The sequence below is a fragment of the Asparagus officinalis genome, chromosome 7, assembly GCF_001876935.1.
Source record: "Asparagus officinalis chromosome 7, Aspof.V1, whole genome shotgun sequence".
NCBI classification, from domain to species: Eukaryota; Viridiplantae; Streptophyta; class Magnoliopsida; order Asparagales; family Asparagaceae; genus Asparagus; species Asparagus officinalis.
Window position 1 is genome coordinate 136,464,141 of NC_033800.1, and position 72,089 is coordinate 136,536,229.

The 72,089-nt window shown below is 36.8% G+C and overlaps 4 protein-coding genes and 1 long non-coding RNA gene across 9 annotated transcripts; 2 read left to right on the forward strand and 3 right to left on the reverse strand.

Annotated features, from left to right (window-relative positions):
* LOC109849689 lies at nucleotides 6,534–7,191 on the forward strand. Its single transcript, XM_020419549.1, has one exon. The coding sequence runs from the start codon at nucleotides 6,739–6,741 to the stop codon at nucleotides 7,078–7,080; it is 342 nt and encodes a 113-aa protein (XP_020275138.1). The 5' UTR covers nucleotides 6,534–6,738; the 3' UTR covers nucleotides 7,081–7,191.
* LOC109850308 lies at nucleotides 8,071–11,625 on the reverse strand. 3 transcript variants are annotated; one of them, XM_020420289.1, is made up of 5 exons: nucleotides 11,484–11,625; nucleotides 11,183–11,258; nucleotides 9,551–9,898; nucleotides 8,551–9,236; nucleotides 8,071–8,297 (listed from the first exon to the last, which is right to left on the reverse strand). In XM_020420289.1, the coding sequence occupies exons 2-5, from the start codon at nucleotides 11,219–11,221 to the stop codon at nucleotides 8,273–8,275; spliced, it is 1,098 nt and encodes a 365-aa protein (XP_020275878.1). In that variant the 5' UTR covers nucleotides 11,222–11,258; nucleotides 11,484–11,625; the 3' UTR covers nucleotides 8,071–8,272. The 3 variants fall into 3 exon arrangements, with proteins under 3 accessions (XP_020275878.1, XP_020275880.1, XP_020275879.1); XM_020420291.1 differs by having other exon boundaries at nucleotides 11,183–11,241; nucleotides 11,484–11,624; XM_020420290.1 differs by having other exon boundaries at nucleotides 11,183–11,381; nucleotides 11,484–11,623.
* On the reverse strand, nucleotides 21,401–40,259 carry LOC109849467 (single-stranded DNA-binding protein, mitochondrial). Of its 2 annotated transcripts, XM_020419305.1 has the most exons (8): nucleotides 40,066–40,259; nucleotides 38,485–38,564; nucleotides 37,990–38,150; nucleotides 37,655–37,863; nucleotides 37,426–37,526; nucleotides 22,014–22,073; nucleotides 21,837–21,868; nucleotides 21,401–21,790 (listed from the first exon to the last, which is right to left on the reverse strand). In XM_020419305.1, the coding sequence occupies exons 2-7, from the start codon at nucleotides 38,549–38,551 to the stop codon at nucleotides 21,852–21,854; spliced, it is 615 nt and encodes a 204-aa protein (XP_020274894.1). In that variant the 5' UTR covers nucleotides 38,552–38,564; nucleotides 40,066–40,259; the 3' UTR covers nucleotides 21,401–21,790; nucleotides 21,837–21,851. The 2 variants fall into 2 exon arrangements, with proteins under 2 accessions (XP_020274894.1, XP_020274893.1); XM_020419304.1 differs by having other exon boundaries at nucleotides 21,401–21,868; nucleotides 40,066–40,257.
* Nucleotides 56,918–70,273, reverse strand: LOC109848895 (pre-rRNA-processing protein TSR2). Of its 2 annotated transcripts, none has more exons than XM_020418615.1 (5): nucleotides 69,994–70,273; nucleotides 62,059–62,275; nucleotides 61,890–61,981; nucleotides 60,433–60,546; nucleotides 56,918–57,264 (listed from the first exon to the last, which is right to left on the reverse strand). In XM_020418615.1, the coding sequence occupies exons 2-5, from the start codon at nucleotides 62,273–62,275 to the stop codon at nucleotides 57,091–57,093; spliced, it is 597 nt and encodes a 198-aa protein (XP_020274204.1). In that variant the 5' UTR covers nucleotides 69,994–70,273; the 3' UTR covers nucleotides 56,918–57,090. The 2 variants fall into 2 exon arrangements, with proteins under 2 accessions (XP_020274204.1, XP_020274203.1); XM_020418614.1 differs by having other exon boundaries at nucleotides 62,059–62,278.
* On the forward strand, nucleotides 69,477–69,990 carry LOC109848896. The gene is made up of 2 exons (XR_002248938.1): nucleotides 69,477–69,824; nucleotides 69,902–69,990. It is a non-coding gene; the product is annotated as an uncharacterized LOC109848896 (long non-coding RNA).

The window sequence follows — 72,089 nt, forward strand, 5'->3', positions numbered from 1 at the left end:
AAGTAGAAGCCTTACACTACATCCGTGCTACTTAGGCCGTAGATGAGTCCTGGTCATCAATGAAGATATTTCCAGCTCAAATCTTTTAATTCTTTAATACAATGGCTTTGAAACAAAAATTTCAATCAGTATTCGAATAAACGGAACAAATTAGATGGGTAATATAAAATGTTTCCCTTTTTTATTGTTTTTATTAGTGATGTATATGAAGGGAAAACAGCAATATTCAGGAAAATACAGTCGGACAGTTTTTGGTTCTGTCCGATCGACCGCGACCAAGGGTGCGGTCGACCGAAAGTGTGCACGAGTACAAGGTAGTTTCTGGATCTCTGTCTGGTCGACCGTGGAGTCAAGTGTGGTCGACCACGAACCCTGTAATTGGTTTCTTGAGTTTTGGACGTTCTGTCCGGTCGACCGCGGTGTCAAGTGCGGTTGATCGCCTATCGGGTTTGGGCCTGAGCTTTGTTTCCTGTTTTGATTTGGTTTGTGTTTTGATATATATTGAAACACGACTTTAGGATTTGAGATATCAGAGAATAGAGAGTATTCTGAGCACTTTGAGAGGGAGAACTTGTGAGCAAGTTTAGAGATCTTTGGTTAGGGTTTGTTCGAGTGTTTGAGTGATTGTAACCCTTTTGTACTCTACTCGATATAGTGAAATCTCCATATCCTCTCCCCGTGGACGTAGGCAAATTGTTGAACCACGTATATCTCTGTGTTTGCGACTGGTTTGTCATATTTGTTTGGATTGTGCCCGTGTTTGGTTAATTAATCTTCTCCCGTGGCTTACGGACTCGTTCGGTGTGCGAGCACGCTTCCACAAAGGCGCGCAACAAATTAGTATCAAAGCTCTAGGGTTTTAGATCTAGGGTTTTGGCATTGGGTGGAGGAAGATTCGTAGTGGAAGCTTAGTTCTTGGAATTCTAGGCTTCGGTGGAGATAGCGTTGTAGAGTTGCCGTTGACGATTTTGTTTTCCTCGTGTGATTAGGAGATCTATTTAGAATCCAATCTGGGGTTCAGTTGGGTAATTTCTTAACTCCAATTGGAGTCTGTGAGTATGGGTGAAGAAGTTAGTGAAAGCAACAAGATGACGGGTACAGTTCAAGTTAGTTTTCAAAACACCAAGATTAGTGTGGTTAAATATGACGTCAAGATCAATTTTGGTTTGTGGATGAGCGACGTCCAGGATGTGCTCAATGCTCAGAATTTAGAGGAGACCATCATGATCCATGAGACGCCACTAAAATATGAAGAGACGGTATGAAAAAAGATGAATAGGAAAGCTTGTGGGGTGATCAGGTCCTATTTGAAACATGAGCTTAAGTATGATGTGATTGGGGTGACGTCTGTAATAAAGATGTAGGAGATTCTTAACAATAAGTATCTTACAAAGAGTGTTGAGAACCGTTTGCACTTGCTGCGAAGATTGTTCAGATTTCAGATGTATAGGGGCACCTCGCTTGCAGTTCATGTGAACAACTATACGAAGTTGTTGTCGGACTTGGCGAACGTGGATGAGAAGATCACGGATGAGTACAATGTTATTATTCTTTTGGGATCCTTACCGGATGAGGAGTATGATACCTTCGTGCTTACCTTATTGAACGGGAGATCTTCTATCACATATAATGAAGTTACTAATGCTATGATGAACTATGATTTGAGGAGGAAGGACAATGAGACTTCCCGCGTTAGTACTTCAGGAGAGGTCTTGTCGACAAGAGATAGAAGCTCATATCCGAGAGGTGGTAATAGCATCAGATCGAAGTCTAGAGGACATCACTAGTTAGCTAAGAACCAGTGTGCGTTGTACAAGGAATAATAACATTGGAAGAGAGACTGTCTGAAGCTCAAGGAAAAAGAGAATAGCAAGAAGAATGGCTCGAAGGCAAATGAGGTGAATGTTGCAAAAGACGATGATTTCGATGATTCGAGATTTTTTCTATTGATTACTCCGGAGGTGAACTATGTGGATGCATCAGATTGGATGCTTGATTCTGACGTTACTTATTATGTGACTCCCAGGCGAGATTGGTTTGCATCATTTGAGAGACTCGATGGGGTGTTATTATCATGGTAAATGATTAATCATGTGGTATTTGTGGGATAGGTACCATAAGAATTCAGATACACGATGGAGTAGTCCGTGAATTGAAAGAGGTGAGATTTATTCCTCAACTGAAGAAGAATCTTATTTCTGTTGGAGTTTGGAGGCAAATGGATTCAAGGTGACCTTTGAAGATGCTATAGGAAAGGTTACTAAGGGAGCTTTGGTGGTGATGAAGGGAGTACGTAGTTGAAACTTGTATTATCTAAAAGGGAGCATCGATGTTGGCCAGGTAGCTTGAACTATTTCAGAGGCGAACATGAGTAGATTTTAACATAACAGGTTAGGACACACAGGAGAAAAATCACTATAGATTTTGTGCAAGCAGGGGTTATTAAAGGGAGCCAAAGAGTGGGAAAATTGAGTTTTGTGAGCATTGCGTTCTTGGCAAGAAGACGAAGGTGAAGTTCGAAACAGTCATCCATAGGACGAGGGGCATCCTGGATTACGTGCACACAGATGTTTGGGGTCCCACCAAGACTACATCACTTGGTGGTCGACATTGATTCGTCACGTTTGTTGATGACTATTCTAGGTGTTGTTGGGTGTACACCATGAAGCATAAGAATAAAGTCCTAGAATTATTTGTGAAGTGGAAGATAAGATTGCAACCGCAGACTGGGAGAAAGATCAAGACGTTGCGATCCGACAACAGCGGTGAGTACATATCAGACCCTTTTCAGTAGCTATGTCGAGACGAGGGCATAGAGAGACACTTCACAGTCAGTCATATACCGCAGTAAAATAGGGTGGCGGAGAGGTTGAATCGATCTTTACTAGAAAAGGCCCGATGCTTATTATCGTAGAGTGGTTTGGAGAAGATCTTTTGGACTGAGACATTATCATATGCGAGCCACCTCATTAACAGGCTGCATTCATCTACGATTAAAGGGAAGACCCCTATGGAGATGTGATCGGGAGAGCCAGCACACGACTATGACCAACTCAAGGTATTTGGATGCCCTACATTTTATCATGTGAGAATAGATAAATTGGAACATCGAGCTAGGAAGGTCATATTTATAGGATTCAAGCGTGGTGTTAAGGGATACAAACTATGGGATCCAGTGGATAAGAAGATTGTGCTAAGTAGAGACGTTACTTTTGATGAGGCTTCTATCTTGAAGTTTCCCATCTCTTACAAGGTGGAGAGCACCCCGACAGAGGAGATATCGTAGGTGGTGAAGATTGATGCAGCTCTATAGTGTACAAGTGGTACCGTGTCCACTAGAGTGTCGACTGAGGTGACGCCAGGCGAGCACGATAGTAATTTGGAGGATACGGGTATAGATGAGCAGGATTATGGACTGACGGCTCAGGTTTAGGATTCTATTGCAGTTCGGAAATAGAGGAGAGACATACAGATGCCAGCACGGTATACAGACACAGTAGTTGCGTATGCACTTCCAATGGAAAGTATCGATGAGATGGTGCCTACTACGTTCAGAGAGGCTGAGTAGAGTTCAGAGGCTAATTCGTGGCAGGTAGCTATGCAAGAAGAGATGGAGTCTCTTCGTAAGAACGATACATGGGAGCTTGTTAAGCTTCCAAATGGGCGGAAGGAGATTGGTTGCAAGTGGATATACACAAAGAAGGAGGGCATTAAAGGCACTCTAGTGAGGTTCAAAGCTAGGTTAGTTGTAAAGGGCTATGCACAGGAGGAATGTATTGATTACAATGAGGTTTTCTCTCCGGTGGTGAAGCACTCTTCGATTCGGATTTTGCTAGCTTTGGTGGCATAATATGATTTGGACTTATACCAATTGGATGTGAAGACATTATTTTTTATGGTGATCTTGATGAAAAAATATATATGACTCAGTCATTGGGATTCTGAGCTACAGGGAAGGAAAAGTTGGTTTGTAGGTTAAAGAAATCGCTATACGGTTTAAAGCAATTTCCTCGACAGTCGTATAGGCGATTTGATGGTTTCATGATTGGTCATTCGTACACTCGGAACCAGTTTGATCCTTGCGTGTATTATTGTAAGTTAAAAGGAGGTGCGTATATTTATATGTTACTTTATGTCGATGACATGTTGGTTGTTTCTATTTCCAAATCCGCTATAGATGAGTTGAAGGAACAGCTTTCAAAAGAGTTTGAGATGAAGGATTTGGATGAGGCAAAGTGCATTTTGGGGATGGAGATCGGTAGAGACAAAGAGAAGGGTAGAATTTGTTTGACATAGGTGGCTTATTTGAAGAATGTTCTATAGCGGTTTAATGTTATCATGGATATGAAGCCAGTTCATGTACCTTTGGGAGCCCATTTGAAACTTACAGCTGACCTTTCATCGAAGACAGTTAAAGATAGAGAGTTGATGTTGAAGACTCCATATGCGAGTACAGTTGGGAGCTTGATGTACATGATGGTATGTACGAGGTTGAATTTTTTACAGGCGGTGAGCATGGTTTCGAGATACATGCACGATCCAGGAGTGGGTCATTGGGACGCCGTGAGATGGATTTTGAGGTACGTTCGAAGTACTCTCAATGTTAGTTTATTTTTTGAGTGGGACATTAGAGGTAGGCAGTTGTGCATTAGCTATGTTGATTCAGATTATGCTGGTGATTTGGATAAGCAACAGTCTACGATGGGATATGTGTTTACTTTGACCTGTGCGCCGGTGTGTTGAAGATGCACCTTACAGTCTACGGTGGCTTTGTCGATAATAGAGGCAAAGTATATGGCAATTACGGAGGCTGTCAAAGAGGCTATTTGGCTTCGGGGACTTTTGGAGGAACTTGATATATCGTAGCGGTTCATCACTCTTTATTGTGATAGCATGACTGCTATCTATTTGGTGAAGAATCAGGTTTTTTATACGAGGACAAAGCACATTGACGTTCGTTATCATTTCGTTCGGGATGTTCTTGAAGATGGCGATGTGAAATTGCGAAGGTCCACATGAAAGATAATCCGACGGATATGCTCATAAAGGTGATTCGGAGCAACAGGTTTGGTCATTGTCAAAACTTATTACATATTCGTGATTGTTGAGGCAGTTGACGACCATTTGGATGAACTACGGATGGCTTGATCCCTTAGGAGAGGGGGTACGTAGGTATTCATTTTAATGCAACCGGTTTCATGAGTTGATACCGACATTTTTTGGAGTTTATTCGCATTCTCATTTGGGTTCTCGAGTTGTTGTAGATTGAGTCCGTTGTTGTGAATTTATTCCACTTTGTACTAGGCACAACAAGTGGGATATTTGGTTGGTATTAGTATCGGCTCAATTTTGGAAAAACTTTACCGAGATGGAGAATTGAAGAGAAAACAACAACATTCAGGAAAATACAGTCGGACGGTTTTTGGTTCTGTCCGATCGACCGCGACCAAGGGTGCGGTCAACCGAAAACGTGCACGAGTATATGGTAGTTTCTGGATCTCTGTCCGGTCGACCGCGGAGTCAAGTGCGGTCGACTGCGGATCCTGTAATTGGTTTTCTAAGTCCGGTCGACCGCGGCGTCAACTGCGGTCGACCGCCTATCGAGTTTGGTCCTGGGCTTTGTTTCCTGTTTTTATTTGGTTTGTGTTTTGATATATATTGAAACACGATTTTAGGGTTTGAGATATCAGAGAATAGAGAGTATTCTGAGCACTTTGAGAGGGAGAACTTGTGAGCAAGTTGAGAGATCTTTGGTTAGGGTTTGTTCGAGTGTTTGAGTGATTGTAACTCTTTTGTACTCTCCTCGATAAAGTGAAATCTCCCTATCCTCTCCCCGTGGACGTAGGTAAATTGTCGAACCACGTATATCTTTGTGTTTGCGATTGGTTTGTTGTATTTATTTGGATTGTGCCTGTGTTTGGTTTGTTAATCTTCTCCCGTGGCTTACGGACTCGTTCGGTGTGCGAGCACGCTTCCACAAAGCTACGCAACAGTATATACATTTGTATGATTAGCAAGTGGCTTGTCCAAACAAGAATTGTATTATGACCCATCATATAGTTTCAAAGTTGAGAGTAAACTTCTACTCTGTCAGACAAAGCTTTATCTCTTAAATTATGGTGCAGCTTACTCAACCCTTGACCTAAATCTAATCTACTAGAATTGTATTATGATCCCTCAACATGACATTAATATCCTTTTTTTTAACTCAACCTATTCCAATCATTAGTAGTAGAAGCTTAATACAATCTTAACACAACGCAAACTGCATGCCGTCAACATAAAATTACTATATCTTTTTCTCATCGCTTTTTTAATTCAACTACTCCTATCATGAGTAGCAGTAGCTAAATGCAATGTCAACAAAATGCAAACTGTCCATCAACATAAAATAACTAATAAATGAGACAATCGGCACTTGAACGCTGTAACCAAACAAGAATCCAAATCTTCAAACCCGACCAATTTAAAATAACAAACAAGAGGAGACCAACCATGAGCCCATCCCTCACCAAACTTGTCTCATAGCTAACCCTGGAAACAAGAAGCTAATTATGATTTGATTCCTCATCACATCCTTCCACCCCTCAAAGGAAAGCTATAAATTGGACAGTTTGTGCTGGCAGGGTAGACTACTTGAATCACTATATCCATATCTTCAGCCTTTCTTCCTGCGCTAATTCGAGAACAGACAGTGGATAAGATTTACTGAATAGTTTCTTTTTCTTCTGTTGATCAATGGAGATCGAGTCTGTGAACTGTGAGTGTTGCTCTTTAAGAGAGGACTGCACTCAGGCGTACATTGCCACTGTGAAGGAAAACTTCGACGGAAAATGGCTCTGTGGATTGTGCTCGGAAGCGGTGAGGTATGAAGCAGGGAGAGGGAGGAGGAGCAAAGAGTTTAAGGTGGAGGATGCTTTAGGGGCACATATGTCATTGTGCCGGAACTTCAGATCAAATCCGGCCGTCCATGTGGCGGATGGGATGAAGCAGATGCTCCGGAGGAGGTCTGGTGTGGCAGTGGCGGTTGATGGTTCGGCGGCCATGAGGTTTGGGCGGTCAGTGAGTGCATTAAGGTAGGCTGAGGATTTTTTAAGTATGGTGTGGTTTTTTTTTTTTCTTCTTCCATGAATAGTTGTGTATTGAGGGTTTGATCTAAGTGAAAAAGCCAGAGCCTGGGCTTATTTTTTATGACGAATGAAATCATTAGAAATGGTGAATAACTGGGATAATTGGTTGCTATAATTGTCGTTCAAATGGATTCTTGGAGACTTGATTACATCGTTCACATGAGTTCAGGGGCTCTGAGTACGTAGTTGAATTCGCATTCATTTGATATATGACCTTGAGAATATTTTTGAAGCTTAAGATATCTAATTGTATAAAATATAATAACGTAGAAAATATATAACAGCAAACAGGAAGAAATATGCAAGCTAGAGATAATTGACCTCCCATTTAAAGGAACATAAAAGCCCATCAAAATGCAGAGGAAAACAGCACCATGCTATTATATGCTTACATAAATACATGATGACAAGCAATCGATAGAGCAAAAAATCTGAAGAAAAGAACTACCATGATCTGAAGAAACATGATGTACCATGATCTCGTCAAAAACCATTATATCACAGTTTTCAACTCAGTTTTCAAATCAATAAAAGAAAAGGAAACAAAAACGTAATGTTTATTTCTTGTCTTTGGTTACTAGAAAAAATTGAAGAAAAATTCAAAGGAAAATAGAAAATTCTTTTTGATTATTTGATTGCTCAATGAATAGCAAAAAAAACAAGGCGGCTTCCCATAAGAAAAAGCTTTATACCATTGCATCATAAGGTCACCGTCTGCAACTGAAGAGAAGTTTAAATACATACGATGAAACTAAGTAGCATGTCATCAGAAAGGAAAAATACACACCCAAAATAATAATAATAATAATAATCCGCGCAAGACCCAGAAAATGTACAGTTATCTACTATGGCATTAAAAAAGTTTTCCTAGCATCACATAACCACAGCTACGATCAAATGTCCAAGGTATAACTTCCAACCAGCAGACCAAAATTCCAGCGAGCTCAAAATAGTGAAATCTATATATGAGTTCTAACATTGACATATAATTGTCAACACAATTACATACATAACCATCTGTGCCAACACAATTGTTTACCAGCTAGGCACAAAATAAATAAACTAAGATTCTAAACAAGCAAATCTCAGTAACCCCACAAGAACACAAGGACATCTCTTCCTCATTTTTTTGCGCTTTCGCTTTAACCTCTTTTCTTGTTTCTTGCACTAAAGAATAACCAAAAAGAGAAAATATAAGTTGAATTCAACTTAAAGAGAAAATTCAGAGCAATTAAAATAGTGGATCTGGAATTATAAACATTTCTGAAGAAAGCAATAACATAACACTACAGTAATATTATAGGTTATACATTGCATTCACTTCTCAATGAACTCGAGATTGCACAACTTAAGATATGTGTTTAAGAAATTGCAAGTAAACAAAATTTAGCAATAAAATTTGTAAATTGACATAAATTACCTCCCAACACCATTGTGTGATGTCCATCCAAGCTTTAGCTCCAACCATCTTTTCCTTCGTTGAATTGGCAGTCCAACGAAGGTCCTTCCTCGAACCGCATCCCCACAAAGAAAATCATAAGCTAAAAGTTGAGAGTCCTCATTGAGGCCTTCAACTTTTAAAACCTCATCAAATAACTTCTCTTCTGTGAGAGCACGATGACCGCATTTCCAAATGGCATATGTAATTGCATCCATCCCACTTTTTAGTATTTGAAACTCCTCATCCATGTTGGTAGTGGTTTCATGTTTTCTTTTATATGTCAATTTAGGAGATGTTTTCGATGTAGAAAGTAAATTGGTATCTTGTTCTTTACTATTTGAAAGCCTCATACATTCTACATCCTCTTCTTTATCAGTCTCCTTATCACCATCTCGATCAACATTTATAGAACTCGACTCACCTCTCTCATTTTCTAGCTGAACGCATCTTTCTTTGACAGCCTCTGACTCACCTCTCTCATTTTCTAGCCGAACACATCTTTCTTTGATAGCCTCCAACTCACCTCTCTCATTTTCTCGCCGTACCCGTCTTTCTTTGACAACCTTAGAAGCTAAGTCAGTAATTCCATCATTACCATATATGACTTGTAAATTCTCAAAGCATGGTACAGCTTTGTACCGATATTGCTTAACTCCAGGATGTGCCTATAAGAATGAAGAGACAAATTTGGCATTAATATTCAAAATAATAATAATATATGAGCTCAACTACTATCCACTATTGGATTCGAGCTCTTGTCCACATACTTTTTATCCACTGATTTTGTTTTGAGATTCATGAAACACATCGACACTATCTTTGAGATATGTGCTTTAATGTGTATTATACTAGCATGAATCCCAAAGCAAAATAAATGGAGAAAAGTTAGATGGACAAGAGCTCTTATCCACTTAAGTGGATAGTTACCCAACTCCTAATCTAATTTAAATGGTACCAATATTGTGATTCAATAACTTACATTTATATAATCTTCCCAAACTTGTAGCTCAGCATCCATCATTTTTGTAATTCTATTAAATACAAAACCACTGTTGGAATTCAGCATAGCTTGAAAGACACTGAAATCCTTTTTCAGTGTCTTCAACCGGTTTCTTACATGTGACTCATTAATCTTTATCCCACATTTAGCGTATAAATGTACACATACTGCTTCATAAGCATCATTTTTGAAACTCTTATCGCACTTCTGTCCTCTGTGTATCTGTTCAACAAGTGCTTCACTTAAGCAACTATCCATCTCTCTAGTCCAAAATAGGTTCTTCTTTGAGCTTGATTGGGTTTCAAGTTGTGAATCGATATGGGTTACCTACAATTAGAAGAAGTAGAATATGTATCCAATAACCATCAGAATAATCAATATGTCTGATCTGCTTCAGTTATATTTACCAAACATACAAATTTCAGTAATTGGCACTCCAATCATAATGGATATTTACAATTTTAATGATTCGGAGCTCCATCAATTGGTAGAACTCATGAAGTTACATTTCAAAACCATGAGGCTGGGTGCAGGGTGCAGTAAAAGAAGAGGGGAGGGATGAGGTTCGAAATCAGCTACAAGATACAAATTTGATATGCAGATAATGAAACCTCGTAAAAGTTGCATATTGATCAGAAATACTAAAAAAGGCAAATAAAACCAGATCAAATGACAAGCAAAGAAAAGGGCAAAGATGTTCCTCTATAGTAACACTAAAGTTAAATAGACGACGGCAAACAACATTAAAAATTCAGTCATCCACCATAAATCTAAATCTAGATCTAGTTGATATTTGTCCACAACAGATAGATATCTATGAGAAACATTAAAGTTTACATACAACGGTACTTTGTCAAATGAAGTAGCCTAAAGATAAGGTGTATTATATCCACTTGAGAGAATTTTAGGCATCTCTAACCTAACGACTGTTTAAGAAGTGGTCTCTCTGTATATATCAATCAAAACCAAGAATAATTTCTTCGAATATTTATAAACCATTCCTCTCCTTCAGGTAAGAAGAACTGTATTTTTTTTTAGGCTGAGAAACCATAAACCCTTAGGTTTCCCCATAATGTAGGAGCCAACTTGCATTTTTTCCCCTTAAAAATGTTCAAATTTTTCTTGAATACCTATTAGTAGATATTCTATCAGAACATCCCATAGAATGGGGTGACCTATACCATTCACGAGCTGTTAAAGGATTAATTTCTGAATTTTAGCTATTTTGTTTTAATGATGCAAAGAATCCCACTCCTATACGGGTGGTTCTCATCGAATTCTTCTTCCAGATAATGATCACATTTCCAAAAAAAAATCGGGGGTTATCTCAAAATGAGCCAAATTTCTTGGGGTTTTTTGTGAAATTCAAATGCAAATTGAGAATTTTATCATGCACATATACCAAGTCATGTAACTGTATGTACTGCATCATTTACAACATACTTTGTCTCATTTCTCATCCTCTTTTACAATGAATTATCAAAGCTCACACGACAATTCACCAGTAAGATCAAATTAAGCGATTATATTGTCAAACCGAAAACAAATCAGATAATTTTAAACCCAAACCCACTAGAATTTTTTGCACAAATCATTCAAACAAAAGCTTACCTCTAATGAATCAAACGAAGAATTCTTCGCTTGGGCCATTTCAGTGACAGTGCTCGGATCTGAGAGTAATAGAACCCTTCATTTGTGAACACGAAAAATCCCACAAAAAAAAATAGGAAACACATAAGAGAAGAAAGATGAGTGAAGAATAGCAGCGATAAGAAAAAGAACAAAACTTTAATCTGAGAGTAATAGAACCCTTCATTTATGAACACGAAAAATCCCAAAAAAAATAGGAAACACATAAGAGAAGAAAGATGACTGAAGAATAGCAACGATAAGAAAAAGAACAAAACTTTACCTCCTTAACCGCGAGAGAAGAGAGAGAGTCCGTGAGGAATTGGGGAAGAGACGAGAAGATGTTTTCTCTTCTTTTCTCTAGGGTTTGGTGGGAGAAAGCGAGAGAAAATTATCTCCCTTTTTTTCTCTCACTTTCTTTTATTTTCTATTTTCGTTTCCTTTTGGAAGTAAATATTTTTTTTTCGTGGGAAACTTTCCTTTTGTGAAATATTCTGCCTTTAATAACCTAAAATTTCACAAATGTTTTTTTCTTTTTTTTGTGTCCAAGAGTATCTCAAAGTTCATCCAAATTAACTTGACATTTAAATATCTCAAAGTTTTAGCAGCTTTTTAGGCTAAATAGCAGGTGTATACCCCCTTGTTTTACAAATTTTTCACTGATATATCTCAACTTATATTTGTTAGCAAAAGAATATCACAAAAATTTTGAAGTTGTGCTTACATACCCCGACTTTTTTGGTGTCACTTAAATACACTAGAGTTTTTACAACTAGAACTTGAATATCCTAAATTTTTTAAAACTGGCACATCAATACCATTAGTTATGCCAACTTGAGGGTATTTGACTGCCAATATAGAAACTTTAGGATATTTAAATGTCAAATTTTAAAACTTTAGGGTGTTTAAGTGCAAATTTTAATTACTTTAGGGCATATAAGTGCTATTAAGAACAACTAAGGATAGGTAGATGTAAGTTTAAAAAACTACAGAATATTTTCTTGCAACCAAATACAAATGAGGGTGTATAAGTGTAAAATAGATAATCAATAGGGTATATAAGTGCTATTTAGCCTACTTTTTATTATATATCCTATGTTAAATTTCATCGCACTTATATATCACATTTCCTCCGTTTAATTTAGCAAACAATATTAATTGTTTGACTAAAAAAAAGATAATATCCTTGGTCAGGTACACACAAAAAAATTATCAAGGGTATATAAAGCCTAAATCGATCATGTGACAATCACATGAGAATATTCAACTAAACATCAACACAAAAAAATTATCAAGGGTATATAAAGCCTAAAACGAGCTATTTTTTTAAAAAAAAATTAATTTTAAAAAGGAAAAATTACTTCTAGGCCCCAAATTTATATTTTCAATGTGCCCCAGCCCCTCCTATTTTTTTTAATGTTCTTTAGCCCCTCCTTTTTGAAAAAAATGTGTCCAAGCCCCTCCATCACTCCTCTATCATGATTCCAGCTCATTTCAGCAGTTGATTAGACATGCCAGCTCATGATTAGACATATCAGCTGACTTAAATATCGAATTTACCCTCCTCTTTCTCATGTCAGTGGATGTTAACTCTTTTCTGTAACATGTTAACTCTTTTTCTGTAACATGTTAACTCTTACAGATAACATGTTAGTTCTTATAGGTAACATGTTAACTCTTACAGTTAACATGTTAACTCTAACAGCTAACATGTTAACTCTTACAGCTAATATGTTAGCTGTAAGAGTTAACATGTTACAGAAAAGAGTTAGCATTTTACAGAAAAGAGTTAACATGTTACAGAAAAGAATTAACATTAATGTGCCCACGCGAAGTTCCTCGGGACGACGCCGGCGGCGGAGTGGGGGCGGGGGCAGAGGGGGAACGGAGGAGGAGGAGGGGGGTGTAGGGGAGGGTAAAATGGGGATTGTGTATGGAGTTTGCATGAGAACTTAGGGAGAGTGGCTTTTAATAATTTTTTTTAAAAAGAGAGGGCTGCAGCACATGTTTGAAAGTTGGGGGGGCTAGGGCACATTGAAAATATGAATTTGGGGCCTTGAAGCAATTTTTCCTTTTAAAAATGTCACGAAATACAACTAGTGATATATATAAGTAAAAATAGGTTGAACTTCAAAAGTTTCAGTCAGCCAGTTAACTTTAATACATTTCCTCAACTCACAGTTCATCCATCATCATGAGTAGCGCGATAGTAAAATGAATAGAAAGTAGGGAGTAAAGAAAAGTACTTTTTGAAGGAAATATTTTCTTTTCTGTTTCTTTTCGCAAATATTATTTGGATAATAGAAAATGAAAAAGTAGAAAGTTTACATTGTAACTGATGTGGCGTCCACGTGTATAAGTAGAAAATAGGTTTTTAAATAAAAAAGACATACAAGGAAAAAAAAAAGCGTCATGTGGTTATTATAGTAAGCTTACTCATTGATAATATTATCTTTAAAAAATTATTGAGAAATATATATGTAAGAAGCAAAGTCAATTAACTAGAAAATTGCACATCTTTGACAATTACTTGACTTGGTTAAATTAGTATTAATAAAATATTATATTTATTGAAGATGATATACGTTACAAAAATTCTAAAAACAGTTTAGTAGAAGTATTTTTGGAATAATCATTTGCTATCTTGATGTCTATATGCACTTCTAACCTTGTTATATAAGGTTTATATAAGGTTTGAGAACAGATTTGTGTAAGCAATCTCAATGAAATTCCATATAACTAAATTAATAATTCATAAATTACATATCTTCATGACGAACTTGATTAACCTTCTCCAAATGATCACCGATTTTCATAGTGTCATCCATAGATTGATTTTCCATTATAGAAAGAGTTTTCTACAAGCGATTAGCTTGCACCTTTCGGCTAGACAGGTTGAATTGCAGTCTCACTTGTAGGACCTTGGAGGAATATATGTATGAAAATGCTTTTATCATCCCTTGAGATAAAACTTTTCACCTCACCATGTAGATTTATCACTAGCCATGATTCTCCACATTAATATGCAATAAATCTATAATAAAAACATACACATGACCTTTGGGTTTTCTAATAAGTTACAAAGATTTAACATAATTAGAAAATTAAATATATCAGTAATATTTTGAAATCATTAAAAAATCTTACAATTTGTACATATAATATCACGGACTTCATAATGTCGTGCAGCTTGTGCCTTATGTACCGTTGTGAAAATCATCTAATTTATATAATGTTTTGCCTTATATAATAGGATAAATATCAGAAAACCCCCTTAACTTTGGACAATTATCCCTCTTAACTTTCAAAATATCATAGTTGCATTACTTATAGCTTCCTTGTTCGTAGACAAAGCTGAATCGGAATTTCTTTCATTCCAAGCATAACTTGGATCCATGCGCTTCATATTAGCCTGGAGTTCGCTCCCAGCAATATAGCCATCCCTACCCTATCACGTCAATCCCACAAGCCTCTTATCCATTCTCGTTCGATCGCTGCGGGGGAGCAAGTCAAAATAGAAAAACTCACATTGGGTTTAGGGATAATCAGGCTCGAACTGATGACTTCCACCACGTCAAGGTGACACTCTACCGCTGAGTTATATGCCTTCCCGGGGGCCCATCGAGAAATAGAACTAACTAATCCTAAGGAAAATGGTTGAGAAACTCAACGCCACCATTCCTGAACAACTTGGAGACGGGTCTTCTTTTCGCACTATTATGGATAGTAAAATAATGGGAAAAATTGGATTCAATTGTCAATTGATCCTATCGAAAATTGGATTGACTACGGATTCGAGCCATAATGGTTTCATAAAATCCGTACGATTTTCCCGATCTAAATCGGTTTCATAAAATCCGTACGATTTTCCCGATCTAAATCGAGCAGGTTTTCCATGAAGAATATTTTTTTTCAGCATGTTCTATTCGATACTGTTAGGAGAAGAACCCGACTCGGTATTGTTAAAAAAAAGAGGGGAAGCAGAACAAGTCAAGATGATATGGATCACCCTTTCTTCTTGCGCCAAAGATCTTACCATTTCCGAAGGAACTGGAGCTACATTTCTTTTCAATTTCCATTCCAGAGTTCCTATGTATTTCCACGCCATTTCATTTTTCGAGGTCTCAAAAAAAAAAAAATGAAATGGACAAATTCCTTTTCTTAGGAACACATACAAGAAAAAGGATAATGGTAACCCCACCATTAACTACTTCATTCAACCTGCTCTAATAGGCAAGTCCTATATCCTAAAATTAATTCATCAAGTTGATGATAAAATTCATGGATGTTCGAGTGGACATTATGCACTTGTTACACAACAACCCCTTAGGGGAAGGGCCAAGCAGGGGGGCCAACGAGTAGGAGAAATGGAAGTTTGGGCTCTAGAGGGATTTGGTGTTGCTCATATTTTACAAGAGATGCTTACTTATAAATCTGATCATATTAGAGCTCGTCAAGAATTACTTGGTGCTACGATCATTGGAGGAATAGTACCTAACCCTGAGGATGCTCCAGAATCTTTTCGACTGCTCGTTCGAGAACTACGATCTTTGGCTCTAGAACTGAATCATTTCCTTGTATCTGAGAAGAACTTTCAGATTAATAGGAATGAAGTTTGATCTGAATGAATCACAATTTCTATTCTATGATCGACTAGTATAAACATCAACAACTTCGAATTGGACCAGTGTCTCCTCAACAAATAAAGGTTTGGGCCAACAAAATCCTATCCAATGGAGAGATAGTTGGAGAGGTGACAAAACCCTATACTTTTCATTATAAAACCAATAAACCGGAAAAGGAGAGGTGACAAAACCCTATACTTTTCATTATAAAACCAATAAACCGGAAAAAGATGGATTGTTTTGTACATATAGGGATTATCACAAATTTAAAGGGGGCTTTCTGATTATCCCTAAACCTAAGAGGGTATGATATTTTAAAAGTTAAGGGGGTTTTCTGATAATTGTTCAAAGTTAAGGGGGGTTTTATGATATTTAGCATATATAATATTAGCATTATATAGTTCATATGATGTTGTGACTTTATGTAGGCTATCCAATTGGGACTGCAGCCCGGACCCGAGAAAAGCCTTAAAATCAGTCCAAACTGGGCTCTAGGCCCGGGTCCGTGTAGGTTTGGCGAAGCCTAATCAGAGCCCGGCCCCGCCCGAGTTCCATAGTGCCGGGTCAAAATATCCGGGTCCGAAATGGCCCGGACCCGGAGCAATCTAAGGAACCGATAACGACTCCCTAGTTAGTCGTTGGACCGGACTAAGCTAAGAAGTCAGGGCCCAGCCTAGATTTGGACTCCGTCCAATGACTAAAAAATAGCCGTTGGACCGGGCAGCTCGGACCTAGCCCGGTACAACGGTTAGTTTTCTAGCCATTGGACCAGGTTTCTCCCAACCCGGCCCAGATCAGGCAGGGTAAATAGCCTATAACTACTATTTTTGGTCAAATAACCAAAATACCCTCAAAACAGTCATAAACAGCCAAAATTTGAGAGTATTTTGGTAATTGGGCTAGGGGTTGCCTCTATAAATAGAGAGGGTTTTGATTTATTTTTCTCATCCAAAACTCATCTACTTCTCTCTATACTCTTTTATTCTCTGTAATACAGTGTATACTCTCTTGTTCTCCTCTTATACTTTCTAATACTCTCTAATTCCAATGGCTTCCTCCTCCGACTATGAAGGGAAAAATCCAACTCTGCAAATGAGTCATACAGCTGCTCCTACTACTAATGTTGGTGTCAAATCTCACGATGATCCAACCTCTAGAGCTTATAAAAGGCCTAGATCCACTGTGTGAAATCTCTTTGAGAAGATAGAATTTACCAGGGATCAACACGGCAAACTTCTCACCCAAAAGGCCAAATGTGCGTCATACGGCAATATCTTTGAAGCTCATTATAAGAGTAGCACTAACCACCTCATATGCCATTTAGAAAAATACAATAGAGGGCAAGCAATGTCCCAAGGCGACATCCGTCAATCTCTACTCTCTCAATTATCTTCATTCCGTAGTCTCGGTTGATAGAACTATGACGCAATTAAAGTTGAGAATGCGTCATCAGGTTTATTATTCTTAAAAATCTTCCTTTTAAATTAGTAGAACATGATGAATTTGAGGATATGATTAGAGATGGTTTTTATCCCATGCTTCGAAAATTTTCTCGTTGATCTTGCTAATGTGAAATTTTGAAATATTATCACGAGGAAAAATTAAAAAATAATTTCTTATTTTCAATGCTTAAACTGTAAATTTTCTCTAACTTTTGATATTTGGACATCTTGAGTACAAACTGGTTATTCATGTATCACAGCACACTGAATTGATGATACTGGGCAAATGTTTAAGAGAGTTATTTTTTTTCTTTTGAAGATTCACACACTGGTATAAATATTACAAATTTAATAATGGAAGAACTTTTAAAATTAGAAATTTATGAATAAACATTTTCTCTTTCATTAGATAATGCAAGTAATAAGAATGTAGTTGTAGATCATATCAAATCATTTTTGTTATTACCATGGCAGGGTTTTCATATTAGGTGCATGTTTCATATTTTAAATTTAATTGTTCAAAGTGCATTTAATGAAATTAAACTAATGATAGAAAAAGTTAGGGTTATAGCTTATGCTCATAATACTTCTGAACAAAAACTTAGAAGATGGAAACAATTGTATAGAAGAAAAAATATAAAATCTAAGTTAATTCTAAAGATGTTGCCCACAAGTATAATTCCACCTATGCAATGTTAAATGTAGCAATGTAGTGTAAAGAATTTATAAATAATATTGTTGTTTTCTACACTTCTAGTCCTAACTCTGGTAATATGTATGGCATAACTGATGATGAGTGGGTAATTATAGGTTTTGTAAAAGAGATGCTACAAGTTTTTTATGAATGTTATTATTTAGTTGTTATTATCCAACTACTCAAGCTACTTTACAAGTTTTAAATATTCAAACTTTTTTAAAAAACTTATTGTATGGATAATTATTTTTCAAAGAGAATATTTGAAATGAAAAGCAAATTTAATAAGTATTTCAGATCTATCCCTATTATTTTTTGTTTGAGGATTCTTATTGATTCATGCTTAAAGGATATTAGCCTCCAAAGTTTGTTGAATTTTTTGTATGAGAATATGGTAATAGAAACTGATAGCGGTCATACTATTACAGCTCTTAATCATCATAACATTATTAAGTATTGTTTTCAAAGATTATTCAATGAGTTTGTAGGTAAATATGGTATAAGCACACCTCAACCTACAAGTTCTACAAGTTTTAGATGGGGGCAAAGGTAAGTTTTTTGACAGGCAATCGAGAATAGAGAGACTAACATGTATGGATAGTAGTCGTGGATCAATATCATCAACAAGGAAAATTTCTAAAATTGAACAATATTTAGCTGCATCTTTAGTTAAACCTCAAAATAATGATGATTCTGATATTCTGCAATAGTGGAAAGTATATGGAACAGTTTCATATATTATACTTTCCATCTTGGCTTGTGACTTACTAAAAGTGCATATTTCTACCGTAGCTTCAAAATCGGCCTTCAGCACATCAGGTTGTTTGATTGAGTCCATTGAACATTGTTGGATCCATCTACTGTATAAGCGGTAATATGCCTACAAATTTGGTGGAGGTACGAGAAGAAAACTCAAAGCATCGATGAGATTGGTAGTATTGAAGATAGACTGAATGAGTTGACGATATGAAATATAATGTAGAAAGTGTCATGCCATAGAAATAAGCAAGTGTTAGTCAAATTCAACTAATTGACACGTGTCTCAAGCAGACTACACACCAACTCGACCCAGACACACCGACTTCTCGTCTCCCTCGAAGGCTGAGATGAAAGGTGTTCCTTCCCGTCTCCCTCGAGGGTCGAGACGAAAGGTGTCACTTCTCGGCCCTTTCGCATAGCCGAGACAAAAGGCGGTCATTCTCGAACCCCGATCATTCTCGAACCCCTCACCGACAACCAATCACCATTATTAAATGCTCGGTTAGAGTCATCATTACATCCTCGCCTAAAGTCTTAAGGACTCATGAACCATGTCAGCGCCTTGAACCTTCTGTCATTGTCACATTAATCACAAGGGTGACTCGGACCCCTAATGTCGACATATGTAAACGTATCAGTTGACTAAGCCAATTGCATGGACCCAACCAAGATTATATAACTACCATCATCAACTCAGCATAAATACGCACATCATCTACTGACCAAATGTACGCAATTTCTGTACACTTGTAGAGAACTATATCAGTTTCTTTCTCCCCTTCGGATCATAACTAACTTGATCATCGGATGAATAATCGGAGAACCCAACTCTGGTCCCCCAACGCGTTGCATATATGTAGGACTCTCTTTTTATCAGGAGTTCAGTCATCAAAGGAGATCGAGGGACCCTATGCTCTTCAAAATCAATCCTAAATCCTACTGCTAAGTATCTAACATCAACAGAAAGTTATTTGTAATTTGTAATTTTTATTTTTTAACAGTAAATTAATGATAAGTTATTTTGGAAAGAGATGCCAATGATTGTAGTATATATGAGTAGGTGCTAACCTAATTCGGATATACTTAGCTACTGGGATGCGATAATTTCCAACAAAAAAAGTTATAATTGTTAGTAATTAATAATAAAGAATTTATTTTTTATTGATTTAATTTATATGAACTTTGAAAATTGTAGAATTATAAATAATTAATAATGAGATAGAATTTTTGTCAAAATTTCACATATTTTAGTTACCCCTAAAATTCCGTATTTTTTTGCAAAAAAATCTAATTTTTTAGCAATTTTTTTGGAAATTTTTTTTAATAAAACAAAAAAATCAGGGCCGCCTCGATGGCTAGCCCTGTTTAGTCCAAACCCGAACCCGCATCCAGATCCAGGCAGGGCATTTTGCCCGGCCTAGACCTGAAAATCCAGGCTAGGCCAGGCTGTGTGGACAAGCCTAACTTTATGCACCCAGGTCTTCCTCAAGTTTTGCAGGAAGTTAACTTGCAGGGAGTAAGAAAAAAAATAAAAAACAGAAAAATAAAATAAAAAAAGACACCTGATTTGAAGTTGAAGGTAACAAAATAATTAAAAATTATGTTCTCTCGCTCCTCTCTCTTCACTTTCCATCGACTTTCAACATAAATTAGAGAAAGTGAAAGGGGTTAAAATACTGATGTGGCATCTATCACTTTCTATTTACTTTCCAATCACTTCCCAAGTGCTAAACGAGAAAAAAAAATGAAAAGTGAAGCCATTTTGCAATTTTAAGTCTATTTTCCATTTATTTTTTGGTTGCCAAACATGTCTAGCTATTTTACACTAAAGATAACCCATTTCATCACCTTCATATATATAAATTAATGAAATTTTGCATTCAACTCTAGCAAGATCAATCTTTGTTTAACAATATTCACAACCGAAACAAACGCTACAACAATTATATGGTGTACTCTAGTAGGAAGAAGAAGAGAGCATTAATTTATCAATACTTGGGGGGGCTAAACTGCACTTATATACCCTATTGTTTGACATACGTTTCACTTATGTACGCCAGCCTGTATTTGGTAGCAAAAAAGATAACCCTAATGTTTTTTAAACTTGTACTTAAATACCCTCAAGTTTGCATTACTGAGGGTATTTTTGTGCAAGTTTTAAATATTTTGGGGCATTTAAGTGTCGGATTTAAATACTTTAAGATATTTAAGTGACAAATTTAAAAACTTTAGTGTATATACGTGCTAAAAAAATAAATCAGGGTATATAAATGCAAGTATAAAAAAAAACTTAACAAATACAAATGGGGTATATAAGTGAAAAGTAGATAAAAAAAATAGGATACATAAGTGCTACGTAGCCTTACTTGGGCACAGAGGAATACAATATGATGACTTTTAATAATATTTTACCCACTCTCCGTTATAAGCTAACGAAGTAAAAGTACACCACAAAGCTTTGGGGTATTTTTTGAGAAAAAGCTCAATATATCAAAATCAAAAACGATAAAATTTAAACATATTAAAATGCAAATAACCCTTAATTTTTCATCGAAATAAATCCCCCCCCCCCCCCCCCCCCACCACCAAAAAAAACCCAAACGAAAGAGAAACGCCCCCTAATCGGATCACTACATCCATACGCATTCCGCATATTTCTCTTTAATACCAACATGCAATGAGCTAGAAATCCCAAGATCTGAACCACTTTTATTGGAAGAAACCAGTCATATGTAAGGCTATTTTGCCATCAACAATCTCACCTACACTCGTACCTTTCCGTCAACCACCACCAATTGTTTGTTGAACCACGATCCATTTCCATAATCCACCGAGTCAATCTTTCTCACTAAAGAAGTCAATGCTAACAAAAGTGATGGATATTGGTAAAAGAAAGAAAATACCTGACTCCAAATCGACTCAAATTCATCGACAGGCTCAACCAATTGTTCATAGGATGCCCGATTTCACATTGCTAATCCCTCTAACTCAAATTTCTGATCCTCCACAATCGACTATTGAAGCAACAAGATACATTACAAAAGGATTAAGGATACATGGAAGAGTGTCAGAAATCAAAATTTCACAAGTTCTTGAAATATGTCCAGGAACTTATAACCTATACTGGGATCTCAGAATAATCCATCCCCTGCCATCAAATATAAGGAATATGTTGTCACAAGATTGAAGAAAAAAATAATGCAAATTAAGAAATACCTTGGGACATCTTGAGAACTAAGATAAAAAGGATTTAGCTGAAACAAAGATAGAACTGATGTAAAATAAAAACTCACGCAGTTCATCCAAGGAAATATTAGAAGCGCTATCACCAGATTTGATTAGTCGAACCTTGCCTACAGTGAGAAAGAAAATGTGATATAGATTTTGAATCAAGAAATCCATTTCATTCATCTGTAAGTATAGAATAAAACTCACTACTAATACAAGAAACTACAATTGAAGTAGTAGAAAATTGCTAGCATAACTTATTCTTGCTAGGGACAAAAACTACCTAAGCCAACATAGTGATAAGAAGAGAAAAGGCTTGGGCCACCAGTGAAGAATGAGATCAAACAATTGGAGGGAGCTCCTCCCTAGAATTAAGATATAGCAGGGAGGTGAAACAGATATTTTCCAGATAATTCAAATAAAACCTAATGGAATTTTCTTTCATTATGCCGCTTCCTTTCCATATGTTTTCCATCTACACAAGTGCTATACTTCACGAGGGCATTGTTATCCCTCTATCTATTAAGTTCCTCGAGTTGCAAAACATAGCATGCACAAAGATCCAGGCTCAGCTGCAGTTTTCAACCCTTGGAATTATGTGTGCATGCAACGATATATTCTTGTATTATTGTGTGCTGCAAAATAGTATGAAGCAAAGCATTAGCAAATACTAAACATGATTGGTTGAGGACACTTCGGTGAAGAGTTTTTCACGACATCCTTGTAGGCGTCAAAAATTGCCTATGGATTATCATACATAGCTCAAGGTGAAGAAGGCGATAAACGTCATCATCTGGGTTATAGAAGATCATCCAAACCCAAAGATCAACTAAGGGATGCACAAGAAGCGCATCATACAAGTTTCGGGGCACAAAACAGGTCTCAGAAGCTATGATAAGACTCATAGTTTCCGAGACAACTACAACTGTCTCGGAAGCTATGAAGGTAAATCATAGTTTCCGAGACACATGTAACTGTCTCGGAAACTATAGTGGACTTGGTGACGGTTTTCTCGAGTTTTGGGCGATCCACGTGGCTTCATAACTGCTGGGGACCATCCATAATTGTGAGGGAGACGTTACAAGCGAAAATCACGCCAATAACTGCTGAAATAATGACATTAAAACGTAGTGGGAACAGTTACAAAATGAATAGGAACGAAACATATTTCCGAGACAGTCGCGACTATCTCGGAAATAGGGATTTTGTCGACTTGTTTTGTTTCAACTTCAGACTTCAGTTACGTCTCCTATGAGCTATAAATACCCCCTAAGACCACTATTGACGAGGACAGAGCATACCAAGGCAGAGAGAGTAGAGACTTAAGCAATTTGATGAATTTTGAGCAAGAGAGAGAGTCTTCTTTGTTTTTAAGAAGAGTGTTTTATCTTACTTTGTTGAGATATTCACTTTTGTCCTTGTTTCTAAAACGAAACATCGACCTTAAGCCTTCTTCACGATTCAACTTGGATAGGTGATTCGATCGTCCACGGGCTAATGCACCCCCGGCACAGGCAAAGATCTCACGTAAGCAGCGAACGATAAATATTCATGCGTGTGTTTCTAGGTTTGTTTGTAACGAAAAGTCTTATAAAAAAAGATTTATTTCTCAGAATTCATTGTATTTGATAAACGAGTTGTAATGAATTCAATAAATAAACTAATTTCCGACGCAAACACGCTGGCGACCATAGTGGGAGCTGACGGTCTCACTGCCAAGACCGTCATGTCGCAACCGATCAAGATCCCAATTGATTCAATGGTTGAGTACAATTTCGACCAAACTAAGTTCGAGGAATCTCTCTCCTCGTCTTCATCAAAATCTTCCTCTCCCCGCAAGTGCAGGAGGATCTCACCATTGAAGAAGGCTTACACGCCAAAGAAGGCTCAAGGTGAAGACTCTCGCCTAATTGTTGCTGAGGCCTCCTGATGCGAAACGTGGGAGGGGGTCCATCGAAATCAGCGATCTAAATCAAACAATGCACCGTTTCGCCAAAATTCATGATCTTAGGCAGGAAATTTAATCTAAAACAGTTAATGTGACAAATGGATTTTAACAAGATTTGCAACGATAGTCATAAACAATCCCAATCTCGAATAATTTAATCGCAATATCAATTATCATTTTCGCAAGTTCTAAGATCAATATCAAGTTTAAGCAGTCACATGTTCAGATACTCTTAACTCACAATTATAATGTACGCAGTGAATATAAGACAAGAGTTTAGAGACGTATTATTCATGCAATTAACTAACAAAATGAAATCAACAGAAAAATAAGGGACGAAAGAAAACGAAACATTCGTCGGTCTGAACAGACTCGACGTGAGAGAAATCAACAGAAAAATAAGGGACGAAAGAAAACGAAACATTCGTCGGTCTGAACAGACTCGACGTGAGAAACCTCTAGAGGTGGTGCGACGACAACGGTGAACTAACGGCGATGATGAGGCGAAGATCCGATGACGACGAGTGCGACAGTGTTGAACTGATGACGACGCGGCGAAGGGATGAGGGCGGTGCGATGTCCCACGGGTAGTTGTCGGGTCGATGCAGGTGGCGGGCGTCGGGACGAGGCCGACAGCGATGTCAAGACGAAATAAACGGCGGTTCGAAGAGTGGAGGACGGAGGGAAATCAACGACTGTTGAGGTGGTTCTGACGGCTTACGGAGGCGGGAACAACGGCTACTCGAAGGTAAGGAAAGCAAGGAGAGATCGACAGCTTGTGGAAGAGAAGGGGTGGGGGCAGCGAGGCTGTGAGATGAACAGATGAACGGGAGAAGATAGAGGTTTGACGGCTAGAAGAAGAGGAACATGTATTAGCCTAGGGTTTCACACCCGAGGCTTAGGTTTCACACCAAAATTAAGCCAACTCAAATTTCATTTTAATTTTTAACAATTCATCGATTTTCAGTAGTCTCATACAACCTTATTTATAAAAAAACTACGTGCACATAACGTGCAATAAAAATAGAAACAAACAACAATCCCTCAAATCACTCATCTAAAATTAAACTAAATTTTAAAACTCAAATTTTAAATTTTAAATTTTAAATTTTAAATTTTAAATTTCAAAATTCAAATTTTAAATTTCAATTTTTAAATTTCAATTTTTAAATTTCAAAATTCAAAATTTAAAAATATATCAACTAATCAAATATTGCCATTTTTTGTCCTCATTATTCTCCCCGGGTGGGAGAAAACTCGACTCCGTCGAGTTAGCTGCAGAAACTTGTCATCTTCAACATACTCTGTATGCATCTTAATCTGCTGTCAGTTATTTTTTTGCACCTCAAATCATTAGCTAGATTGCATTGTAAATTCACCATCTAAAATATTATCAAAATTGACTGTTGTATGGATGAATATATATAAGTGGAGTAAAGTGAAAGAACTCTCATAAATAATAGGTTAGGATCAAGCTTATATCAGTGGACTACCAATAACATTATGAACTGTTTAATCACTTAATATTGAAAATAGAACTATGACCAAATCAATAAATGTTGCCATTAATTAGTTCAAGAGTTAGAAAAGCTCATAAATATCATGTCAAATGTTAAACAACTATAAATAAACTGTATTGGACAAGTCCGAAGCATCTAAAATATTAGCATTAATAGTTTTAAATTAGGTCCTGACTCAATATCATATATTTCAGTTAGCAATGTATTTATTCAAATTAGATCACTGATTCCCCAATATATAATCAATACAAAATAAAAAAAATGATGTAAATCAACTCAAATGATTATGATGAAATGCGGACTCAAACAATGTGATCAATAGCAGATGTAACTCAACGAAGTGTCTAAAATGCATGACGTCCTCTATCAAATGGAATAATTAGGTGTTCCTTCATTAATAATATGCATAACAAATTTCCTATTTTTGCAGTGATAATAAGGAACGTGCAAACACATGCATGATGGATGAGTGTTTTTGCGTGTTTTAACATGAGAGAGAATGAAAACACTCGTGCTCAAACTTATATCCCTAATTACTATATATTCCCAAAAATAGTCAGTGTATGTGTGAGTGACTATCGGAACAATGCATGAGGGTGTGACATCTAATATGGTAGCTATCTCACGATGCTCAATTTGGGATTCAACTTCCATACAAATATCTGAGTGACTCACTTTAGGAACCAAATCAGGAACGTGTTGGGTGTCATGTTGGTCCAAGAGGACTTCGTGGGGAATATCAACAACGTTTTCAATCACTGAAGTGAATTCAGGAGCTGGAGTTTCAATTTCAGGAACAGCTTCAAGGACAACATCAGTGAACTCCGTGATCAAAGGGGTAGCTTGAGGAATAGTTAGAGTGTTGTCATTGCATGAAAAATCAATTAACTTCACAATTGCAGGAGTAGTTTCAGAATGAACGGAAGTGCATGGTTCTTCAATTATACTATCCTGGATTTTCTTGTCAGAGTTAGATTCTGTCAGATCTACAGCCTGGTTAACAGTTTCCTTAATAATAGATTTTGATTCCGTTATAGGTGGCTTATTAATTCTAACTCTGAACGGAGTTGTACAGACGGAAGCAACGTGCACATATCATTGACAATTGTAACACTGCATTATTGGGCTAAGTTTGGAGAGAGATCTCTCTGACTTCTGACCCTTGGGATCGACTCTAGACTGGGAAGAACTAGGGTTAGATCGACTCAGAGGTTGACTATATGTATTGGCACGGGAAGACTGGGAGGGATGAGTTTGAAAATTCTGAGCCCTATGAGATTGATGGAATTTGGTTTCATCTAAATCTTGACCTAAGGCGTAAGCTCTCTCAAGGGTGTTTACTCTTCTAGCAAAAAATTCGGCTTGGAGGTCGGTTCTTAATCCAGCTCTAAATTTTGATAAGACTTTCATCGGTGCCTCTGATTCAATGGTGCTGCATCGAGTAAACAATTCATCAAATTGAGCAACGTACTCTTTTACAGATTTGACTCCCTGAGTAAGACAATGCTACTTATCTAGCAATCTATAAATAAACGATGGCGGAAGATATTTCCGTTTTAGTTCATCGACCATTTCTCGCCAAGTAAAAATTGGTAATTCACCTCTAATATGCCTTATCATTTCAAAGTTGGACCAATATTGACAGGCGGGTCCAATGAGCTTCATTGTGGCAAACTTGACTTTCTGGGATTCCGTCAGGGCGTACCAATCAAAGTAACGATACATGCTCTTCAGCCAGTCAAAAAAAGTTTGTGGATCGAGCTTACCATCAAAGGTTAGTGGATCAAGCACAAGTTGAGACGGGGGTCGATGAACAATGTACTCATGATATTGAGGTGGGTATCCATAGCCTTGACCTCGTGGCGGAGTTGTAACCCGTATTTCTTCTAACCTAGCACGTCTCTCGTTGGTGTTATTCAGGGTCTCGTGGGTAGCTCTGCTCTCATGTGTTAAGTTACTTATTTGTCCATTTAACTTAGTGGTTTGCTTAAGTAGTTCGGAGAATTCGGGATTTATACTGCCTGACATGCTTGACTCACTAGTTGACTTACTTGACTCTCCTAAATTGATAGGATAAATCTGTGCGAGTGGGAATGCACTAACAACTAGATGAGATGAATGGTGTGCACAAACAGCTAAATGAGATGAATAAGATTTTTTTTAATTTCAAATAAAAGACTCAACTAATCTAAAAAATAAAAATAAAAATTTCCTACCCTAGAACCATGCTCTGATACCAAAAATGATGCGAAACGGGAGAGGGGGTCCATCGGAATCAGCGATCTAAATCAAACAACGCACTGTTTCGCCAAAATTCATGATCTTAGGCAGGAAATTTAATCTAAAACAGTTAATGTGCAAATGGATTTTAACAAGATTTGCAACGATAGTCATAAACAATCCCAATCTTGAATAATTTAATCGCAATATCAATTATCATTTTCGCAAGTTCTAAGATCAATATCAAGTTTAAGTATCAATTATCATTTTCGCAAGTTCTAAGATCAATATCAAGTTTAAGCAGTCACATGTTCAGATACTCTTAACTCACAATTATAATGTACGCAGCTAAGATCAATATCAAGTTTAAGCAGTCACATGTTCAGATACTCTTAACTCACAATTATAATGTACGCAATGAATATAAGACAAGAGTTTAGAGACGTATTATTCATGCAATTAACTAACAAAATGAAATCAACAGAAAAATAAGGGACGAAAGAAAAGAAAACATTCGTCGGTCTGAACAGACTCGACGTGAGACCTCTGGAGGTGGTGCGACGACAACGGTGAACTGAACGGTGATGATGAGGCGGAGATCCGATAACGACGAGTGCGACAGTGTTGAACTGATGACGACGCGACGACGGGATGAGGGCGGTGCGATGTCTCATGGGTAGTCGTCGAGTCAATGCAGGTGGCGGGCGTCGGGACGAGGCCGGCAGCGACGTCAAGATGAAATAAACGGCGGCTCAAAGATGAGTGGAGGACGGAGGGAAATCAACGACTGTTGAGATGGTTTTGACGGCTTACGGAGGCGGGAACAACGGCTGCTCGAAGGTAAGGAGAGCAGGGAGAGATCGACAGCTTGTGGAAGAGAAGGGGTGGGGACAGCGAGGTTGTGAGATGAACAGTTGAACGAGAGAAGATAGAGATTTGATGGCTAGAAGAAGAGGAACATGTATTGGCCTAGGGTTTCACACCCGAGGCCTAGGTTTCACACCCAAATTAAGCCAACTCAAATTTTATTTCAATTTTCAACAATTCATTGATTTTCAGTAGTCTCATACAACCTTATTTATAAAAAAAAACTACGTGCACATATCGTACAATAAAAATAGAAACAAACAACAATCCCTCAAATCACTCAACCAAAATTAAACTAAATTTTAAAATTCAAATTTTAAATTTTAAATTTCAAAATTCAAAAATATATGAACTAATCAAATATTGTCATTTCTTGTCCTCATTACCTCCTCTCGCAACATTATCCCGACGACCCTCAAAACCGAAAGCTCTGCTCACGATAATTCCTCCCCAGTTAAGGAGTCGTTTGATCGAAGTTCGCCAACTCTGACGAAGAGGGCTCGTCAAAAGCAACGCCAACGTCTTGTTCGTTAGCTTGCTAAGGCCTTAGAACAGGTCGATGGGGTTCAATACTACGTGAAGTTGGAGTTTAGGATGCGTCGTGCAACTGAATCACGTCAACATCAAGTTTCTGACACATCCTCCAAGTCATTGACCGAATAGTGGGTTCTCGTCAAGAGGACTCGTTTGACGAGGGAAGAGCGCATCAAAAAACATCGTACACGTGTCGCACACACTCACGCTCTTATGAAGGAGGAGATGGCCAAAGAACCACCAAAGTCCTGCAAAGTTTGGACTTCCCTCTGTCTCGCCTAAACAGGAACTCCCGCGGCCGCTCTTCGCCTCCGTCGACGTCCGTTCCAGGTCCAGCCTCCACAGTTGCTCCAACCTTGCATCCAGTAAAGCTTCGGGTCAGCCCTGACCTCTCCAAGATCAAAATCACGGTTGCAAATCGCTTTGGTCCTCGACACGTAGATTGAGGCAAAGCACCGATGAGAGAGCGCTTGAACCTGATGATCAAAACCCAAGTAGCCTCTCAGACTGGGAGTCGTGCACAGTCTCACATCAAGCCAACTGCTGCGCAAGAGTGTCCCGCCGCCTCCAAACAAACCGGGATACCTCAGTGTACTTGTTCGTGCGCCATGCACAGGAGAATTCCCGTCACCGCTCGACTGGGGGGGTGTGTCGAAGTCCAGGAGCCCGTTAATACTCCACACTCGCAAGGGGGTGGTTCTAAACACGTGACTCCAAAGAATGCCAACAAGGCTTTACATTCCCAGAAGAAGACGTGTCCGTCAAAATACAGCGTTATACCTGGGAGGTCACACCAACAGACAACATGGTGCTCCGGCAATCATATCAATGAGTTGTACTATCAAGCTGGGGGTGTAAACAAATCTCGAAAAAGGATTGTCCGAGAAATGAGCTCTCATTGTTCCTGTGAGCAACTCATTAGAGCGGTATTGTCGGAATGTGATTGCTCCAAGAGAGAAACCATCCCGCAAAGAGTCTTGGTGTTCCAGAGACTTTCCACCGAAACGTTGAAGCCAAAGCCAAGACGCTTCCGTAAGAGAAGATCAGCTGTCCAAAATGACGACTTCCCTGAAGTCATCATCAACATAGCTGATAAAGGAAAGTCTAAACGACATTCTAAGTGACTCAAATCCCGACTTTTCCCGGGAGGAAAAGTCAATCCAAGAATTGCTCAACGAATGTCTCGACTCCAGTTAGGAGCTATCAGACGCAGAGATTATAGAAGAATGCATGAAGGGTTGTCATCAGATAAGGAGCTCTCCGATACTTGTTCCGCAGTCGCCTCCGACGATACGATGTCCAATGTAAGACAGGCTAAGGAGACATTCACCATCACACCTGACCAATTAGCTCAGATGCTACAAGAAGCTCTGGCTAAGCAACAAGAAGAAATCAGAGCTGAGATGAGAATGGAGATGGAGTTGACTATGTAACAGATGAGAGAATTGCAGACTCAGCAATCTCATCAACAACCTGAGCCTAGTCAACGAGCTGAGTCTAGCCGGCGCAATGCCACGCATGTTCAAACAAATACAGTCGATAGTGACTCAGAGGTGGATGAACATATCTTTGCCGACATATCACCCAACAACAATAACACTGAGAGTGGTCCAATCGAGCCTCCTCAGCATCCCCCGAAGAAAAATACGGGTAAAGACAAGAAAATGAAAGAGCTCGAAAGCAAAATTAATGCTTTGGTGTTGACTCAAGAAGTGAAGAGGACTGGCATTCTGTGTCAATATCCAAGAGAGTAAGATTCAATCCTGTACCCGATGAAATTCAATCTAATTAACTTCACGCCGTTTGACAAGAAAGGTTCACCCACTCAACACCTAATTTATTTCAAGTCCCGCCTGGGAGTGATCTCCGGGAATGAACCCCTGATGATTCGGTCATTTGTGGGCACCCTTCGTGGGACGGTCTTCGATTGGTATCGACGTCTCAAGTCGGGAAGCATCAACTGCTGGGACGATATGGAAAGCTCGTTCCTCAACAATTTCTTCGACGATGACACTGAAGTGTCGATCGGAACTCTTCTGGATGAGAAGCAGCAGGACGGTGAGTCAGTTGGCAGCTTTGTCAAACGCTTCTGTAACAAGACAATGAATTGCAGGGATCCTGTCACGGAGTTCATCTTGCAGACATGCCACAACAATCTCTCCATTAATGTCTTGAAAGCCCTGAGGATCGTGCCATCCAAAACATGGAAGGAGTTAAAACTACGCGGTGAACATGTCGAACGCTACCCAAAAGAAAGAAGGCTGAGAGAAGCCAATCGACAGCACTTGCAACTGCTGTCGACTTTAATCAAATATTACAGCAACAATCGCGACAACAATCACTATAACAGTCGCCTCAAACACAACGGTACTCCTTCAAGGACGATGAGGTTCCAACCATCTTCAAGTATCTCCTGAACAACGGCAAAATTGAGCTGTAACCTATTAAAAATCAGGAAGAAGCCAACAATAGTTCAGACCCTAAATACTGTGTGTACCACAGGAGGGTTCTTCATCCCACTAAGACTTACTTCGCTTTTCAAAAACAGAATCCAAGCCTTGATTGACGCCGACATCATAACAACGAAACAAGCCAAATGAGAACGGTGTATACTCCGAAGAGTCTACGAGTATAAACTGTTTCTCCCATACTCCGAATAGTATACAAGTATAAACTGCTTCTCCCAAACTCTAAAGAGTATACGAGTATAAACTGTTTCTCCAAGACTCCGATAAGTATATGAGTATAAACTGCTTATCAACATACTCCAACGGGTATACGAGTATAAACTATTTTTCCAACCTCCAATGGGTATATGAGAATAAACTGCTTCTCTTATTTCCAACAATGAGAAGTTCCTGGAGAATATTACTCTTAATGTTCTTAAGGATAATCCGATAATATGACCGAATACAATTAGATTCAGGTTTGCCAAAGAGCTAGGGGTGAAATACCTCAATGCATTCCAATGAGAAGTTTCTGGAGAATACTATACATGGTATTCTTAAGGATAACGTAAAACCGATTATTCAATGTGAAAACCAATCATCAGAATAATTCATTCTTAATCATGACTAAGAACCTCTCACTGTGGCTATTTAATTATTTCCAAGATGATTAAAACCCTCCTACTGTGACTTTCGGAGCACTCTTTCGTTGAGATGAAATTCAACGACTGTATATGGTCAATCTTTCCTCACGAAACTCTCAGGGTGTAACTGTGAAGTGCTTAATGATTCACGATCTTCCACCACAAAATCCATCACTGATCAAATTAATTAACGGTGAGTCCACCAAAATTCTTCACGGTTAAATCCATTCAAACTCCCACTGTGTCTAAGCCTTTAAAACTCCCACTATTTAAATCCTGACACGACATCTAAAATTTCAATCTACTGATCCGTGGCAATTATCGAACCCCTCCGTGTCAGGATCTTATCACTTGACACCTAAAACCCCCAATGAGTATTTTGTACAAATTGACATTCTCACTGTTATTTGTACCCCGCTCCTACTACTCATTTGGTCAAACATTTAAACAGTTAGGACCAAAGCCAAAATCCCCTCTCGATTCTTTCCATGAACGAGAGGTCCACTTTCAAATTGAACAATCAAACATTTAAATAGTTAGTCTCAAATTCCCACTTAATCAAACATTTAAACAGTTAGGACCAAAGCCAAAATCCCCTCTTAATTTCTTCCATGAACGAGAGGTCTACTCAAATTGAACGATTAAACATTTAAACAGTTAGGATCGTCTCAAACTCCCACTTGGTCAAACCTTTAAACAGTTAGGGTCAAAATCAAAATCCCTTCTCGATTCCTTCCACGAACGAGAGGTCCACTCAAATTGAACGATCAAACCTTTAAACAGTTAAGGTCGTCTCAAATTCTCACTTGGTCAAACCTTTAAACAGTTAGAGCCAAAACCAAAATCCCCTCTCGATTCCTTCCATGTTTGAGAGGTCCACTCAAATTGAACGATCAAATATTTAAACAGTTAGGCTCGTCTCAAACTCTCACTTGGTCAAACCTTTAAAAAGTTAGGGTCAAAGCCAAAATATCTTCTAGATTCCTTCCATGAACGAGAGGTCCTTTCAAATTAAACGATCAAACATTTATACAATTAAACTCTTATTTGGTCTAATATTTAAATAGTTAGGGCCAAAGCTAAAATTCCTTCTCGATTCCTTCTACGAACGAGAGGTTCATTCAAATTGAACGATCAAACCTTTAAACAATTAGGATCGTCTCAAATTCCCGCTTGGTCAAATATTTAAAAAGTTAGGGCCGAAGTCGAAATTTCATCTCGATAAATGAAAAATTCATCTTCAGATTTGGATAACCAATCCTATAAAAGTTAGAATTATCCGGATCTTTTCGATTCTCGAAGTGGAGATTCTTCTCTTAATTTCACCTTCAGGATTCTCGAAGTGGAGATCCCGCTTTGAGTTTCTTTTGTAGCAGGAGATAGAATATAAAATTCTTTCTCTCTAGCATTGGGTTCGTCTTTGCGTCAAGAGAAGATCTGGAGATAGAATATAAGATTTTTCCTCTCCAATACCGGATTCGTCTTTGCCCCAAGAGAACACCTGGAGATAGAATATAAGATTCTTCCTCTCCAGCACCGGGTTCATCTTTACCCTAAGAGAAGACCTAGAGATAAAATATAAAATTCTTTCTCTCCAGCACCAGATTCGTCTTTGCCCCAAGAGAAGACAATCTAACCAAAATCCATGTCTTACACGCATGGGGGACATTATCTCGATCCCTAATTAGAGATAAACATACGCCTAACATGCGTTATCGTGTGGTGCGTTCCCATAAAAACGATAAAGTCTATGTATTTAATATCATAGCACGAAGTCTAAACAAATTCATTCTTTTAGCACAACGTTATATGTAGAACGGACTTAGACAATCTACATGCTAGCCCAACTCAAACGATAGTCAATAAAAACTCATCAAATCCGTTAATGGCTGAGGATTTGCCAAAAATCCTATAATGAACAGCTTGTAATGACGGATTCGCTCTTCTAACTCGGAGAGCTTCTCTTCATAAAGCTTGTACAGACCTCATCTTCAATCAGCTTTAATAGTCATTGACGCATCAGCTTCGTCAGTTGGTCTTGTAACTCGAGCGTCTGGGGTAGCTTCAGAGATAATAGTTGTATCAGCATCTACAGCTGGTCCTACAATCAAATCTCGCACAAAGAGCTCAACTTGGCGAGCCTCCGATGTATTCTCAGTTTGCTCTTCCCATACTGCGATGAGTATACGAGTATAAAGTGCATTTCTTTGAACCTCCGACGAGTACATGAGGTTAAACTGATTCCCAAAAACTCCAATGAGTACATGAGTATAAATTGATTCTCCCCGCTCCAACACCTTAAAAGCCTAAACTGTGTAGACTCTAGTTAACGTACGAGTATAAACTGTGTTTTGATCGCAATGAAGGTCGACGCCAGTCAACACGTCGATAACTTTGTCGAAACAAGGAGCAGATCAATTCCAAGACCAAGGATAATCCCTGGGAGTTCAATCATAATTCAGATACGAATTCCCAACCAAGATGATCAGTTCATCGTCGATTCAACAACACGAGCTAATTCACAAATCAACACAACAGCTTCAGTTTAAGATTTCGACAACGGTCAGACGATAAACACAGTACCGAAAAATTTTAGCTATTCGACAAAATACTGAATAGACTGAAAGCTGAAGAAGTCAAAGAATTGAAGGCTAGGCGTATCATATCCAAAGTATTTCAGCCTCCTCTATGAAAAAATGAGACTGGAACACTTTGGAGGGGGAATCTATATGCGTCAAAAATTGCCTATGGATTACCGTACATAGCTCAAGGTGAAGAAGGCGATAAACGTCATCATCTGGGTTACAGAAGATCCAAAGCCAAAGATCAACTAAGGGATGCACAAGAAGCGCATCATACAAGTTTCGGGGCACAAAACATGTCTCAGAAGCTATGAGAAGACTCATAGTTTCCGAGACAGCTGTAACTGTCTCGGAAGCTATGAAAGCAAATAATAGTTTTCGAGACACGTGTAACTGTCTTAAAAACTATAGTGGACTTAGTGACGATTTTCTCGAGTTTTGGGCAACCCATGTGGCTTCATAACTGCTGGGGACCATCCATAATCGTGGGGGATACGTTACAAACGAAAATCACGCCAATAACTGTTGAAATAATAGCATTAAAACGTAGTGGGAACAGTTACAAAATGGACAGGAACGAACCATGTTTCCGAGACAGCCGCGACTGTCTCGGAAATAAGGATTTTGTCGACTTATTTTGTTTCAACTCCAGACTTCAGTTACGTCTCCTATGAGCTATAAATACCCCCTAGGACCACTATTGATGAGGACAGAGCATACCAAGGAAGAGAGAGAGCAGAGACTTAAGCAATGTGATGAATTTTGAGCAAGAGAGAGTCTTCATTGTTTTCAAGAATCTCCAAGAGCCTTCGGCGTTTCCTCGAGATCTAAGTTTTGACTTGATCTTGAGAAGAGTGTTTTATCTTACCTTGTTAAGATATTCACTTTTGTCCTTGTTTCTAAAATGAAACATCGACCTTAAGCCTTCTTCACGATTCAACTTGGATCTGTGATTCGATCGTCCACGGGCTAACGCACCTTCGACACAGGCAAAGATCTCACGCAAGCAGCGAACGATAAACGTTCATGCGTGTGTTTCTACGAAGTTGTTTGTTTGTAATGAGAAGTCTTATAAAAAAATTGTTTCTCAGAATTCATTGTATTCGATAAACGAGTTGTAATGAGTTCAACAAATAAACTAATTTTCGACGCAAACAATCCTAAAAGAAAAAAGAATTAATTGGATATAAATTCTTAACAATCCACATAAGGATATTGTCCCCCACCCTCACCCCCACGGCCCCACCAGCAATATAGGTCCTCACCCATTAAAAGTTTGTATATCATAATTTTCATCCAGAAGGACAGCAACTCTCCCACAACTATGGTTAAGAGCTAACTGTGTTAAATGACTTTCGTGACATAATCCCTATCCACCGGATCTATTTTCATCTCTTTTTTGTTTTCAAATATGGCTCCATTATTGTAACTATTTCTTCACTAACCCATGCCATTATCATTTGTCCATTCCTAGTCTTCGTGTATCTTTGCATTGGTAAAGACTTTGATAAATCCTATAAATTGATGAAATAGTAAAATTATTATACATGGGTAACACATTGTGGATCAATGTTGGGCAATTAAGAAACAATGAGTGCAAAAATTGAGTGTAGCATGAATGATAATGTCACAATGGACTTGCGGACATACAATAATAGATAGAAATCATAGGACAACAGCGCACTAGTAGGAGGTCAGTTTTCTAATATTGAGGATAAAATAAGAGAAACAATTGCGATTGTTGATCATGTGCATTGAAGGACACAAAATGCGCCAATTAGAACAAGCAATAAGATTACATTTAATAAGGCAAGGTGGAGGAGAAGTAGATCTATGATAACCTGGTTGGAAGCAATAAAAGTAGCATACATAAATAGTTAACAGAGGAGATGGACCTTAATGCAATATAATGGAAAAATAGGATTCATGTAACTGACTCCAAAAATTGGGATAGAGGCGTTTTTGTTATTCTTATTATGTTGGCAAGGTTATTCATAGAAATTATATGCTTCACTTAGTTTATATATAAACTACGACAAGCTTACCATCTTGAAAAGATAGTAAATTATAGTAGACTATTCCACAAATTGGAATCTTATTTTCAAATATGCCAACAGATTCCAAATGAAAAATTCAAGTGACCTACCACCGTTTTTCCTTGCTTACCACAAATGTAAATTTCATATGCATACCACAGTTTTTTTCCTTGCTTTTTCTTCAATGGATTTGTTTTATCAGAACAAGACATGAAGATAGAAATACATCAGAAAATGGGATACTCCTCTGGGCCTTATAGGGACTGTAAATGCACAAAATTCAACTCCTTTATGAGATCTGAGATCATTGCAGGAAAGTTTACATAGACTAATAATTTGATTTTACTACTCCTTTGTCAAATGGAGCTATTATTTTTCATTCTCATCCTGAGATACAAGTCTCCCCATCATTTAAAAGATTTTGGCATTCTGAAATCATTCCTCTGATTATGTAGTTTAAACAAAAAGCTAACATGTTGAGCATTCCACTGTAGGATAACTTCGAAGAACATATACTCATCTGGTGTAGATATTAACCAGCATCATTAATTACGTTCTTCCCCTTAAATTCTATGTCTAAATGCAACTGACTATAAAGAATCCAGGAAGTAAAGAAAATGTAGTCATTTACAAGTAGCAACATGTTATATTGTGATAAAAAGGAATGCTCTTAACATACCATCACGACGCACACATATCTCAGGTACACTTTTAACTTGACCGGTGATGGCATCATTGTAGACTCTAGTTTCAATGTCCCCCTCAACAAACACAGAAGAGCTACAAAAGGCATGAAAAGGTCAGGGTAAGGAGAGAAATAAATTTGATTAAGTGAAAAGCATTAATATTGTTTGAATACTAATTTTTTCCCCAAAACAATGAGTGGTTGAGTAACACAGAGAAAATACTCTTTCATCAGTTGCTGAACAGAATATGCTCCAAGGTATTCATTATGTATAACAATTCGATGCCACTGAGCTGGTCTAGGCAAGTGTGCACCTCCAACGATTCGTTGGTCATACATACCGCCAGTTGCAATAGAGAAAATTGTCACTGTTTGCCCATTTCTCAAAATTTTCTGGACAGGAGACTGGCCAACTTTTCCACAGATGATTGCCTGTTCAGCGTCAAAGACACTCTAAGTACGAAATGCCTTCAAGAGAATGAAAAAGAAATGAACCGTAGCTGCAAATGACAAAGACAACATTTTTAACTTCACAAGATATGCAAATAACAAAAGTACCTTATGTACACCTCTGAAATTCCATCCCTTTTTGGGGTCTACGCCCTGAGGCTCTAATTCTTTCTTTCCAGTCGCAAAATCGTCATCCTCTATTTCGTTGTTTACATCAGATTCATCAAATGTTGTGGTGCTATACCATGATTGCAACACTCTGTTGAGCCCTATATGTACAAAAGATTCCAAGTTAAACATTCTAAACTTGTTTCTCGATTTCAAAATCCTTAGAGGACATCTGCCTCATAGTCGATACCGTTTAAAGGGAAATTGCTTAGGTAATAGTGATATTCCTAACATAAAAATAAATCATAAGAAGGCTAATTACAGCATTTTGATGCAAAACCCAACCAAAGTACTTTATTTACCCTTAAACATTAACAATTACGTAATCATATGCACATGAAAATGCCAAGCAAAGTCATAAAGTTTAGTTATAAAAAGAGTATGACAACTAGATATAAGCAAGACAAGTATCCAGAGATAAAAGTAATAGTTTACCAAGTGATCTAGACTGCAGTGAGATCCCTCTTATGCGTTTAAGAAATCCCCCTCTCAATGAATTCATATTAGGAACTGGCCTGCAAATAAGTCATATATGGTTATATTACACAATACACAATAACCAAAACTTCGTGGCAGATATTTCTGAGGAAAAGATTCATACCTACGGAGGAATACTCTATGTTAACAAATATTTACAGGTTATTTTCAAAAAAATTAACCCAAAAAATGTTCCATTGTCAACCTGATTGAGTTAATGCCCTGTTCATGATCACAAGAATTATCGGCAAGTTTCAGAGAAGAAAGCTATATAATTGGTAGCCTTCGTAGGAATTAAAAAAAGGTCAAAGCAAACTGAAATTTCTTTTACAAACAACAGGATATCAAGAATACTTCCAGAATATAGCTTAAGATCAAACCAACTACAGAGAAAATGAGTCCTACCTAACTTCCTAATAGGAAAGAAGCAAGAGAACTCACTCCTCAAGGTCGTGAAGTGAGCCAGCAGTAGAAGAACAGACAGGAGAAAATAAGAAAGAGGCCTACAGTTATTATGTATTGTGGAGTGGAGGTGATGGTCCTTCCAGTATAATCAAAACACAGAGGCACATGGCATTCTTGTGTTTTGTCTCTCCTTCGCTAAAAGGTTTTACGCATTAAACCCTAAAGGTTGTATCTTTATCCCCAACATTCATGTGTTAGTGGATCTGCGATTTGAGAAATTTTATTTGCAAATTTGTGTATTATATAATATGTACTTTGGATTAATTACAAGCCGAGGTATGGTCAGGTGTAATTACATCGGTGACCCTGGAGTTTGTGTACCTACAAGGGTAACCCTGAGGTTACTGATTGTATTTACACGGGTAACCCTACGAGTTGCTTGTTGTTCAGACTCCAAGGTCACCTCTGTAATTACAATTACAATCTAAGGGTCATTGCCGTAGATATACAGACTCCAAGATCATGTGTAGTTACATCATACCTTAGGATACTGACTTGTAACTAATCCATAGACCATTGAGTTTTATCAAATTCTCACGTATCAGATATGTCTTCGGATTTACTTTCCTCTCATATGATTCACATCAATGTTCAACTCAACAGGTATGAATATATATAGTTATGAAAACTACATCTTTGCATATGTATACCATATGCTTATGTTGCCAAGATACGGGTACAAGTACGGGTATGGGACACAGCAAATTTGTAAAAAGTAGGGTACGGGGACACGGCTGTATATATATAAAATAACTTTAGATCAATATTGAATTAAATATCTATTACATTTTCATATTTTTTGTTATGTAAAGTGGAGATTATAAATAAGAAACTACATAAAACACATTAACAATGAAACCTATAAAAAAACACTGAAAACAAACTTCAACCCCCAAATTTGTTCAGGAAAAGCCAAACCAACCCTAACTTTAAACACTTTATTAAGGAGAATATGTCCAGGAAAAACCCTAAAGCCAAACGAGCCCCAAATTTGCTCAGTTCATCTTCATCAGTTGCTCAAAGGAAAAAGGAGAAACAACAAAAACAAAACCCTAAAACCCCTAAAAATCAAACCTTTTCTTTGAGCAGAGACACTGATTTCGTCGTCGAGGCGCTGATTTCCTCGTCGAGGAGCTGATTTCCGTCGTCGAGGCGCTGCAATTCACCCGAGGCCTTGAGATCTATCTTCCGTCGTTGCTTCCATTGATGGGTTCTAACGTGGTAAGGCAAAATCGCTTCAAAGAGGAAAGGAGGACTGGGTATTTCAAGTGGGTTTGGGTTATTGGGCTCAAATAGCGTACCTGATTGGTCCGAATTTTCAAAATTTCAGGTTCGTAACTTTTCTTTTCCCTCACTCGTGAAATCGCCGTGTCCCAGCCGTTTGGGTATGGATCCGCACCCAAAACGTACCTGACATGGATACGGGACCAAAAAAGACGTGTCGGGGTATCACTGCCATATGCAGATACGAAAACAAAAATGTCATATCCAATAGAACATGGCCTTCGCAAAACCTAGTAATCCTTATTCCAGCATCACAGAAACACTGAATGTTTGCTACCAAGTGCTAGTTTAGGATTTCCGTCATCGAAAAATAAATAAATAAATAAAATATTCATTTTCCAACAAAATGGTGGACATACTAAACATTTGTACTGGAAACACAACTTCATTAAACATAAACTGATCGGAAATGAGAAAGTTCTAAAATTTCAACAACTCACAAGAGGAAATAGAGAGAACCCTAAACCCTAACCACTTTTATTGTTAGGGTTTATGGGTCGAAAACGAAAACCCTAGTTATGATATTGAGCTCAAATTTCAGGGGAAACGGCAAAATTATTTGCCATTGATCGAAGAGAGAGAGAAAGAGATAACTTGAGATTCGATAGGGATGCTCGGAGCTTTAAACAGCAACAGCCCTCTTTCGTGTAAATAAAGGTATAAGGAATTTCGCAAGACAATTCAACCCAACAACAGAAAATATAAAGAACTTCGTTTAAATAAAGATAAAGAACACGAATTTTACCTGAGAATTCGAGTAAACAGAAACCCTAGCACGCGATTTTACCGAAGGCAAGAAGGAGAGAAATACGAGGGAGACGGAGAGTTCACGTTAATTAATATCCATTTTCCACCATGAGAGAGCGAGAGAAAAAGGAGCGAACGATGAGATGAGAGGGAGAGGGCGCGGTGATTGTAACCCTAGCCCTCTTTCTCTCTTCCTCCGCCACCTTTTAATTGCGGTTTAATTGAGATTCTGTCAAAACCGGAGGTTTTGGAGAGGGAAAAAGATTTCCTAATTGCATATTGGTTCCTTACATTACTTTTAACTGGTTCGTGAACACCGTACAAAGCACTACAACAATCTCGATTTTTAAATACTACAGTATTTGTTAGGTCTCATGTTATGAGCCTATATCTTCTAATCTTGTTTTAATGATGACAAATAATTCCTAATATTGTTTATTTAGTGTTTATATTTTCTTATTAGATATTTTAGACAAACAATATGTTGGAGGTTGGATGGATTGAGCCTACACGATCACATCAAATGGCGGATTGGCGGAATAGTGGAATGAAGCCTATGCATACTAGTCAAGATCCAAGTTCAAGCTTCTTCCATGTTAACCAAGTCAAGCATAATGAAGATCTATCAAGCTTGGGTAAATTAGTTTAGGGTTTATAATTTGTGTGTTAATACCTTAAGCTCGATATTATACACACACAATTTAATGGTTTATGTGTTTTATCCACAAACGTTTTTGCAAACAAATAGATATATAATACTTATTTGTTTTCTATGTGTACAAGTTGTTTTGTTTTAGCTATATAGATATGAAGCAATATATATCTTCATTTTCACATTTATATGCTTCATATTCTATTGAATTTGCAAAATATTATGTTTATGGATTGAAGACTTATTTACACTATCTTCATATCTTGTATAAGTCTATAAATCCATTCTAAAGTGTTTTAAAGTTTTGTTTAAGTCATTCTGGCAAAATCAAGTTTTCAATATATTCATACTTATGTGATTTTGTAAAATGATAAGATTTTACAAATGGGGAATGCAAATTAAAAAATTCTTTTTGTAACATGTTCATTATCATGTTTACAATCATTTCCCAAAGTTTTATATTTTTTTGAATTTATTTGATGTTTTTAAAAGAGGTTTGAATTTCATTTTTACTATTCAATCCAGGTTGACAACCTGTTATCAGTCGACTGATGGTTTGTATCAGTCGACTGATGAAACTGCCTGCAATCATCAAAAGTTTATGTTTCGTTTTGGTCGACTGACCAGTCGACTTATGAGGTTATCAGTCGACTGACCATGCTCATCAGCCGACCGATGAGCTGTTAGCTGTCTATAACGGTCAGCTCATCAGTCGACTGATCCAACTCGTCAGTCGACTGATGACCTGTAACGGCTATATTTCTAGTTTTTGTCTTTTTGTCTTTTTGCTGGATTTCACTTGGGTTTTGAGCTTTATTTCTTCATCCTATATATACCCTATATCATTTCACTTCTGAACTAAGAAGAGAATGTTTTAAAATAAGTTTAAAAAGAGTTTTAGTTTGTTTTAAGTGTTTGTTTACAAAATCAGTTTTGGTGAAGATTGTTTTACAAGAAGAGGAGGTCAATTTCAGTTTGGGCTTAATCTTCCAATCCCTCTCTCTTATTATTAGAGAAGTGTTTCTAAACTCACATCTCTAGCTTGTTTATGCTTTAATTGTTATAGTCATATTTGCTAGATTTATTTGAGTTTATATTTAATTTTATTTTCTCATTGCTTGCACACACAACCATTGAGCTTAACTATTTTCACATATTGTATAATTTGGGATTGTGGTGAGTGTAACCTTGAGAGTGAGCCTAATTGTGTTCTCACCTATTGTAGAGAACAAAATCTTGTATTTGAGCCTTATTATGAGAGTTCACATTGTAATACACATTTACACCAAGAGGAGTGTGTGGTGAGGACGTAGTCGATACCAAGAGGAGTGACGAATTTCATTTTTACTATTCAATCCAGGTTGACAACCTGTTATCAGTCGACTGATGGTTTGTATCAGTCGACTGATGAAACTGCCTGCAATCATCAAAAGTTTATGTTTCGTTTTGGTCGACTGACCAGTCGACTTATGAGGTTATCAGTCGACTGACCATGCTCATCAGCCGACCGATGAGCTGTTAGCTGTCTATAACGGTCAGCTCATCAGTCGACTGATCCAACTCGTCAGTCGACTGATGACCTGTAACGGCTATATTTCTAGTTTTTGTCTTTTTGTCTTTTTGCTGGATTTCACTTGGGTTTTGAGCTTTATTTCTTCATCCTATATATACCCTATATCATTTCACTTCTGAACTAAGAAGAGAATGTTTTAAAATAAGTTTAAAAAGAGTTTTAGTTTGTTTTAAGTGTTTGTTTACAAAATCAGTTTTGGTGAAGATTGTTTTACAAGAAGAGGAGGTCAATTTCAGTTTGGGCTTAATCTTCCAATCCCTCTCTCTTATTATTAGAGAAGTGTTTCTAAACTCACATCTCTAGCTTGTTTATGCTTTAATTGTTATAGTCATATTTGCTAGATTTATTTGAGTTTATATTTAATTTTATTTTCTCATTGCTTGCACACACAACCATTGAGCTTAACTATTTTCACATATTGTATAATTTGGGATTGTGGTGAGTGTAACCTTGAGAGTGAGCCTAATTGTGTTCTCACCTATTGTAGAGAACAAAATCTTGTAATTGAGCCTTATTGTGAAAGTATCATTTTGTAATACGCATTTACACCAAGAAGAGTGTGTGATAAGGACGTAGTCGATACCAAGAGAAGTGGCGTCGGTAGTAAAGCCTAAAGAGAGGTAGTAAAGCCGAGCACTTGAGGGAGGCGATACGTGAGGACCAACACTTAAGGTTGTAGTTTGTGTATGTATATTGTAAGAGATTTGTAGAGTTTTTGGTGAGCTAGAAAACCGAGTGTGTAGAGAAGTTCCGGCTTCCAAAACGGGTGTGTCGATAATGGAGTTCTCCCCGGGAGTGGGGAGCGGAGACGTAGGACGGAAGGTCCGAACTCCGTGATCATATTAATGTGTTTGGATTGCTCTTTGTGTCCACTATTTATTTATATTGTTTCTTGTTTATTTTTTCATTTGCATATATCTCCTTGCATATATCTTATTGAATATCATCATTATTAAGATATATTTGTTAATTAATTTTAATCGGCATTAATATCTAATTAGCAATAACCCTATTCACCCCCTCCCCCCCTCTAGGGTACTTTCAGTATTTTTTTAATTTTTGATTGCTACATTTCTCGTCTCTGCTACAGTTTTGTAAAAAAGCTACAGTATCCACGTGTGCTACAATAATAATTTTCCAAAAAAAATGCTACAGTGTCTGTTTCCATGTTTGCTGCGATAATAGTGCTACAGTAAATCCACTGTAACATTTACTGTATCATGAAAAGTGAATCTTGAGTTCTCCCATTTGTATAGAGGAGTGGATTGTGAAATAGTCTCTGATCTAATTATTTGCTTATTAGTCCCTAACATTTGCCATGCTAATCCATTCCTTTTGTTAGATGGTGTTATTAATGACCATTAAATATGATAGAACTAATAGAATACTCATTATAGGATTAGGAATCCAGTTTTTTTATAGATTTCTACATATTCCATAAAAAATTTTAAGACAAATTTATAGAATCATGGAATCCTTTTTTCTTTCTATGTTTATTTCATAACATGAAAAGATGGAATCCAACTTTATAAAAACCCTCCAATTCCTAATCTTTAGTTTGGTTTGGAGTGATAAAATTTTAGGATAAAGGGTGAGTTCCAACGGCTAGTTCCAACGGCTTGTATACCATAATTATTCTTACCCATTTGAAAATATTCAAAACCGAAACACTGTAGCAACGGCTAGTTCCACAAACTTGGAGGCTATAATTTTGGCTTAAGGGTTTATAATGCCAATGCATCTTTTATTCTCACCACTTTTATAAATTGTCATAGTTTGCAATTTGCCTCCCGACATCAACATGATATCAGAAGAATGGCCCAAAAATTTTGAAGTTTGGTGCGACTGCAATCTCTGAACACCCATAAAAATGTGCAAGAATGGTAAAAATAAGGGGAGGTGTTATTGGGGGTCTGCGAAATACCCAAATAAAGAATGTAATTTTTTTGAATAGGTTGATAAAAGAGGAGAAATAAGCAACCAAGGGAACCAAATCGTCAAAGAAAATAGGTACGGAGATAAGTATTTTTTGAAATCAAAGAGGATGAAGAAAGAATTAAGACTTGTCGAAAATTAACTATTAGCTTGGAAAATTTGTACGGTTTTACTAGCGATATTTTGTATTATTTTAATTATTATAAACCTCATGTCATGTATTTGTACTTGCAAAAACTATTGATATTATAATGAAAACTGTTATTGGAATTGAGTACCAATTCTATTTGATATTGTACGGCTCAGGAATAGGTCAAATTGTCAAAATCGAATGCCCCACCTATAACTTACAGGTTTATTGTAGATTGCATTCTAATGATGGATTGCCTCGCCTAGACATTATCAATTCAATGTAGGCTGCAATCTCATCACATATTGCCTCATCTGAATATAATAAACACTGTACGTTAGAATGCATTCTCAGTAAACGCTGCTCATCACTGCCAAATATCAACTATAGAGCACCACGTCCTCCAGCAATTTATCAACCGATGGCAACAAAACCGACAGCAACATAATCGACAGCCAAAAATACATAGCCAAAGAAACATAGCCAGTGCAAAGGAGCTACACAAGCTCATGAATAGTATGGTCAAAACTGACAGCAACATAGCCAAACTAAATGTGCATCACAGGCTCCTGAATGACAACAACAATACTCACCGATCGAGGCGACACAAGCTCATGAATGAGCTTCAAAACTAACAGCAACATAGCCAAAGCAAAGGAGCGACAAAAGCTCAAAATCTGGAGGCAACAAACCCAAAGCAAAGGAGCTGCACAAGCTCAAACAGACAGCAACAAAACAACACAATCCGAGGCAACAAAAGCTCATGTATGAGCTTCAAAAATGACATCAATAAACCCAAAGTAAATGAGCAATGTATGATCCACCTGACAGCAACATAGCCAAAGCAAAGGAGCGACAAAAGCTCAAAATCTGGAGGCAACAAACCCAAAGCAAAGGAGCTGCACAAGCTCAAACAGACAACCAAAAACCCAAAGTTGTAGGAGCAACATATTAGCTCCACCTGACATCAAAAGAAAATGGGCAACAACAAGAACTCATTGGTCATTCCTAGCCATACTTATCTGCATTAAAAGTAAAAAGTACCAATGTATCAATTACACGACAACATAACGTTTTCATAAAAACAAGTATTGCAACATTAATAGTTTGCAAATAACAAAATGATATATGCGCAACAACATATACGTGTGCACAACTAAAATGTGATCAAACCCAACAAGTTAGCTAACAGACCAACATTGATCCTTAATCAGGGTGGTAATATACCTCTACTGACCTTCCTTGGTTTTTATGAAAACCTTCTAGCTTCACATTCATTGTCATATAAATGATCTAAAACCCTAACTATAAATTCCTCAGAATATTCATTCCTATGTTCCTTCAACGTTGTAGCCAACTGCTCAGTCCAATGAACAATGTGTTGATTTCTCATTGACTGGGACATTGACTCAACAAAGGCACAAAGCATTTCCTCTTCATGACTTGATTTTTTAGATTTATTGTTAGAGGATGAATTCAAGTTGTCTTTACTCTTAGACATATATCTAGAGGTTTGTGTTTGGTTGTTAGCATCAGATTATGGTTCAGTTTCACTCTCCTTCGGAATCTCACTATCATCATCAGGAATAAGTATGGACCTACTAGACCTAATGTTAGCATACACAGGCCTAACAAATTCACCCTTAGGTTGATCATCACCCATAATCACTTGTAAATTTTTGAAGTGAGGAAGAGGTCTGTTTATGTACGCTTTGAGCTTAGAATTGGATTTGTCCTGTAATAACAAATACTCATAAGTTGTGAACAAAATGTATAAATTATTAATGACATTATAGGTGCTGAAAGTTATATCTGAGACCATGATTTTAACGTTTCATCATCTAGTGTAATCATTTTACTTGTTTCATCCCACCCTGCTCCATATATCAAGGCAAGCCTTTATGTCCTTGAATTTGTTTCTCAAGCATTTCAAGTGGTTAACAACATGTAGATGAGTGAAATCAGTCCTGAATTGCATGTTGATTTTCATGGCTACCATTTTATAAGCTTCTACCTTGAAATTCTTGTTTGGTTTTAGCCCCTCTAATGCTAATTCTGCAAGATAAGGAATGAGCACATCAACGTGCAACTAGGTTACTATGTAACACTGCGTCAATGTGTGTACCATCTATCAAACCAATGCAATCCTATAAAAAATTATAAGTTATACAATATTCAATAAAATAGTTATTTATTTAAAGCAGATGTTAAGGTCTATGTATTATTTTTACCTTAAAGTAAGGAAAATAATTTGGGTTGTTTGCAATCTCCGTAGGAACTTCATTTGGAGCTTGATTCATGTAGCGATCCCGTAACCCATTCTTTGCTTGTAGGACTTTATTAAAATACCTACTAACTATTTCTCCCGATCTTATGAACTCGGTCCTTATTATTCTATTTTTAGTTTTATAACCCACTATACTTAGGAACATAGCGATTGTTCTTTGACTTGAACATGTCTAGTATCCTTTAACAAATCGGTTGCTTTCATTACTTCAGCAAGTTTTAAAAAGGCACTCGGTCTCAATATAATATAAGACTAATAACTATCGATGTAGCCTTCCAATACACGTTTGAAGTGAGCTTCTCTGCAATAATTTTTTTTTGATTTTTTCTTCCTTCGTACAAGATGAAATTCTCTTGCGCTTAGCATGCATTCTCAGAAATCAAGTTATTATCGTGACCACGGCAGAAACATCTGTATTAGCACACATCATCTATAATTGTTCTTCATCTACGTTATCCATCTACATCCATTGTAAAATTAGCATATATTTACAACTTAATAGTTCTACTCATTGAAGATTAAAAATAATTATATAACTAATAAAAATATTGAAATTGTAATGAAGATATCTAAATATCCACAAACATGATATCAAGTAATGAAACAACTATTTCATATTTACCCCCTAAGCATGCACGCTACCCAAACAAATAAAAATAAGGTTTTCAGTCCATGAGTTTAATCGTTTGAAGGACGTATTAAACAAATAATCTAGAGAACCGAAAATCATTACTCAACTATGTAACAAAACCCTTGATTCACAAGAGATTAGACATGTAATTAAGTATCAAACCAGCACAGTCTACTACCCATGTTCATTTCTTCAGATCAAGCATAATGAAACGATCATAAGAGAAGGGCGAAAGGTTTTATACCTGCAGTTGTGGTGGGGATAATTCAGAAATAGATGCAACAACCCCACCGAAGCCAACACACCCATTGAATGGAACAAACCTACCAAACCCCACCGACAGAAATCAAAGCAACAACCAAATACCAAGGTCGAGAATGGATCACCGACAAATAGCATCGAGCCTCGTCTTTGAAAAATAAATCAAAGAGTGGTTATAGAAGAGGCGCGAAGAGGATGGAGATGAGCCGAGAGAAGATTCACGGGAGAAGCCGAAGCCAACAAACCCACCGAACCCTAGATCAAGTTCGAGAAGGGATCACCACTGCACAATGGCTGAGCCTCGTCTTCGAAAAGGAAATCGAAGAACATCCTGAGAGGAGGTACGAAGAAGATTGAGAAGAGGCAGGAGATGAATAGCAGGAGCGACCGATCCAGATCTAGGGTTCGTCATGAAGAGGCGGATTCCGAAAAAGAAAAGAGAAAGGGAGAAAGTACGAGTTGTTAGCTTTTTGACACAAATCCGAGCAATTGAAGAGGATTTGGGTTTCCATAAAAAAAACCCTACTATTGCAACTTTATGGATTTTGAAATCTATAAAAAAAATTTGAACTAAACTCAAGATTAGGATTCATAAAGAATCATTTATTTACAATTTTGTCATTGTCAGACCCAAATCCTATTCACTTTCCATAAAAAGAGTGAAACAAACACCCCCTAATTCAAACCCATATTCTTTCTTAGCCAATGGCCCCAAGTTTCTCCCAATCCCAAAATTAAGATCATTCTCATGCCTAGCTTCCCATTAAACCCAAAACTTAGGAGGAAAATATATACCACATGGTAATAAGATAACATAAGTTGTTGGGATAAGCATTAACCCCGTTAGAGTTAGAGAAAGTTAATAGTTTTCCTAACAAAAGGACCAGCATGAAAATTAAAGATTTAAGGGACTAATAAGCAAATAATGAGATTTAAGGGACTATGTAGTAATTAGAGATGATTTAAAGGACTAATGTGCATTTATCCCTTTTTTGTTTTGGGTGACATGGATTATATTTTCCTTTGGGATTTTCCATTTGTTTATTTGCCCACTTAACATCAAAAAATGAAGAAGAATATGACAACTCTTTAGTGGTTTCGTTCAAATCCCGGGGGTTTCTTCAACTTTTTGGCCAACCAAATAGGCCCTAAACGTGGGCCACTTTGATTTTTCGGGCTTTAATTTTTTTGGACTCATAGGGCTATGGGCCTTGAGCGGAACGTAATTTCATAAAAGCTTCTAACTTATCCGATTTGTGTGATTGTTATAGTTCAAGCTTCAGGACATCCGCATTAACTAGCGTGTAAAGGCTATTTTGGTTTTGAATTTAATAGATTTGAAACTAGTTTTTATGATACATACACTTACTTTAAATTTGTAAGCATGTTGAGTGCATTGGTTAACTATGATTTGAAAATTTTACGTTTTGTTTAAACAGCTCTTGTATTATATTATCTACCATATATACTTTTAAGTTTTATCAGACTTTCCTACATGAGATTTGTACCGGAGCTATTTTCTCTAGTCCGATCAGTATCTATATTTAATTTTAGCAGATATAGATATAAACAAGCAAAATTGACCAGCACGTTACAACAATATTAACATGAAAATTATCGATAAGTTTAAGTTAAGTATTTGGTTTAAAAAAACAGATATCTAACAACTTAGACCAAAGATATGCGAACTTACAACAAATTCAAATTGCTAAATACAAAATAGATTTAAAAGTATTTCGAGTGAATATTTTGTGTCTAAGAATAATTTTGGAAATGTGTATATTTCACAATAAATGTGTGTGAACTTCAGGTTTATAGGCAAAAAATCATTTTGGAGGTGGGTGTAAAATTAAAAGGGGGTAAAACTTTAGGTCTTTATGCTAAAAATCCATCTATGATGCTACAGCAATCTATACTACTATATAAAAAGAGAACTGGGGTGTTAAACTTTTTTTTTTGCCTTTTCATATTTTGATAAACTCTAATTATGTCATTATCTCTAATTAATCTTTTATTAAATAAATATAACATCTTATTAATTATGCATCTTCTCACCTTCCTAAATAATTATAACTATTAATTGTTTAAATAAAATAATTTATAAAATAAGCATATACAATTATTAGTATTAACCAATTAAATTATAATAATAATTAATTATGAATTATAATAAAATAATTCAAATAATAGTATAAATAGAATAATATATTACTAAATACTATTAAGAATTATGCTATAATTCAATGAGCAATGAAATTAATAGAATAAATTTTGATTCCCATAAATAGCGTAATTTCTTTAATAATATCACATAAATTATAAATTACACTATTTATTTAGTATTATATTATTACATAAATTAAATAAATAATTGAATATTATTTTTAGAGTATTTTCTCAAAGATTACTACATGATACTGAATAATCTATACTTAGTAATGATTGAAAACTAACCTTTTTATAAAAAATTATTAACATTTATAATAGTAATATTTATCGTTAATAATAGTATAATAAAATTTTATAAAATACTTATAGTACTAAATTATTTAAGAGCACAATTAAAAAAAATAAATTAAGTAAATATTTTATACTATATAGACATTATAATTATTTTAAAGGTATTACTTGAACTAAGAATTATAATATAAAACAAGGTAAATTATAGTAAACCCCCATAAACTTTTAGCATTTTGTAGTAAACCGAACTTATGAACTTTCGAAATCACACTAAACCCCTAATAGCTTTTGTAGAATGTCCCCAGTGTCTTTTAGATAAATTACACCAAGCCCCAGTAACTTTCAAAATGCTTTGTTATGCCATTTTCTAGTTCTAACTTATAGCATTATTTACAAATTTTAGAAAGTTCTTTTGGGTTTTCTTTAAAATAGAAGAGCCATTAGGGGTTTAGTGTAATTTTGAAAGTTCATATGGGCTGAAGGCTCACAATGGTTTAGTGTAATTTACTCTAATTGTAATATGTTGCAGGTATCAAGTGAAACTATCTAGGGAGCATTAGGAAAAAAACTAGCAAGATTACAGTTTAGTTAATTTAGAGTTAGTTGGATATGTATATTTAAGAGAACTTATAGAATTGATAGTTTTATTGAAGAACAATTTTAGATTTAGGAACTTATTTAAAAAAATGTTAACACTGGGTGATCATTACAAGAAAAACATTCAATTACAATAACCACACAAAAATATTTAATTCATACATTTCTTTTTAAGCAATTATATGATTTTATTTATTAACACATAATTTTACTATTTAATGAAGAATTCAAAGCTTAAAACGTATATGTTCATGTATAAAGCACATGCATTATACTAGTAGTATGAACTAAGCAAAGATAATTGTTGAAGCATGGTTCTAAAATTTATTGTGTACCTAACAGCTTATAAGAAATATGAGAATTTATAGCAAAATATAATAACTTACAATGTATATATACCAAATCACTAAAATACAAAGTGAACTTAAATTTTTTAAAAAAATCACTTTATAGGTAGAATTACTCATTTTGGAAGTGAATGAATTTAAAATAAATTGTTGGGATTGTGTCTTTGATTCTTTGTATAACTTCATGAGAATTAGATAGGGTTAGAGATCTATCACGATTAGGAGATTGAGTCTTATCATGATTAGGAATTTGAATCCTATTCTAATTAGGAAGTTAGGTTAGATAGAGTTTTGGTTCCCTATATATATTCTTCTATTATTAAAGGAAAAACTAATGAGAAGAGAGAACCAATATTCTTGTAATCTATGGTGAGTAGATGGCATAGCCTGATTCAACAATATTGTGCGAGAGGCGATGGTTTGATAGTCTTTGTCCATGTAAAAAATTACAATATTGAGAGAGAGTTTCACAGTCTTTGTCCGTTTAAAAGATTATAAGGATTGTGTTTTGGAGAGAATATGAGAGTTGATTATGTATGTGAGGTTGAGAGATTAAGAGACAAGAGTTGAGTGGTTTTTGTTGTAGTTCTCCCTGATACATAGTAGATTTCTCGTATTGTTGCCCTATGGATGTATGTCGAAGTTGGTCGACCAAACTACGTAAATCTCGGTGTTCTTTTTTTATTGCAGTTATTTTCTCCCTGATACATAGCGGGTTTCTCGTATTTTAGCTCCTTGTCTTCCCATGGTAAGTCCCAAAGACACTGTACGATAAGCCCAGCCCATTAAGGCCCACAATAACGGACCGCGGCATTTCCGTTAATCACAACAAATCCAGGGATAATTATGAAGTTGCCCCTCTTAAATACTCGACGGAGTCCTCTCTCCTGATCAAGAGCGCGGACCTCGAGGGTATCATACCTCTTCCCGAAATACCCCCGTTCTTGCCACCAAATTACAAGGAAGAGGAACAACTCAAAAAAAAAAAAAAAGAGCACCTTTTTTCTTCTCTCACTTACAAAATTTTGCCGAGAATTTCTCATTTCGATTCATTCTTGTTCCAAGATCTCAAATTTGCATGAGCCAAATCGTAATTTGAACCGATTCACCGATTCTTTAGCCACAGATTCGATTTTGATCACGGCTCTCTTAAATCTCCAGTTCGCAACCTAGGGTTAGGTCTTGAAACCGCCATGAAAGNNNNAAAGTCCACCCAGTTCCCAGGAAGCGCAACATAAACCCTAACCTCGTTTCCCGCCAAAAGAAGCTCCGCCGCCTCCCTCACATCTTCAGCAAGGTCCTCGAGCTCCCGTTCCCCTCCGACGCCGACGTGGAGGTTGAAGAGGGCCCCACCGCGTTCAAATTCACCGCCGCCGCCCATGATCTCGGCGACGGTGTTGGGGCCCACGCGATTGAAATCTACCCGGGGGTTTTGAGGGTGGTGGTTAGGGACGAGAGCGGGGACCGCCGCGGGGAGGAGGAGGGGGAGATGGAGATGGACATGTGGCGCTTTTGGCTGCCGAGTGGGGCGAAGAGTGTTGGCGGGGAGTTGGTTGTGATTGTGCCGAAGGGGGCCGAGGATGAGGGTGAGGAGGGAAGAGAGGAGTTTGGTATTAGTCAGCTGGTTCTTGTACAGTGATGGTTCGTTTCTGTTGATTGTTATTGTACCTTTGATGCTCTCGGTTGATGAATCGATGATCAACGTTTGCGAATTCGAAATCGTTGTTTACTCTTTTCTTTCGATAATTCGAAATAAGTTGCAATTTGTTCCCATATATTTCTTATTTATTTTGACACTTAAAGCTTTGCTATGTGAATAGGAAGGAAGAAGGAGGTGAAAAGGTTTGATGTGTAGTTGCTTAGCAAACGTTTCCTCCCTTGTTATTTATGCTTGGCAGTGGCAATGTGATTTGTGTCTTAATTTGGAGTTCATTTGGTTTAGACGAAATGTAGGTATAGTGATTTAACCAAGGGTATTCCACTGTAGTTTGGAACGTAACATTGATGGCATTTGTTCATCGCATTGTTTGTATATGTTTGAGTTAATGGCTTATCTTACACGTGCATTCATTAGCTATTCCTTTTGATGTTGCGCCAACTTGATGGTTCGTGGAACATGGTTATGGTTGTAGCCTGGTTTCTTATGTGTGAAACATTTGTGTGTTTGTGTTTAGTTTCTAGTATATTCGGCCAGCAATTTGTGTGAATGGTTAAAGAACTATGATAATCATATGAACTGGACTTTGCTATTATAGTATTCATATATAGGCTTCTGGAACTTCAATTGTATCATTATCATCAGTGTATAGTTTTCATGAACTTGTGTATTGTTTTGCTAGCCTGTTATACTCAGCCGATCCTTGCACTCAAAACCTTTGATGTTTAAATGATATGCACATGCACGAAGTACATTCGCACATCTATAGGGAGTGAGGGAATTTATGTACTCAATATTTGTACACACGCACATGCATGCATGCCCGCGCATAGAGAGACATACATGCATGTACATTTATGGTTTCTGTTGTTGTCTCATTTCCTGGTTCCCTTTGATGGCTAACTGATTTCTTCTTTCCTACTGCACATGCATGAATCTTTTGTAGCCACCGTATATTTCATCGGGGTTCTTTGGCTCAACTTAGTTCTGTGGTTGTGGATGGCGGTTTATCAGTAACTTGTATGCCATGTTGGTTTGTAGTTTCTCTAATAATTCTCAAATGTTACTGCAATAGAGATGTGATCTTGTGATGTCAACCTCTAGAGGGGTTATGCATGGCTTCCTCTTTCTATGAAGCGCTTATATTTCCATCCTTGGTTATCCATAGACATTGTCTGTTGGCAGGTCATATCTCATGAGCTTGTGTCCAACTTCTGCCTTTTTCCTCTTGCTAACTGTGTTATACTTAATTTTGCAGAGAAAACAATCCTTCAAGCAAATCAGAGTATGGGGTATTTTTGGAGATGAAAAGTTTCCGGAACGTTTTAGAGGAAAATCAGACATTTTTAGTGGCCATGGGCAAACTTGTTTTTGTGTTTATATTTCTTAAGATATCTTCTAAAAGCTCTTTCTTCAGTAAGTGTTAAAAGATGAGTTTTACCTTCTTCAGTCTCCGTCTGTCTGACATTGTGGTTTTTAGTAAATTTCATTGTCTTCTACGTTTTGTAAATTGTTTCACCTGCTTTCTGTGCATATCATATCTTGCTGTAAAAATACGGGGCCTTTCGAAGTCAGATTTCTTTGTTTTCTTGATGTGGCCTTTCGAAGTCAGATTTCTTTGTTTTCTTGATGTTTGTAAAGAAAAATCCTACCGGATTAAGCATTTTTGCAAAGCTTTTTGGCTATTTGTTTGATGAGCACTTAGTGTTGCTTATTCTCGACCTCAATCTATTGTGCTTTATTTATTTATTTATTTACTTATTATGATGATGAAAATCTATTGCGCTTGTTAACTTGGACATATGTTGGCAGATGGAACTCTAATACCCTGGGGACCTTTTTAAATACTTTAGACCCAATTTTCTGAGTGTTTCCACTTGTATGGCAGGGGGTAAAAGTTCAGAAAACTTTATAAATACTTGAAACAAACAAAATTATTCAATGATCATTTGGTGGGTGATTGTATATAATTGGAGATAATTGCAAGTCGCCCACCAAGAGTTGGTAACATCCATCAATAGTTTATGCTCACAAGTATAATACACGAGGAAAAACCACTACATAAGCAAATAATTCAAGGACTTGGTCATCTTTTACCTACACGTGTTTGCATGCCCAAGTCATGGAAGTGGAGAAATACCAGGATAACACTAAAATAAATGAAATGAACCATGATTCATTGCCAAGCTTTCAGTGTGGTATATAAATTCCTGTGGATCTAAATTGGGATGAAATAGAGCCACATCTTGAGGAGGAGAGGTGGCCTCAAGCTATTCCTCTGCCATTATGTACGGCAATAGCTTTCCACTGCCCAGGCAATGGGAAGCTTCCCCCTCGCGAAAGGGCAACGACGCTGACCAACAACTCTTTGTAGAATGTCAGTGACAAGGCGAGGAGGAGCGCCATTTGAGCGAGAAAGAATTTACTATACAGATTTTAAAATCGATGGTTATTCAGATAGATGGACACATACATATAGCGCTGGTTTTGTATTTTGATTGAACTAGTTCAGAGTTGCTAGTAGAGCATGTTTCACATTCTGCTTCATGGCACCTCCACCAAGCAAGCTTTTCTCAAGCACTCGTGACGGAACGAGGGTAGATTGGACATTTTCACTATTCACAACACTTGCTCGACGCGAAGTTGAGAAATCTCAGCTCACATGTAGGATGTTCTGAGAAGATTAGTGTTCTAGAGTTGACACGGGAACACTTCACAGGATCAGCTTCATGTCTATATGATTTTATTTAGTGCCTTGTGTATGATTTTCCGGATCACGCTGAAAAAGCCGAGATGTAACGCCCACTTGATTAAGCATCTAGTTGCTTGCATGCGATGGAAGTTGATAAGAAAAAGGTGGGATTGAATAGGGTTGATGTGTGCACCACTGCCCAGTTCTCATAGAATGAGATATGAGCAGGTGTAAGTTGAATCCAAATAACAAATTGTACGACTACTTTTGATCGCATCATTTGTTCACCTTCATCTTTACTTAATTCTTCATTTCTGAGGGATGGATAAGACACTTGCACAATAAGAAAGAACACGAGCTTTCTCGAGAAAACATGTGAAGGTGATGTCGTTGTCTCATAATGAGCAGAGTGGATGGTACCTTAAAAAAAAGGAAATATTTCCCTGGTGTTTGAAACTTCCAGGTGCTTAATCATAAATGCAATTATTTGAGAAAAGTCTAGGGTTATCTACAGATATACCTCATTTATAACCCCCTAAATTATTAATTAGTATTTACAATCTCTGAAGTTCAGGTCGGCATGTCGATAAATTATATTTTCTCCTCAATTTATTGGAACAAGAAAAACACCAAAATGTAAATCAGGGTATAACGCTGACAAAAAAAGTTTTAGAGGGGGAATACAAGTTACCATAACCCAAAAACTTATTACTTATCAAGAATACTTAAAGCAACATGCTCGGTAATAATAAAATTAGGACAATCAGAATAATCTATGACACAACCGATAAGGAAACAAAAGGATGTTCATAATACAATTTTACAAGTCTCCAGCAAAATGATCTGTTATCCTGACTTCTTGCCCCTGTTTCGCCTGGGGGCAACAACTGCCCATCCTTCTTCATCCGGCATTTCATTTTGTTTCGGCTGTGGACCCGATTTAGGCACGACTGGTTCATCTACCATCATATCTGAAGCTTCTTCATCTGAGCTCTCATCATCATCATCATCATTAGTCACCTACAACAAGAACAGAGCATTTGCATCAGGTTTTGTTAGCTTTTTCAAGCCGCCTACAATGAGCCAGATCACAAACTATAGAAAGCACCAGAGTCCGAGTCACAAGAACAGATAAGGCTACGTTATAAAATGTTAGCACTGATTATTTGTTATATCTTTTTCAGAAAAACATCACAGGCTCCCAAAACTATTTAGTACTCTTATCCTTCTTACTGTTTCATCTGTAAACTTGAAGATGGAAATGGAGATCCGACTCACATTCGGAAAGTTTGGGATAAAGGTTTTATTGCTGTAGTTATTTTATCACAACTTGTGAAACTTAAAAATCCTAATGAAGTAGGAAATGGTTTTAACTCACAATCTGTTGGTAATAACTAGCAAGCTATCTTAAAATTGGAAGAAAATCATTTTTCTGCCAAATTACTAGACTTTTGCATCTGTTTTATAAATCCGATGATCGAAATTGAATTGTATCCAGCATTCAATCCAAAGTTAAAAGGCTCAACAGTTGCCATACTAAAGACAGATTCCATTTCTCGATATGTAGGCACCATGATAGATCCTCTTGGTTTATGCTCAATCATCAGTTAAATAAAGACTTGCAGTTAAGCATTGAATGCAGCGATTGTGGCCCAAACCTCCATTTTTCAGCTTTCTAAAAGAATCTAGTCAATGATTAAGAGATTACTTTGTTCAATAATATGCTAGCATACAAACAATTATTTATCAGTGTCATAGTATGATGGAAACGTACCACTATCAGTATCATAGTATGATGTATTAGTGGCCAAAGAAAGAAGTGGGCTGGTATCAGAGTATCAGAATGAAAAAGTTGAATGGAACAGTGTTGATTAGAGAGCATAGGAACAGCAATAGCAGTGAAAATGTATTCTTAACCTTCGCAAGTGTTCATTGGCTCATCTTTTTAGCTACCTAAATAATTTATTCCACTCTCATGATAATACAGGTTACTATTGTTAACCACATTTTAGCACTAACGTATACACTTCTTAAATCAGCTATGGCTAGATCCAAGGTTTATATGTCAAAGAAAATCTTCCTGTACTAAAACGTAATAGCCGTCAAAACAAACTCAAGTCCATCACATATAATCATCAGTCATAGAGTTTCTTTAAGACAATAAATAAAAATAACAAACAAGAACTATAATCAAATTACCCGAAGGATTTATACTTTCAAACAGGTCGTCATTAGGATTGCAGTCTCATAGAAATTTTATCTTTTGTCCAATGCAGATAATTATTAAATACCAAACTTCCATGTGAAGATGGAAAGATGGCCATCTAGCAAGACACTTAACTGCATCTTATTTGCTGAATATTGAATATGTGCACCTAAGCTCTTCTGGCTCACAATTCTTTCTTGAAAAAAAATCACGCCTCTTTTCATGATAACCATTGAGCTTATATCAATGACAAGTATGCAAGTAATTATCAAAAAGACGACTTCAATTGAACCAATGAAAAGTGACCAACTTATTGCAGGACAGACTAAGTGGAAACTATTTGCAGAATATTGAATTTATGCTCCCAAATTATTCCTACTTTGCTTAAAATATCAACCCAAGCTATATTCGATGTGACCTTAGAGCATATATAGTGTAATATCTAATTCACACGCGCTTTAGGTCATATACACAAACAAACAAACACACACATATCCAACTTGGGAAAACAAAGCAGATGGAGAAATTGGACAAATATCGAGCAGTAAAAAAAATCCATATAAGAAGATGAGAACTTGATTGGTAAATGGAAACAAATCTGAGATGCTATTATAAACTCTCACAGCTGCTTTGGAATTGTCCCCGGCCCATTTTTGTTTTTCATCTGATATTTTACTTTACCTTACGAGAATATTGAATGGAAAAAGTCATCTTCATATAAGAAGATGAGAACTAGATTGGTAAATGGAAACAACTCTGAGATGCTATTATAAACTTTCATAGCTGCTTTGGAATTGTCCCCAACCCCTTTTTGTTTTTCATCTGATATTTTACTTTACCTTATGTGCGAATTATGGAAAACAAATCAAATAGCCCCTCCTTTAGCTACTTAAATCAATCTAGTTGAAGGAAGACAAGTCTTTAAAGCCTCTATTTCCTACACTGTATTGTTTCTAAATATTAAAACAGTCATCACTACTTCTTTAACGTTCATGAATTCTCCTTAACCAAATGAGAATATTAGGACATTGAATATTAGGACATCAGGTTGTGTGGTTTATCTGAACTTGGAGATGAGTCCATTTCTGTGTAGTAATTAGTAAAGAACATCATCTTCCATCTTTGTTTCTATGCTTTCATGGTCTAGGAAGTTGGAGGACTGCTTCTTGGATGCATGTAACTGAATAAATGTCAAATGCTATGTTAACCTGTCTGCCTCCTTATCCAGACTTTATGTCAAGGTCATCTCTTGTTTTGCCCTGGTTATGACTTCACCTCAGAGGGATTTGACGTCATATGAGAGTTAAATGACAAGACAGTTGTTAAAACTTGATCAACACTTTATAAAGCTTTCAGGCTCCATAGTTACTTCATCTTGATTGTTGATGGAAAAGGTTTAGGACGATGGTGAACCCTCCACCCCACCCTTGCCTCCACTAGGCTTTTCATCCAACATTCAGCGCAACATGAATCTACATTCTTCATGTAAACTATCACCATTGAGCATATAAGGCTATTATTCATTTTATTCATGCAATTCGACATTTGTAAACACTTTCTTTTATGCAGCTAAAGTCCACCTTTAAGTCCACACAACTACACAAGTACTTCAGGGTAGTTCAAAAATCTCACTTACATAATCTTTTAGCATATTTCATGCTTTTTATAGCATTCACAAAAATGTGTTAGTAAGTTTACCCAGATAATCTTGCTGCCTAGCAAATTTAACCAAATCATCAGAACACATTGATATAAAAAATAAATTTTTTGCTTGGAGATTTTTCTAATAAGAGTTTGTAAGACGATGCTACAATGAGATGGAACTGTTATAAAAAATGTTGCCTAAATAATTAGCTCATAGCTATTCAATTTAATAAACCCTATACCTGCCAAAAGATTGTTCTGCTTATGAAAAATAAAAAAGCAAAAAAGCATGTCCAACTACAGCAAAATTAATCTTAAGTTAAGTTGAATAAGATTACCCTTTTACTTTGAGAAACAGCATTCATCATAGGAACTGACTTCCTTAGCTTTTCAATTGATTCATAATTTCCTCTAAGGCAATCTTCATGCATAACCATCAACTCCTCAGCAACCTTAACATGATATCATAAGTAAAGATTACGCCACAGAATAGAGGTCTTGAACATCTAGAATCATAATCAGCACGCTACACAAAAGCATATGACATATGGAACAATTTGTATGAACATAAAATAAATAAGGTCATAATGGAGCGGGGATTCACAGCAAAGAGAGGTCATTAAGAAAGAAGGAATAATGCACAAGAATGCTGGATGATAGCCATTTAGGAAGAAAGTTTTGGGACTGGACCAACATAGTATGAGTTGAATATAAGTTTAAGTGTTTAACAAACACAAATAGCCAGACACAACAGAATGCAGATAGTTGATAAACACAATGCTCACATGAGAAGCAGAAGTCAGGCTCTAAAGATGAACAACTAACATCAGATAATGATGTTCACTTTAAGGATTAGGTAAACGAAACAAATTTAAAAAAAGAGTTCTGAAGTTCACTTGAATAAAAATATAACCCATAGTGAACCCGGATCAAGAAATGAGGAAAACATTATAAATATATAATCACTACTGCATAAACTTAGAACTTTCTATCAGCTGTTTTCAGTAACATGGGCCAAGCAGAAAGATTTAGAATACTTTCCATACTCTAGCTAATTCATCTCATAGCTGAGGAAACAGTTCACGTCAGTAGGGATTCAATCCTCCCTCGCAACTTAAATAAGAAAAGGTGCCTAGATCCCGAGAGTGAAATCCTTCAGTTGGATTATACATGAGAATATGGACTTCACTTTCCATAACTAAAAAATTATGATGAAAGGGATTGCTACATTTATATTGCTCACTTGAACAGGAGTCTTGAAAATAAGAAGTCTTGGACATTGAGTTCATCCTATTACAAACCGAAGAATTTCATGATACTAAGCGCATAGAGCTGAATTCATAAACTTCATGAATGATTCCCTCAAAAAATCGCAATATCAACTACAACTTATAGCATTCTGCTTGATACTTTTCTAAGTTTTTTTCGTCAAGGGAACCACCCCTAACTTAGGCACTATTTCACATTACCACCCTTAATTACTCAAATTTTAGAAAACCATCCCTATCTACCATTCTATTAACCCATAACCACCCATGACCGTTTCCCTCGTACTTTTCCATCCAAGAAATTATATTTGACAATTTTATCCTACGTAAGTTTAATTTTGTGGACTTTGAGTATCACAGTTAAATTTGTTAAAACTTGGGTATCAAAATCAAATTTTGTTGAAATTTGGGGTATCAAAATTAAATATTGTTGAATTTTGAGGTAACAAAGTTAAGTTTTGTTTATCTTTGGAATATCAAAGTTAAATTTTGTTGAACTTCTAAAATAGAAGCAAGAAACAAGATACCTCTTCAACACTGCCATCGTCGATCTCAGTATTGAAAGAAAGCGCCATGCATTCATCCAATATATTCTCCAGATCGTCAATATAAAGGGGCTCTAAGAAAAAAAAATCAAAATATTAACATCTCATCAGCAAATAGAAGGATTATGGAGGATAAAACCCAAGCCCTAACCTTTGGATTGGGAGAACCAGGAGAGGATTGAGGAGGCGAGATCGTGCGATTTCTGGCGGGAATCTCGGCCGCCCCATTGATTCTCGATCGCCATCTGGAGAGCGGTCCATCGCGAGAGAACGAGAGAGATGCCCTCGCTGAAGAGGTTGAAGGACTCCGGGTTTAGGGTTTGAGATGGGCCAGCTTCGCTTCCTCCATTGAAATTTGAAGAATTCATCTTCTGACAAAAAACAAATAACATTTTAGGGTTTTGGCTGAAGCGGCGACGGCGCGAGATAGCGCAAACGGAGAGAATATAAAGGTAATTATGCTATTTCTAATGGATACTTGGTAGAGGCTATTAATTTCAACCGCACCCCTGTAGGATTGTTGCTAGCGCTTAACACCCCTTGGGAGCTAAACTTCGCCTAACCCACTTTAAATATGGCTGCCCTCTTTTTATAATACCCAAAATGCCCTTTAGATTAGTTGGGCCTCTTTTTAGCTTATTTACTCTCATTTTTGCTGTTTTTTCGTTTAGAAAGACACAATTGAAGCATGAAAGAAACTTAATTTGGATAAATTAATTCTCAAAACAGAATCCGAACGAGTGGGGACATTAAAGAAGCTTTACTAGCTGTTAGAATGAATTTTATGAACTTTTAATAATTTGTATCGTTGTCCAATTATGACAAGGTCATGCTAATAGTTCTAGCGAAGTCAAGAAATAAGCAGTAAACCAATCTGAGACATGACACGTTAGTTCGTAGGAATGAGAATGTTCATTAGACATAAACTGATCGGAAATGAGAAAGTTCTAAAATTTTAACAACTCACAAGAGGAAATAGAGAGAACCCTAAACCCTAACCACTTTTACTGTTAGGGTTTACGGGTCGAAAACTAAAACCCTAGTTACGATATTGGGCTCAAATTGCAGGGGAAACGACAAAATTATTTGCAATTGATCGAGGAGAGGTAGAAAGAGATAGCTTGAGATTCGATAGGGATGCTCGGAGCTTTAGACAGCAACAGTCCTCTTTCGTGTAAATAAAGGTATAAGGAATTTCGCAAGACAATTCAACCCAACAACGGAAAATATAAAGAACTTCGTTTAAATAAAGATAAAGAACACGAATTTTACCTGAGAATTCGAGTAAACAAAAACCCTAGCACGCGATTTTACCGAAGGCAAGAAGGAGAGAGATACGAGGGAGAGAAAAAGGAGGTTTTGGAGAAAAACCCTAGCTCACGTTAATTAATATATATTTTCCACCATGAGAGAGCGAGAGAAAAAGGAGGGAACGATGAAATGAGAGGGAGAGGGCGCGGTGATTGTAACCCTAGCCCTCTTTCTCTCTTCCTCTGCGACTTTTTAATTGCGGTTTAATTGAGATTCTGTCAAAACCGGAGGTTTTGGAGAGGGAAACAGATTTCTTAATTGCATATTGGTTCCTCACTTTATTTTTAATTGCGAAATAGTCCCTCATCTAATTATTTACTTATTAGTCCCTAAGATCTTCAGTTGCCTTGTCAATCCGCTCCTTGTGTTAGGTGGTGTTATTAATGGCCGGTAAATATGATAGAACTAGCAGAATACCCATTATATCACCACTTATACTAATTCAAACCCACATTCTTTCTTTGCCAATGACCCCATGTTTCTCCCAATCCCAAAATTAAGATTATTTTCATGTCTAGCTTCCCGCTAAACCCAAAACTTTGGAGGAAAATATATACCACAGGGTAATAAGATAAGGGAGGTTATTGATTGGGACAAATTGGGCCAAGCGAAAAAATTATTCCAATGAAACAATTTTATCCCTTTGGGATATTTTAAGTAGGGTAAAGTGGGATAATGGGACAATTTGAGCATTTGATTTGACAATTCATGTGGGATAATTAATAATGTAGCGCCTTATTAAAATATAATTTTATCTATTAATTACTTCTAAATTAACTTATCCAATTGGTTTAGTATATTATTATAATATAGACATTATTTTATTTTAAATTAAAATACAATATATTATAATTACTAACTAATATTATTAATTATTATATTACATTATATTATATTATATTATATTAGCATGCTATACTATATATAATAATTAATATAATATAATATCAATATATTTAATATAATATTTTAATAATATAATATTTAATATAATACATTATTTTATTTATACAAAAATATAATATGTTATACTATAACTACTTTTTAATTATTATATTATATTACATTATATTAGTATGGTACATTATATAATAATTGATATAATATATGAATAATATATATAATATAATACTTTAATAATATATTATTTAATTTAATATATTATAATATAGTATCATAGGATATAATGTACTTTATAAAATATTATAATATTTTACTTTATTCAATGTAATATTTTTTAATATATGAATAATATATTTAATATAATACTTTAATAATATATTATTTAATTTAATATATTATAATATAGTATCATAGTATATAATGTACTGTATAAAATATTATAATATTTTACTTTATTCAATGTAATATTTTAAAAAAATCTAAAAATTCAATTAGTTGTAAATTTCTTGTATTATCAGTAAATAACAATTAATAAGCTTGTTGTATGAATGAAACTATGAAGAAATTCAAGAAATATAGCATCATAATATGTGTGATAGCGGGTTAAGCCGCTTTTAACAACAAAAATCCGCTTTTAACCGCGAAAATCCGCTTTTAACCGCGAAAACCCGCTTTTAACCGCGAAAACCCGCTTTTAACCGCGAAAACCCGCTTTTAACCGCGAAAACCCGCTTTTAACCGCGAAAACCCGCTTTTAACCCGCTAAAATCCGCTTTTACGCGCTATTCGAATGAATAGCGGATTTTCTCGCTTAAGTAAGCCGCAAAACCCCTACGCGTAGCGCTAAGGGCCGCGACAGCTATTCGCGCCGCTATAGCCCCGCTATTCGACGCTATTTACAATGTTGAACGTACGTATTAACATTTTTAAATATAGTATTAACATTCATTGCGATGCTAAAACTTCCTAGTATTCCTCTCAGTCTATACGTGATAAACTGCTGTAGCTAGGGACATCCTCAAAGTTCTCTTCTTCCATGCCCAATTACGAAAATTACAAACATTGCTATGAAGAACCCCTAAATGCACTACTATATACCGTCTCAACAAACTTCCCTTCACTGCTAGCCACAAGATGAACTAATGTCTAGGCGCAGTAAATCTCTCCCATATTGTAGATGACCAATGAATCAGAGGGTAGTTACAGAATAAATCTCTTAGCAAGCATAGTTACAGAAAGCCTTAGGCGATCTAGGCGATGGACCAGACCAGACACCTAGAGCGTAGGTGGGGGGAGGGGGGCTAGGTGGTTTTCCTATTTTTAATTTTTTAATTACAATTATTGACAAAAAATACCAGTGTGGTGGTGGAGGTTTTGCTTAAGGTCTGAGGAGATAGAGGAGGTGTTCATGGTTGGAGGATAGAGGAGTTTGCAGGAGGTTGGAGAATGTGGAGGCTGCAATGAAGGAAATCACGATCAAGGCCTAAAGGGTGCAGTCCACGTAAGCAGCTCACACTCTCCTTGACGCTCCTATTGCCTAGGTGGATAGTCTAGGCACTAAGCGCTAGGTGGGCGACGTAAGTACTGCCTTGGAATCGGTTGCCTGGGCAGGCTAGATGGAAGCTTTTTAAAACACTAAGCAAGACTGAAATTCAAAAAGTTTCATCTTTAATCCGCTTAGCCATATTCTGGGTAATATACTGTTGTTTAGGCCATTTACTCCTAGTCCAATCCCTCACCTTGAATAAGCTTCTCCAGAAGCAAGAATTAGATGGCCTAGAGATCACATTCCAACAGATTTATGCTTCAAATAGTGGCTATGAAGTCATTTAATCCACAACATATCCTTCTTTAAGTGAACAGCCCATAAGATTTTAAGCACTGAAACCATGTTCCAATTCCCAGTATGAAATAAACCCTGATTCTTAAGCATGTACATAGTCTCCCGCTGACGCAAGATGAGCTTTATGCTCACCTTCCCTCTCACCCCATATGAATCTAGAGCATGGAGCATCAATCATGTGTAGTCTGATTTGGTAGCGAGCATATAGTAGTCCAATAAACATGCATACGGAACAAAACTGACTTAACCAATTCTATGCTGCTTGCATAGGATAGTTTGAAAGATCCTCACAACTTTAGTTTTGATTCTCTCTTACCAACTCCTGACAGTGTTTATGCGCCACTTTTACATCAGACATCGGGACCCCAAAATACTTCACAAGAAGGGTACCTTCTTCATAACCAGTAGCTAGCATAATTTGAGCCTTAAACTCCTTGGAAACCCCAGAGATAAAAATGATACTCTTTGATTTATTCACCTCAAGTCCAGACATAACAGGGAATTGATCAATTTTCGTCTGAAGGGCCAACAAATAAACCTTTTCAGCTTTAACAAATAACAGGAGATCATTAAGAAACTCCTTTGTTTTGTTAATTTCATACACTGTTAGGGGGGTTATTCATTGGTGTAATTTTAGGGGTAAAGGGATAATTTTTGGAATAACAGTGTTTGGTGTTATTCATTGGGGTAATTGGGTATGGATTCAATTGTATGGTGTTATTGGTTTGTTGGGATAAATATGAGACAAATACACTACTTCCCCAAAAATTACCCCACCTATATAAACACTACTCAACCCCACCCTCAAAATTTACCCAATTTTTTTTGCTGGAACAATATGAGAACAAAATTACCCCACTTCCATCTCTTCCTCCCTGTGTGCCTCCTCCTTCCCCAAAGAGAACCCACCACCAAGCTCCAGCCCCTCCTCCCTCTCGTCTCCGCCAGTCTCCGTCACCTATATTCCTAGAGCTCAAACCCCCTGCTCCTCTTTGCCTAGCCCCCTTCACCGCCTGAGCTCGCCTCCACCTCCTCCCTCTCGTCTCTGCCAGTCTCCGTCGAGGCGGAATCCTAGAGCTTCCTCTACCCCTCGTCGGAATCATGTGGCTATTCTCGCCGTCCGATGGGGTACATCGTCGGAATCCTGAACCCCTCGAATCTAAACCCCAGAGCTTCAGGATCACTAGAGACTAAAAAGATGTGGGTCCTAAAGTTCGGGTTTTGGATAAGAAGGGGATAGATGCGAATTTGAAACCTAATTTGTTGAGGGCCAGTTTGGATGTTGATTTGTGGAAACCTGATGGAAAAGATTCTAGGGTTTCAAAAGAAATTGCTCCCAAATCCATTGAGAATTCCAATGAGAATGGTGTTCGAGCTGTTAGCAATATCCAAGCAAGCTTCATGAAAAGCTTGCTGCACTAGAGGGAAGAGTCCAAAGAATTGCTTTTGACATCAAAAGGACCAAAGAGATGTTGGATTCCAATAATATTATTATATCATTTTTAATATTTTATATTAAAATAATCTTTAAAATAATAATAATAATAATAATATTATTATTATTATTATTATTATTTAATCATTTGATGTAATATCAAGTTAAACTTGAACTTAATTGATCTATAGATATTATATTATAAAAAGATGTCATACCAATTGTTCCACTCAAATTATCTCATTATCCCATTTTATCCCACTTTATCCCACTCAAATTAACTCATTGGGTAAAATTACCCCATTGGAACAATTTAACCCAATTTGCCCCAAATTACCCCAATGAATAACCCCCCCTTAGAATCATAATGCTAGAAAGCCAGTAACTACCTAGCTATAATTTTCAAATTAGGTATGAGGCTTCTGCTAGCGAACATAAATTGCCTTTAGCTTGTGTACTTGTGCCTCAGAGGTTTCTTCATACACACATCCTTAGTACTACTAGCATAGATGAAGACACTTGTTACGTTGACTTGAAATCTAGGCTAATTGTTTCACAACCAAATGAGATGAGTAAACTATTTTGCAACCAAATGAGCCTTGCAACAATCCATTGACCCGTCAAGTTGATGTTTCACAATAAATGCCTATCCACATGCACTAACATTGGTAAAAGCGGGAAGCCTGGGGCCGGAACAAACTCCCAAACACCTCGAGATACAAGAGCATCTATCTAATCAATAGCTTGTTTTACATAAGATTATTCATTCTATCCTGATAGTTTTTGGGTACATTAATAAAATAAAGAGATGAGGCAAACTGGCATTAAGAATGACTAAGATGATCAAATGATAAACTTGGCACTAGAATGAAAAGTAAATGACCTTGATCTTTCGTAAGAGCAATTTGTAGCTCATGAGCAGAACTAGGGGCAATGATGGAATCTCCTTCTGATGACATTAGATTAGAAGTGAAAGGGTTTAGTCTATTGAAGAGTGTGCACTTGTAAAGGCTTGGCTGCAATGCTGATAAACATATATGTTGCGAATGAGGGCACACTCAAAATGATAAGAAGTTTTAGGAAAATACCAAGGTTGCTGATCGCGGATCGCGGCGCGTCGCGGCGAGGTACCGCTAAGGCTATATCGGGCTATTGCGGCGAAATCGCGGCAAATAGCGCACAGTCAAATAGCGGTCAAATTTAAATATATTTAAATATCCTATAATAAGAAAATTCATAAAAAAAATCTAAAAATTCAATTAGTTGTAAATTTCTTGTATTATCAGTAAATAACAATTAATAAGCTTGTTGTATGAATGAAACTATGAAGAAATTCAAGAAATATAGCATCATAATATGTGTGATAGCGGGTTAAGCCGCTTTTAACCGCCAAAATCCGCTTTTAACCGCGAAAATCCGCTTTTAACCCGCGAAAACCCGCTTTTACACGCTATTCGAATGAATAGCGGATTTTCCCGCTTAAGCCATCCGCGAAACCCCTACGCGTAGCGCTGAAGGGCCGCGACCGCTATTCGCGCCGCTATAGCCCCGCTATTGGCCGCTATTTACAACACTGATATAGGTACATCTTTTAGTCAACTTTTATTTTTTTCAACAGTAAAATTTCTTTTCATCCCCTGATCTCTTAAAGTTATCGTATTTTACATCCTTCTTCATCTCAAACTCAAAATTTCATCTAGCCCTTTACCCAATAATACCTCCTTTCAACCTCTCTTTCTCTTTCATCAATGGATCCCCCTCCTCCTCCAACCTTACAATTCAAACCCAAAATACAATCTTGGAGAAATTTGGAGGCAAAAACACATGAATCTGAATGCGCATCACTTGTGCCGTCCAAAAGTATGGTATAAGGAAAAAAACTGTAGAAGATGCAGTTCATTCATTTATTGTCTTTGATGTTGTTATTCAGAAGTGTGTATGACGAGCTATTTGATATCGTGAAAGATTTATCTATTTTTTCTGTCTTTCCATCCTTTTTGTTCCTACAATCGTGAAGAACGATTTCACCGAGGACAACACAAAAAACATAAGACGCATAACGTAACGCTTACCTCCGGTTAAGTTACAATAGCGATAACGCATAACGTAACGTAGGTTAAATAATTTATTATTATTTAAATAATTTATTATTATTTAAATAATTTATAGATATATAACGTTCAAAATAAATCAGAAATTTTTAATTTTTAATAATTTCAGCAATTTATAGTAGATTCCGTAATATAATATTGTTTTTTTCTGTTGTAATTCTTTACCAGGATCTGATTAATTATTATGTATATTGAGAAACTATAGCTGAATCTGCAATTCTTCACTGCAAATAGCCAGAATCAAACTCGAGACCTCTCTTGGACTGGGTCAAAGGAATTAGTACTCTCTTGGACTTAAGAGAGGCCTAGACACAGTAACGCCGAAACTAGTAGGATTTGTTATATAAATAATCAATATTTCACAGTTAATCACATCTTCAACAATCAACAGAAGATAGCAACAGAAGATGATATCGTGGAGGGTTTCTTCAGAAAATAGCAAAAAAAGGAGGAAAAAAAAGAAAATCCAGGAAAAAAAAATACCCGACGGGAGATCCAGTTGCAGTGGAGGGTTTCGAACGCTTGCGAGATCCAGTTGCAAGGGAGGGCTTCAAACTCGTGCTGGAGGGCTTCGAACGCCTGCGGAAAGGCTTCGATCGCGTGCTGGAGGGCTTCGAACGCCTGCGGGAGAGCTTCGAATGCCTGCGGAAAGGCTTCGATCGCGTGCTGAAATGGAGGCGACGGGAGATCAGAAGGGGGATTCGCTGGTGTTCAAGAGAAATGGAGGCGACGGGTTAGTTTAGGCCCTCTAGGGTTTTGTTAACAAGTAAATCAAATCACAGCCGTTCTTTTTTTTAAAAGCAATCTAAGCCATTGACAAAATAACCTAAGTTATTAAACGTTACAGTGTTACGTTACATAACCTACATGGGAAAATAACCTACGTTATTTTGTTCTTGCGTTATATTCAAACGTTATGTAACGTTGAGCTTGCGTTACGTTACGCTATGCGTTATTTTGTGTTACGAAACGCGTTATTTTCAACACTGGATTTATTACTTTATATTTTATATATCATGTCATATATTTATAATGTAATTAGCATGCGTTAGTTAAGTAATACAAAAATGTTTGAAAATTATCTCAATTGCCTTCAAAGTGGAACAAAATTATTCCAATATGGAGGATGGGATAAATTTTTACTATTGGGATAAAAAAATTTGTATATGAGTGAGGTAATTTTATCCCAAGTAGTGAAATTGTCTCACTAGTGTCCCAAAAAACCAATAATACAAAAAAGATAATATCATCGTTCCATTGTTCCAATGAATTACACTAGCAAGATTAATACAACTTATTTAATTTAGAGTTATATATATATATATAAACTTATAGAATTAGTAGTTTTATTTAAGAATAATTTAGAGTCAGTTGGACAATAGTATATGGTTTAACCAATTAACCCATATTATTTTAAAGGTTAATAGCAAACAGACCCCTGTAGTATCAACAAATTGTGAAGAGAACCCTCATAGTTTCATTTCGCGAATAAACTTCTTGAGGAATTTTTTTGACTCTTAAAATTGTTTAAAATATTTAAGAAGGTGGGTAGATATCATGTAGTTCTATTGGTGAGTACAAAATTATATGAATTTTAACCTCTTGTGAGGGGTTAAGAGAGAAGAGTTAATGAGAAAGACTAACTTAGTTAACCCTTCACGATAGGTTAAAAATAATTTATTTCCATTTGGATTTGATAGTCAATATTGTGAAAGGTTAAGTTTTTTGTGTTTAGCATATAAAGAAGGGTTAAAACGTTAGTTACCATAAATATTCTAAATTATATTCTTTTTTAGTGTTCAGTTTCTTGCTTTCAGAGGGACTAATTCTTAACCCTTCTCTTTAGGCGGATTTGCTAACCCTTCCAAACGAGAGGTTAACTGACTTTATCCCTTGTAAATGTTAACCCTTTGACCAAATTAGTCTGTTTAACTCATATGGTTAAGGAGGGGTTAAAGGGGTTTAACCCTGCTTCTCTTAACCCCACACCAAACGGGGCCTAGAGGGATATATTAATTTGCACTTAAGCCAATAGTACATGGGTCTATCCGACACAAATAGAGCTAAAAGGGGCCTATTCACAATATGATAACACTACAGGGGTTCTATTTGTAATTAATCCTAATTTGAAAGTTAAATAAAACTTTTGAAGGAAAACGATTAATATAGAGGATATACACTACATATCTTTTTTTTTTTTGCTGTATGCGGCAGCGACGTCACAGGCGGCCTATCGTCTCTCCACGTTTACTCCCAAAACCAGATGTCATCCCAATTCTCCTAACACGCAGCCAGCTGTGTACAAACACAACCAGCACCCGGCCTCTTTAAGATCCCTGGGAGAAGAGTCATCACTGCCGTTGCCGGAGGGCAGGTAACAAATAAAAGTTTTGCATGTCTATTTATAGAACATATTTATTTTCAAATTCACTGTAACAAGAACGAGAAAGATCACAACCAAGAGCATCCCGATCTTAAATCTTCGAAAAATAATGTATATAATAAAGCGAAAACTCATTTTATACGTCATATCGGTTAGGTACATGCCTTACTCTTCCTACGTCTTGATCGGACATGTC

Bases quoted from the DNA above. Each gene is read 5' to 3' on its own strand.
- LOC109850308 (XM_020420289.1), bottom strand. From the start codon at position 11,221: ATGGCCCAAGCGAAGAATTCTTCGTTTGATTCATTAGAG. The intron at 9,899-11,182 runs GTAAGCTTTTGT...TTCTAATTGTAG, and splicing joins CTTCGTTTGATTCATTAGAG to GTAACCCATATCGATTCACA. The intron at 8,298-8,550 runs GTAATTTATGTC...GTTATTCTTTAG, and splicing joins TCACACAATGGTGTTGGGAG to TGCAAGAAACAAGAAAAGAG.
- LOC109849689 (XM_020419549.1), top strand. From the start codon at position 6,739: ATGGAGATCGAGTCTGTGAACTGTGAGTGTTGCTCTTTAAGAGAGGAC.
- LOC109848895 (XM_020418615.1), bottom strand. From the start codon at position 62,275: ATGAATTCTTCAAATTTCAATGGAGGAAGCGAAGCTGGCCCATCTCAA. The intron at 60,547-61,889 runs GTATCTTGTTTC...TATCATGTTAAG, and splicing joins ACGATGGCAGTGTTGAAGAG to GTTGCTGAGGAGTTGATGGT. The intron at 57,265-60,432 runs GTAATCTTATTC...TTCTTGTTGTAG, and splicing joins CTGTTTCTCAAAGTAAAAGG to GTGACTAATGATGATGATGA.
- LOC109849467 (XM_020419305.1), bottom strand. From the start codon at position 38,551: ATGAATTCATTGAGAGGGGGATTTCTTAAACGCATAAGAGGGATCTCA. The intron at 38,151-38,484 runs GTAAACTATTAC...TTGTACATATAG, and splicing joins ACTGCAGTCTAGATCACTTG to GGCTCAACAGAGTGTTGCAA. The intron at 22,074-37,425 runs GTATGTTAAGAG...TTCTCACTGTAG, and splicing joins GATATGTGTGCGTCGTGATG to GCAAGGTTCGACTAATCAAA.